The sequence below is a fragment of the Lampetra fluviatilis genome, chromosome 10, assembly GCF_964198595.1.
Source record: "Lampetra fluviatilis chromosome 10, kcLamFluv1.1, whole genome shotgun sequence".
Taxonomy (NCBI): Eukaryota; Metazoa; Chordata; class Hyperoartia; order Petromyzontiformes; family Petromyzontidae; genus Lampetra; species Lampetra fluviatilis.
The window spans coordinates 13649694-13711688 of record NC_136284.1 but is presented as its reverse complement, the minus strand read 5'-3'; the positions used below and the strand labels follow the sequence as shown (position 1 = coordinate 13711688).

Here is a 61995-nt window from a genome sequence, read left to right as displayed (position 1 = left end):
GCCGTTTCAAGTGCTACATCTTTTCAGTTCGGGTCAAACAACTTTTGCAACAGCATATGATTTTCTGGATGCAACCCAGTGCAGAATAGGGAAACTGCTGATTATATGTTTCAACAAAACAAAAGCACATTAAATATCTTCTTTTGCACAACCAACACACTGCATTATTAAAACCATCAAGATTCAAGACGCCAGAAACTACAACCTGAATCTGAAAACTTAACTTTAGGAGGATCCTGTGACGTTTTTTTCCCTTTCGTTTTTCTTCTGCTAAACGGCAGTTCTTTGGCTCAACCCTCCCTCATCCGGTCCCATCTTGAGTTTGCTCCTTTATTTCACTATACAGAACCCATTATCCTTCAAGTCATCAAGTGCATTTTTTTCTTTCTCCGCCTGTTGCTTTTTCCCCAACACATTTCCTTCCCTTCCAAAACTTCCTTCATTAAGCTTTCACATTTTGAAAATGTGCCAAATCCACATCTCTTCCCTCTTCTGGATTGTTCCAGTTTAACGTCTCTCCTCCTGTACCTGCTTTAGAACCTCCTCAATAATATCTCGATCCAACCGATTTCCTCCACAATTACGCCACACCCACATCCCAAGGCTTGCCAGTGACGTTACAAATTATTTATTGGGTGTGGGAGACAGCATTGAGAATACGACTTTGTGTCCTCATTAAATTTACGAGTTGACTCAAGGAAATGGCTATCCCTAGCTTTTAAGGACAGTGGTGTGACTTGTCGTTTGAACCCCTGCCTGCCGTGCCACGGAATTGTTCCGCAAAAATGAAACTTACTTCTATCCAGAATGCATGGATCCCGATAGATTTCTGAGGCTAAGCAGCGTTGAGCCTGGTTAGGACGTGGAAGACTGTCTGGGATTACGAGGTGTTTAAGGCTTGGGCTGTGATGGCACCACAGCCATGGGTTCTTTTCATATGTGCAGAGCTTTGAGTGTTACACCCCGATTAATGGAATTTTCTAAAAATCCTGGTACAGGTCCCCCTTTTGAAACAAATTTGGGACTCGCTGTCCATGATGCGCTTACACAGGAGGTACAAACTGTACACGTCAAGCAACTTCTGATGCCATCGAATGGATTACCAAACGCAAGTTATCATGTTAAACGTTGCTTCTAAAATGTCATACAAAAGAAACTCACCGTGGAGTTCTTGGGAGGTAGAGACGGCATACGTATTAAAACCTATGGTCTTACGGTATATACCATTCGAGTCAATTCGACCATAGAACATGCCCCTCGGTTTCAGTGCAAGCTTGATGTTCCCAGCTGACCCATCACGGCCATCTAGTGGGCGATTGAAGGATGGACATCAAAAGCCGCACGTGGCATAACATTGACCCGATCATTTATCTTGCGAGAGGCATATTGAGATTCGGAATCTGTTGTTGTTGTTATAAAATAAATTTGTTTCTGTGAAGTCAACAGCAATTACTTTAGAGCTTGGATTCTACCGAAGGAATATGAAGAATTCTCCCTCTGGCTCAGAGCCGCCACCAATGCAGACGAGGGCCACAGAACGTCTCGCTTGTGCAAGGAGATCTTTTAGGGTGTTGTTGTTATTTTATTGCAATGTAAGCTCCGACGCTAGCACGATATATTGCCATTTGAGTATGCTGCGCAGGTTCATCTCAACTTGCGTTGGACTGACTAAATACGCAAATGTTTTGGGCGGCTGTTGAAATTGAGACGTTGACCTCCCCAAACAAATTGGCTCCGTGGCGGGGACTGCATTCATGGAGACTATCCAACAGTCCCCCGTCATTGCCTTGTACCCTCTGCATTATAACCTCAGGGAATTCGTGTCAAATAATTAGGCTGCAACACCGAAAATCCAGGTCTCAATCTGGGACTCGACCACCTGTAATTAAACCAAGTACAAGTCCCGATGTGTTTGATGGTCAATGATTTGCATTTTTTTGTAACTTATATTAAGGTATGATGTCTAAAAAATAATCATCAGAGTTGCCATGCAAACAAGGGGTGCACTGCTCACCTGATGGGGCTCAGTCAAAAACGAGATTTTTTAACTGCTGGCTATGAGCGTTCCACATGACATGAACACCGCTGAATCGCAGCTGGGAATGTAATTGGAATCACAACGGAAAGATACACAAAGGTCTGGCTTGATAATCATAACATTTTTTAAAATATCGAAAATATAATATTTTGTTGTATTATATCGTGTTTATTTGTATATCTTGTCATATACAGTACCGTACATTATACCATTACAAAGTGATTGAAACGTTACTGTCATTCTAAAAACATTATTGCACAAATATACCGGCATACATTTTCATTCGGAGCAAAGCCTAAAAAATATATTCAGCTTTCTTATTTAAAAAAAAAACAACACAAGGTCATCATTAGGGCAAACAGTCGTTCCTTTGATTTTAAATTATTCAGCGCTGTCCAGTAAACTCTCCACGTGTAACGTTACCAGCTTTCCCATGATCAACAAGACTGCATAAAACACTCGTATATAAATTGCCTGCGAGGTATTTTCTATTGTGTGCACACCCCACTATCAATAGTAAATATAAATGTTGATTACAGTCGTTTAAACTTGAGTATAGAAATGTATAAATGCCACTGTATTTCTAAGTAACATACAAAACTTGCTTTAATGTGCGGGGTTACATATTTCACAGTAAATGCACAATAAGTTCAGTAAAACTGATATTATTCATCAACCAAAATCAATAACTGAAGCCTTTTCAACAGTGTTTTTTTTGTCACATAGCCAATCTCAAAGATTACTTTTGTGTTTTTAGTGAAGCCGTGTTGGCAGTGCTGGAGAAGCACACACAAAAAACATTTTCATTCATCGAAATCCAACAAGATATATTCTAATGTATGTTGAATTTATTTTGCACCGTACATATCCAAATCATGGTAATCTGGCAATGACCAGAAGGGCCTATTACATACAGAGTGGCCCAAAAATCAGGACACCTAGGGTTATTATATATATGTTAACACATTATCTAAGGTTATTTCATTTCATTTAACAAATGTTCAAACCCACTTCTATTAACATTCATGCATGCATGAATTCTCTTTTTTGAAAATAATGTACCACTTTATAAAAGATTAGAGCTGCCATTCTTCTGCATACATAAAAAATAATTGAACCCATTCATCAATTATCTGTCCATTTTTCAGATTTTTTTAATTTATAGATCAAATATTAACTTAAAGAATACACAATTCAAATGGTTTAATGCTAGTGTTAAGTTCAATATATAAAAACAAAACCTTTTTGGGCCACCCTCTATACAGTACATGTTTCTCTTTTAGGGCCATGTTACTGAGAAATGTGTTGAGATTTTGAAATTTAACGAGCTCAGTAATGTGGGTTTCCTGTTAATGTATATGGAGTGATTAAACTTAAACGTAGCCTTAAAACGTAATTATCTTTGTAAACGTGACAGTCTTGTCAAGTGGTGGAGGGGTTACTGACAAGAATTTTGGCATAAAGATACCCCGTGGTCTAACGCGAAAACAAATATGGATCACAGATTAATTTGTCATCCACACCAATGTTCGTAACCTAAGGTAGTGTATTTAGCAGTGTATAAGCACTGACTGAAAATCACTCATATACCATCATAATTAACACTTCCTTCTTATAGAAAAATCGCATGCCAAGAGTGGCCATTCTTAACAAACTATTAAACACGCATGGTGAATAGGCAGCTAAAAGACGTTTCACTGAATGACCTCAGGGCGGGTTTCCTGCCAGCAACTATAAACGATGAATGCATTATTTATACCCATCTCTACTACCGGCACATAGTAGGGATGAGTATGAAGATGGTTCACGATTAATTCTGGCATTGTTGTCATTGTCAACGATTAAGGCATGTACAGTATATGGGATGTATATGGTGCAGCGGCGCACGCTATAATCCAGCGCTTTGGATGCAAGCGCTGGTGATTCACAGATTTGTGACATTGCCAAGCTTCTGGGGCTGCGAGTTAGCCAAGAGATGGCAGTACAGCAAGTGGCATCACACATCCATCTATGTGGAGTTTTGAGTGTAATCTTCTTGCATGCTTGAATTATCTTGATAGAACTGCTTTGGTGTCCTACCACATGCAAAACACCAATCAGTGAAAATTTCCAAACACCCCAATGCAGAATGCTCCTGAAATGCCATGAGAATCCGTGAAGTTTTCCTAAACAGCGGGAGATAAATTTAAGTAAGCAAAAGTAGTGGCTCGGAAAGACTTAAATTCAGGCCAATGTTACACCCAGGCAGATCTTCTCATTGAGACACATCATCATCATTATTAAATACGGAGCTCAAGCTTTGACTGGCCTCTTCTGAATCACGACAATCTGTGCTGGCATTTTACAGGGTTCACTTTGTCCGAGTCGTTCAAGGAGAACTGCTGAACGTCCAATCCCCTCTCGCCCTCCAATCCCTCCTCTCTCTTCGGTCGTATCAGGTCCACACGTCCTGCAAGTAGCGTCCCTGCTCCTTAAGGCCGCCAATCACCCTCATGGCCTCCAGCTTGGCAACACCCGTCTCCTCCACCACCATGCCCACCAGAGTCTCCTGCACATCCCTGGCCATGTTCTTAGCGTCCCTGTCAACAAAAGTAGCATGTTAAAGGTGCAACCGCCAAAAACATTGTTAGGTGTGAGTTTACTTCTATATGAAAAACAATAACAATTCACGGCAATGTAGCAGCTGAAATGCGTTTTTTTTAAAGAGAATACTCACCTGCCTTTAAAATTGCTGCTCTGATAAATAATTGACATTCTGCTGTGGCATTCCTGTACTATTCCCCCCCCATGAATCACCCTTGAAAAATAACTTGCTCAATGTGTGATAATAGGTTAAATACTAAAATGTAATAACTGATTAAATGGGGGGGAAAGGGTAGCTTTAGGATACTGCTAATTGATCAACTTGTTCCAATTTGCTCAAACTGTCGAGGATTGGCATACAATTCCGACAATGGACCTGGCTCCGCTGACTACACAAACACAGGGGGATTTCACTTTGAAGATTCAAGGACTTGAAATAAGCACCGTGGTAGTGGGTTGGTGTTGAGGCTGCCTGGATGTTTTAATGGTGCAACTGTACTGTGAACAAGTCAAGAAAAGCATAATGCTCCCAGTGCTCACTGAAGACACTTCCCCCCATCTGTCCCGACAGTTTTAGTAAGAATGCGAGAATATAAAACACACAAAACAGTCGTAGCCCAGGGACGTCACTATAACATGCTTTGGGGATTTACATAAAAGTCTAATTACCCCACACGAAACCTCTTGATCTCCCATGGACTTCAACATTTTTTTGGTCAGCCCGGTACAGTCTAGAAATCCAATGTTGGGCGAGGGACTCCCCATCACGTACGGATCGTAGGAGGTATTTGACCATACTTCACCAAACTGGACAATGCTGGTCCGTCAGCAGCGGAAGTATGCATGACCAATAACACAACATGTATATCAAACCGTCACGTAACCTCCCTGACGAACCACCGACATAAACCCAGCGTTGGCTACGCGCGGCCGCAAACGCTTTTCTTGGCTGCCCGCAAATGCTCACCCGCACACGTAGAGGCGTGCGTCCTCCTGCAGCAGCAGACGCATCACGTCGGCGCGGTGCAGGCCAAGAATGTGCTGCACGTACCGGGGGTGTGCAGCCCCACCCGGGCTCGCGACCTCTGACCCCGCAGGCTCGTCACGAGAGAAGGCCACCCGCAGGTGGGTGAGCGTGCCGCGTGCCACAAAGCCCTCCAGCTGCTCCCTAGAGCAAGACGGAACGAGGTTGTTGTTCAATAACCATCGATGGAATGTTTTGCGGCAAGTAATTATGAATTGTGATTAGAAAGCTTGTTTATGAAACATCAACGTATTTTAATTTGACTTCCAATCAGGGATCAAACCAAGCTCATTAGCCTTCTGGAGTTGAAAACGTGAGTACCACTTTGTGGGAAGATGAGAAGCACTCAATGCTCATTTCAATATTGAAAAACGCCAACTAATCGTTATATTTATAGGAACTAAGGCAAAACTCTTGTTTTTTTTACGAATTGCTGTTGTTATGCAGCCTTTTTATTCATAACGACCAAATACACAGTCCTATATGTGATTAAACTTTTTAAACTTAAAAAAATTCCAGTGGCATAAGTATGCACATCATTCACCAACCACACTTTTTGGGTTCGTTTATTACTCATTATCAGCATGATATGCAAATGTGCTTCAGGAAAGTTAACACTTCACTAAGAATTAATCACTATGAACGTTTCCATCACAAAACGTAGTGAGAATTTGCTAAAGAATACAAATGTTGCCAATTAATCTCCAATTGTGTCACTTTAATCTGGCAATGGTGAGCAAATGTTGACGTTAGCACACGTGGTCGGAATAACATTGAGTTCTCTGGATTCACAGTGCACGGTGTGCGAGCCGCAACGTCACTTCTGCCTCCCCCCCCATACACATACCAGCAGGGTATTACGACACCGTCACCGTTGGTTTTTGGTATACAAGGATGGCAAAACTGAGTTGCAGTGGCACTCTCTTTGCAGGGCTCGGCCACCGCTGCTTCACAGGTAAGGCCCCCCCCCCCCCGGCGCTCACCTGTAGAGGAAGTCGCGGTCTCGGTGGCGGCAGCCAAAGAAGAGCCACGACTCCCCGAGCACCGCGGCGCCGCCACTGGCCTTGTGCTCTCTGGGGCACACACACAGGCATGCTCCTGCTGAGTCTTAGCGTGTGGCACAAAACACTCCGTCCACAACCAGCATTACGTGCCGCACTGCTGCATCGGTAGTCCGACTCGTCGCTAAACACCTCGCACCGATCAGACTTAAACGCACTCCGAGGCTCATAACACGGGAGTCCATTTGCGCGTTTAAGAAGGGATTTTTTTCCCAAAGCAATGCAAAAACAAATTACTTAACTGTACATATAAGCCACTACCAACTTTACAAACAAATTGTATTGTAACCTCCAATTGTAAAATGTATCAAATAGTGAATGTGCGAGTAGTTACAATGAAACCCATGACATTTGCTATTGACCTAAACAGTTGCGTATTACACGTGGCGGGAGTGTTAGTATGGTTGGGAGCTAAATTCAGTGCGTTATCCCTCAGGGGCAGTTCATAAAAATGCACTTCGTATCCATCCACACAGCGGGCATTAAGGGAATGTGGACAGAATGCTCCGACAATTGGTCAAAGACACACTGGGAGGAAGGGCGCGGCGACGGGCAGGCTCACCGGTGCTGTAGGAATCCCACGAAGGGGGCGACACCGGTGCCGGGCCCGATCATGATGATGGGTACAGACGCATCCTCTGGCAGACGGAAACCTGTACTCTTGCGGGCGTATACGGGGATCTGCCAACAGCCAGACACGACTTCATCTCAACCAACACCATTACCAGCATAAAGAGCAATACAAACAACATCATTAGCATTTACACTATCGGCAGCATTATCACAATATGGATAATTAGCGGCATAAATTGTAGCACCTTTAACATTACCACCATTATGAAGATTAATATTATCACCACCATTAACATATTCATACATTTCCAAATACACTTACCAGTATCATTACCTTACCACCAGTGACCATAATTATAACAATCACCACATTCATCAGCACCACTATTAAGAATGCCTGCAGTGTCATGATCATTAATACTGTTGATATCAATACCCATACCTCAGCATAATTACCATCATTATAAATTTTGCCATAATTGTGATTACCATTTTATTTTACAATGCACCTTCCACTTTTTAAACGTTATACAAATACGATTATTTCTTTATAAATCATTTGTTGAAATGCCTATCAATTTTGTGAGTATATTCTACAAGGCTGGAAGTGTATCGATGTATTTGTATGCCATATTCATGAAACGTATTACAAGTACCAATAACAGGTACAGTGGGGAATACAATGTTAAAATGAATTTCAGAAACATTTCACACTTGTAACATAAACTATTTATGGTTTAATAAGCCTCGACAAAAATAAACGCCGGATATTAAAAACATTACAATGCCATTACAGCAGTATTTTTACAATGTAAAATATTTATGATTTAATATGTTGTGACAAACCATAAATATTGAATGATCACACAAAAAAACAGCTAAGAAATGAGCACATGGCTGCCACGAGTGATTTTTTTTTTTTACCGATTAACAAAAGCATCAATCACGCATCACACGTGGCTAATGCGACGCAGTGGCCAGAAAGCTCATCAAATTTTTCATTTTTCAAACCGCATCACGATGAACATGTTCTTAATCATTTTTAATAAGGAAACACGGCACTCCCTTTAAGTAATAATTTAGAGCAATTCGTCAGCCCACTGTTGGATCTTGGTTTCCACACACTCGGTTGGTAATATTGGCGGGGGGGGGGGGGAGTTGGTCATAGTTAACGCTCGTCAGCGAGGCTTGGTGAATGATGAGTCTTGGATTAATTCACGCATCAATTGCCTTCGGTGTTAGCCAAAGCTGGGAATGCAACCCAGCTCAATGGGCTAACGGTGCAGTGTGTGGACCACTGTGCCACTGCTACCCACCCTGCTTTGGGTGGTGGCGAAAGCCTGTAACTAAGCGACTTGGAGGCAATGTGCAAAGATGTGTAAACATCACGCGAAAGAGACACCCAACTTGCACAGCAATACGGCGCCTGTGGGAGGCAGCAGAGCGTTTATTTTGTCGACCCATCTGTGCCGTGGAATCTGAGTGCCATCTCCTCGTGTGGGCTTTCTATAGGAAAGAAATCTGGTTTGAAAAAAAAAGATGGAACATATACAACAATACAGGACCCACCTGCAAAACCCTTGAAACTCCGGAAGAGTTTTTGATTAAGTTATTATCCGTGTCATCGTGCTGTGATCCAGCGCTTTATGAAGTGGGGTTGTATGATCTTAAGAGATATGCTGCCAAACTGCAGGAACCTCTGAACCATAGATATTCATTCCTGGATGCTTAGTGAACGGACCTTTGTGGCTTTAGAAGACGGCAGCTCTGAGTCAGCGAGGGATGCTCCAGAGAGGTTGGAAGGCTGGGGGGAGTTCTCCTTGGCCTCAGGACCGACGGCCACCTCCGCCAGCCAGCCCGTGCACACCCCGCGCTGCGCTTGCGGTCGGCCAGGACCCGCCGCAAACTCCACCACGTTGAACACCACGTGCGCTGCTCCTGGGGTCACGAGCGGAGAGCTGCAGCAGGGAGACGAGGGGTATCTAAATGCTCGGCAACGCAGAGACAATTTTTGTACATGGCAACGCACACGAACACATCCCAGCGCACACCGCTTGCAACACTCACCACATCCTGTACTACACAGAGCATGCTACACAGCACGCACTTCTCAACACGCACAAATACAACACATCAAAATGCCCCACTATACTGCCGCTTGAACTCTCCAATGCAATGATTTGCTCCCGAATGCTACCGTGTGTCACCATCGCCTCCTGGTGCGGACAGTTCACCATCCTAGTGCTGCTGCTGCTTAAGTTGAGCATTCAGAGAGAGTTTTGTTTCAGTTCTTTGACAGTGATATTCTTCTCGGAGCATTACAACATATTTGCATAGTAAAAATTACCTTAAGGTGTCAAGTGGCTCAGTGAGTAATAGGACTGAGGCAGCATTGGCCAGATAAACTCGATTCATATTTGGATTTCATCCACTCACATGTAGCTATGTTGACTGCACAACAAAAATACTCTTAATTTGATTTTCAAATCGTTTGTTTGAACAGGGATATACTTTGATGCGACTTCACTAAACTGAATCTTAAGCTCCTGCAAGGAGGCAAAAGGCATTCAGCTGGAAGGGGAAAGTTTTGGAACATTACTGAACCATACAGATCTCTGGGTACTGTCGATTGAAACAGAACACGTTTTGATCCATAAACATCACCCGATGAGCATTCTCCAGGTCACCTGCAACTCAGTGCATCAGGGTTTTTAAAACCAGCAGAGATGAACAGCAAGCGATAATACAACGCTTCCAAGGTGCAGTGCATCGTACCTGGCAATGGAATAGGCCCGGGGTTGCAAACGCGGCAAGTGTTCTGCACACACGGGGAACCGACACGAAGAGGCACTCAGAGGCAACATTGATTGTAAGTGGGTTACAATGGTTGTGGAAGGGCAACAACAATCGTGGGAAGGCATCAGTGATTGTATGGAGGTGTCAGTAGCTGTACGAGAATGAGAGCGTTTGCAGGAGAGCAGCATTGGTTGAACGAGTGCAGAAAGTTTCATTGGGATGGCAGTGATTGGAGCTGCAGAAAAGCAATGGTGATAAAAAGAGTTAACAGAAGTAATTATAACAAGGTGACAGCGGTTTTAGAAGGGTGACAGCGGTTGTGTAGAATGACAGCAGTTTTAGTTGGGGATCAAGAGTTTTGCGAGTGCAGCAAAAGTTATACACGGTGGTCAGGTGGCAGTAATGGAGGGGTCGGCAATAATTATAAGAGAGCGACATCAGGTGTCGGAGGGCATCAGCAAATGTAAGAGGATGGGCACCTCTGATGAGAGTGGCACCTCCGATTATCACGGTTGGCTACGTACGGTGCAAAACAAGTTCAAGTTACATACACACAAAAAGTTTGGCGGTGAAGAACGATAGCGGCCGTTGAAGACTAGCGCTGCCGACTCGAGGGACGGCAGCAGCTACCGGAGAGAGGCAGCGGGGCGAGCGGGGTACCAATGAGCAGGCTGGCGGGCGGCCGGCAGGACGGGAATGCGTGCAGCAGGGCGGCCACGCCGATGCTGGCGTCCCGCAGCAGGTGCGTGTAGTCGGCCGAGCCCTGGCGGCTGCACAGCTCCAGCAGGCGGCGGCGCTCGGACTCATCCTCCGTGTGCTCCGCCAGTGCGCGGACCATCGCCTGCACGAGGGGAGAGAGAGGGGGCCACGGGCCGCACATCAGGCTCAGCGATTCGTTCGTCGGTGTCTTCGTTCAAACGGAAGGGCAAAGCGTAGTTGTCAAAGCCGATTTCTGGGTGTGCAATGTTACGCATTGCTTTTGAACGTTCGTTTCTGATTACTAATTACTCAAGGTTTTCCAAGCGTAAAGTAATCCTGTAATTTGCAAGTTTTTAAGTCGCATATTCTTATTACTTGATCGTATCAATGATGACGATGCCTGTAAACAGATAACCTGGAATGTGCCCAATATCGTCAGTCTTGGAAGCTAAACAGGATGAGCCTGGATTGTGCTTCGATGGGCGACCGCCACGCAAGCCAGGATGCCAGATTGAGCAGCAGGGCTGTGCAACAAGGTGGTCATCACCTTCACCAGCCCATGCCGAGCAGCGTGTTGAGGTAATGTCAAATAACACTCACGACCCACATTGTGACGATCACCTCATCAAGCAGTGGACTGACCGTTACACAATGACGCCTCAATTCCTTTTAACAAACACTTTGCATCAGAGAATAACTGTAATTATTGATCCCCCAAAATGTTCCCGTGTGGAGGACCGACTCAAGCTGCTGAACTCTTGCGGTCGGACTTCAGTGGAAGCAGCGTGAGAACAGCCGAGTCAGTCGGTGCCGAAGTGCGGCTCTGTGCACCTTCTTTGGCAGGGCTCGGATTTCCAGGCCGTGAGTGAGGATAGACCGAAGGGAGGAGCCGGCAGGGATGAAGTCGGGCACCTTGGAGGCTGAGGGAGTGGGGGGGGGAGGATTTGGAGAGGCGGTGAAAAGTTCAACTCAAAGAGATTTATATTATCGCTCAAATTAAACAAACATCACGGACTAATCGCTACCAAATTCATAAACTGCAACGTTAAAATTACTCTCGCATAAAACTCAAAGGTCATTATCTTTGGGTGGAGCTCGTCTCCAATGGTGATTCTGAGCTTGGGATAGAAATACACATTCCTGTGGCTGGAATGTATTCTCCGTGTAAAAACTACTGACGACTTCCTACAAGTGGCCCTCATGTACATCCCAACATGAAGATGGTCCGAGTTCACCAGTGAGTATGTTTTGAACGTGTTACCTTTAGACTGTGAACAGAGGAGTCTGACCCACAGGATTACATGGACGGACACTACTGAGATAGAAAAAAACCCAATATAATGTAAAAACTAGATTTAAAATACAGTACATTACATATCCAACTGTCGCATATTTACCCTGACCAAATAACCACCTACTTCTGAAGCACACCACACATAGCCAACCGAGCTAATTGGAGGTGCTTAAAAGCAGTTTGACCTTGATTTTTATCATGTAACCTATGTTGGTGCCTGGCCTAACCTTTGTTTTCTAAACATGTTCACATATCCGCCTACACCTCAGTCCCCAGAGTTGGGCACGCGACGTTGTACCCGCACAGCGACAGATGTATGCGAGAGTGCGAGGAGCTTTGGCTCGCTGCGTGGACGGCTTTACCGCGGCCCCTTGCGTTGGGCTGGGCACGCAGCTCGAGGGCGCAGTCGGCCTGCCCGTCGAGGCCCAGCCTCCGCAGGAGAGCGTCCACCTCGGCCTCGCCGTTGGGGCACAGCACGCCCAGCGCGTCGCCGGGGCATAGTGCAAACGGAGCGTCCTACCAGCGTACGAAACATATCATTAATATATATATCTCACGGTTGCCAAAGACAGGCCAAAAGACCACAACGCCAAGTGGCAAGTAACAAACAGCACTCTTGTCGCTGTAATAGAAGAGTACTTTTCTTACTTATTGAAGGCCAAGTGAACATAAGGGAGGCTCAGGACCTGATGTTGGCCAACTACTACACTACCACTCCCCACGTACGCACACATACCCACGCATGCATACACATAAGTACGTGTGCACAAAGAGTTTCCTGAATTCTGAGCTTTAAAGCACCTCAATGATGGATCACAGTAGATAAGGGTACCAATACTGGGCCACAGAACACAGATGTTCCCAGTACTAAGAGGGTCTTCCCTGCACAAGAACGAACGTCCCTTTGCCCCCAACTCACGGAGACGTCAAGTTGCAGCTCCAATGCAGTCTTGACGGCATCAGCACGGGTCAGCTGCCTCCACCCGCTCACAGCCACCTCGCACACCTCCGAGGCCGCCTGAGGGAGGCTGGTAGCTGCCGGAACAAGCCAAGGCACCTGTAGAGCAGGCAGAAGGAAACACGCGTCAGCACATTGCTATCGACAGCAATCACGACGGTCAGCGGATGCTGGCGCAAAGGTTGGCACGGCCGGATCACATTGGAAACATTTGAGTTTAAATCCCAACAGAAATGTCAACTCGGCTCGTCAACTATCCAGGGTCGATAAAAGGAGTACCCTTTTTTATGTGCAGTGAACAGCAAGGAGAAGCTGGCCCCTGCCAAAGCGATGTAAAATTTCCACAACAGGTTCAGGGCCAGAGGGATAAAGTGATGCTCAATTCGTTAAACAAATACCTGTGTGACATTAACTTCATGTAACTAAGATAGCTACTTTGTCAAATGTTACACGTTGAGATATACATGGTTTGGGGTTCACAGCATCATGGCAAAGCCCCACAATACCCTGCAAGCCCTGCAGATTGCACACATGTGCACTGCATCCGAATATTGGAACCCCATTTTAATGATGTAACATCCAAGCCAAATGTCAGCTGTAAAATAATGTCACTTTTATGAGACATCATTAGTGCAGCAGATCCCATATAGTTTATCGTGTCCTGATAGATTGTTTAAGGGCGCTTTATAAATTACATTTATTATTATTTACATAACACTGTTATACAACCTCCATCAAGTGATAAGGGTGGTAATCATTCAAGTGATCAGCTGTAGATATTATATATTAACACTGGTGAATTTCCCCCCCAAAAAACACCTTTGTGGGTCTAATACCAGTTAAAATGCAACAATACATTGCAACGTAGCAGCTGCTGCACTCGCTTTCTCAAAAGTAAAAATACAACTGATGTCCAAATGCCAGTGCTATTAGCATTGCCACAATGATACAAGTCCCAACACACATGAGCAAGAGAGCGGAAAAATGTGCTTTCTTACACCGGGTCTGCTGGGATCAAACTGCAGCTCCAGGTACGGCTCTGGCAATGAGGGCACCTGGAGGGTGGCTTCAGAGAGTGGAGGCACAGACACAGTCAGCGAAGGCACGAGGGGCTTCTCGGGCAGTGCGGTGGAGCCCGGCGTTGGAGAGGAATTTGTGGATTGCTTCACCAGAGGCGTGCTAGTGGCTGGGTCTTGACAGTCAGGTGTGGGAACAAATGCAGATGGGGAGAGGCTAGAGACAGGAGGTACAGGTGGAGGCAGTGCAGCTTGGATCGCCAAATCCTGGACTATGTAGTCACTCCTCTGAACCTCAACTTCAGGACCTTCCGTACTTCTAGCCTCGTGGTTACTACCGACGTGCACCGCCAAAAGTCCATTGGCCAAAGAAGAGATATTCTCTGCAAAATTGCTCTGTTGCCTCTCTGTAGAAATACTGTTTTGTCCAAGATTTACATTCACACGGCTGGACAACGATCCATTACTTAGCATGGCGTTTGCATTACTGCCGTTAGCTTGATATTCCACACCTCGTTTTGCATTTTGTGCTTCACTGCCATCAGACTTTGGTCCTTGATCAGATAATTTATCTTCCCGTGTCTGATCCAAAGTCTTCTCTGTCGACTCTGAGATCTTCTTCCCTGTGTCTCCGTGCTCTTGATCGCGCTCCCGAGGTGGCGAGACCTCTGCGACACGCTCGCCCACCCGAATCGTGCCGCCCCCTTCTTGCTTACACTCCGACACAAGGGCCTCCCAGAGCCCCTCCACCCACGGCTCTGCCACCAATTCGGTGCTGCAAGACAGTAATGCGCGTTATCATACATACCGCATACACAATGCACCGTATCAAGATTCAAGTGCCTGCACTCTCAGGCGAACATGGGGTGGTGCCCATCTCCAATGCTGGCCCTTAGCCAGAGGGAGGAAATCCCTATTCTCATGGTGAAGCCAGTACATTCATAGAATGCCCACTGGTGACTTTCTACAGTGGTACTCATCCTATCCTGATGGTGGGTGAAGTCGTCCCTTGAACAAGACTTAAAACTCACAACTTGTTAATTGCGAGTCAAGCCATCTCAAAACATGACCCACCTGGGTGAATATGAACTAAAATACAAAGTGTCTCCCTGATTAAGTGAGCATTAAGTGATCTCATTTGTGTTAGTAGCCTTGAGTCAGTGGGAATTAATTAGAGATAAAAATAAATAAATACTTGACTGTTTGAGCATGCACAAATTATCCTCAATGAAGTATCGATATGGATATCAATTCTGGTATAGTTCAATATGATCTTATCGCAGCCAAGAGGCACGGTGTCTTACGACATCAAGTGTCTGAACAAAATGTTTAAGAATCTTGCACAATCACAAGATCTTAGGCAATCATCCTCTACAGAGAGCAATAGAAACACATGTTGTTTGGCCTAAACAAACTTTAAAAGGACAAAACCGAGAGGCACTGGGAAAGAAAGTTGTCCATGGGCAGTTAAAATTAAATAACTTCTAATTCTATGCCATGGCTAACTTTCTCATTTTGGAGTTGGGTTACGACGCTATGTACATACATAATATCCTCCTTTCTAGAATTATGAATTAGCAGTTTACAATGTTCAATTTTCAGCAGATACCATGATTTCCTAATTCCCAGCTGAAACTTCCAGAATGTCACCTTCTATGCAAATTAGCTCAGTGCCAAGTTCAAAGATATATGGCATATCCTGCAGAGAAAATATACAGCCGTTATAAAACGGTTATATTGTACGATGATTTAAGCCTGAAATTTAGATGTCTGGATAAACCAACAACCAAACTGTTTAAGCTCTGCTGATAGATATATTGTATCCGAAATAGGTTATGGCCAATGTAATTAATTAGTTAAGATGCTAAATTACAGTCGTATAATCAAAACCAATGTTTTTTCTGAAGATAATAAAAAAGTTGGCCGTATTTTCCAAGCATTAAAATAACCCCAAATAATTTTCTTATAAAGGACTAGTTTTATTCAGGACCATGATAACATATCGAAAACAATGACTCATTATAAGAATTAAGTGAATGCCCGAAAATGATATCAGCAAATTAAAAAGTTTAGTTGCATTTAACGTCCAATGTCCGGACCACAAATGTACAAATTTGTCAAGCAGCACACTTGCTGAGCTTCTGGAAATGTCTGTGCCAAAATTGACAGATAGTGTATGAATGATAATGGTTGGAGATTGGTGGTGATGAAGATTGTGTTTGTAACAATAGCACGATTGTATGTATGTTGAACTTCTTTCGTATCGTACGTTGACAACCGTGTTAATCGGAGGTAGCAGGACAACAAACTAAACGAAAAAAGCCGTTCTAAAGAAATGCGTGTTCAATATAGATTGAAAAGTGCATAGCTCCAGTGGCTTCCTAATATCAGAAGAGCATTCCAGATGGCCACAGAAGTGCATCTGAAAGTACTCAATACTGAAGATGATGGCATTGGTGGTAGAGATGTTGGTGGTGATTTACATTTAAAGTCCATATCGGTGTGCTTGTAAAAAGGCATACCCCACTGCATCATCAGCGTGCCCCGTTCGGTAGAAGCGCTGCGCTCCCAGCTCTGCCAGCCTGCGATCCATCGTCCGCCCACAGTTACAGAAGTTTGTGTAGTTCGTGTCGCCCAGTCCTGAAGAAAAAAAAAAACACAGCTGACAGTCAAACTCTCTATAAACCACGATGATTGACTTTAAGCAATAATTTCAACTATGCTTCTCTCTGTAGTGTGGTGGCTGCTACATTTGAATAAATTGACAAATAACATCTGTTGTTTCAAGGTAAAAAAGAAAAAAGTGGGATCACACATGCGCACGGTGAGATGTGAAATTTTACCGAGCAGTGCATAGCGCAGGTGCTGGAAATGGTTTTCGAGGAGGGATTTCTGATTGATGTAGCGGACAAACTTTATCGCCTTTTCCGGGGGATCCCCATCACCGGTCGTTGACACAATGATCACCACGGGGTCTCGCTCGGTATCCAGGTCAAACTGCCAGACACAGACAAGCACATACACGCGCATGTATGCACATACGCACTAATGGTTCCATCGTTTTGCCTTTTAGGCTGCCGAGGCAAGTGCCGTTAGCAAGGAGGGAACAGCGGATGACCAAAACGGGATTTCAACTTGCAAACTTTTGATTGTGAGCCGAGTAATGCAGCCACAATTCCACTAGCAGAAAGCAGGCAAACATAACAAATATATAACAGAAGACTTTTTTGGGGAAATGGCTCTTCTTCCTGGAGTTCGCCGGTTCGACGGTACCTTCCAACGTCGGCTGCCCTATGGGAGACCTTTGCTCTTTAAAAAAAAAGTCTTCCACTCTCAACACTCCTCCGGCCCCAGGTCCTCACCTCGTCGTGCGTCTTGCTGAGGCAGTGCAGGTCCGCCTCGAGACCGAACCGCTCCGCCTGGGCACACAAGTCCTGCGCGATGGCCTTAGCCGTGCCGATCTCCGTGCCGTAGAGCAGCAGAAAGCGGCGAGCCGAAGTCAAGCTCGGCATGGTTCGGTCCTCCTGGAAAAACACACGCGACTCCCGTCGTCCTCTCGTTGGCCTCGGTGGTGGTCCATTGGCAAAATGTCAAAGGGTCAAACTCCGTTCAAATAATCACTGGCACCCGAGTCAGTGGAGAAAATTAGATACATCTGTGATAGGGCCCAGCCTCGCAATAGGGCAACCACTGCTGACATCCCACAAACATGTGACCCTGCCATATTTCGTCAAACTGTCTGACCAGAGGATTAAATAAGTGGCTCCCACGCCTCTTTTAAATTACCGTTCTTCAAATATAGTACGTACTGTGCACCCTTTTGAGCAGCGCATTCTGCAAGGAATGAAACACGTAGTCGGGGTGATATACTGGGACATGCCGTACAAGGCTATCTTGTGTTATCTGTCATCAGCATGATCAATCATTCCACAGAGGCCTTCATCCAGAAGTGTATTTACATACACTCACTATACACACACACACGTACGATCATGCGCACTGCTGTACCTAAAACAATAATATACAGTCCTCTGCCAATCCACTGCTGGATGAAGACTTCATTACGTTACGTCAGTTTCGGACGTTGTTTTGACTATACTTCACCACGCTGGTCAGTGCCGCTTCAGACACCACTCGCCACTGACCACCACGCAGAATGGTGTAATTCAACAGAAGCCAAAGTGTATCTGCTCAAATTCGTGGCGCGCATTCCATATTCCCACGGCGGGGCCCAGTCTATCCACATCGCACTGCTGATTTTCCAACAAAGACTAATTTTATTGACCACTGAGGAACGATCGGCTGACAAAACATCCGAACACGACTCCTAAGATATAAGAAGGCGGTACTGAGCCCCTGGTACTGTAATAAGACCACCAGTAACCACTGTATAACCACATTATACGGTGCGTTGGAGTAACTTACTACGAGAACACGACGTTACACAGGCAGCAACACCAACGCTATAACACAACAAGAGAGTACAATCGATACATCACAGAACAGGCGGTAGGTAAACGTGTACTTGTGTGTACTTACAGAGCCACACGCCCCACGACACTCGATCAGAGGGCACTGAGCGAAGAGCGGCTGATGCCACACCGCGCTGTATATATAGCATGGAGCAGTTAGATTCCGTAGACCGTACTAACGAACCCGGCCAATGACAAGCGAGCTATGCCAGCACGTGCTTTCGAAATTTATACGCTTGATAGGAGTAGCACAAGGAAACACGTGTTGGTCAGAAGAGAGCGGTGGCGCATCGGTTAGCGCGCTGCGATAGGAACCCGGCGACCCGAGCTCGATTCTTGCTCATGGCCAACAATACCAGTGACGATAATCTGAACCGGTCCTGGGTCCTCCCCTATGTCGACTCAGCCTCAAATGAGTACCTGGCGCGGTGTATAAAAATCGCCACTGGGGAGACAAAGGCGGCCGGACGTGGTGTTGGACACCCACCTCCCTCGTGTGCCGTGCCGGCCTTCATAGGTGCTCGCAATAGCAATAGTGAGCACCTACGTGACTTTACCGAAAGAACCAAGAAGATCTACACGAGGGGTCTTTCGGGGTGGGTATTACGTCATAGGCACTCGGCACTTTGGCAAAGTGACAGACGATAAGTGTCATAGTCGTCATTAGCGTCCCAGTATAGAGGATATAAATAACAAAATATATAAGCAACACAACGTATCTTATTCGTATATCTTACTCGCCATGTGACATTTTTAAAGAGTATTTTTTACGTAACTCATCGGCCCCAGCGCCTTCTGGAAGTGAATAATTTCAACAGCGTTGGTTCAGCACAAGCTCACAGTTTAATAATTCGCATAACAATAATTTGCCGATTAAAGTGACGGCCCCCTTCTGGGATCGCTCTGTCACCATCCCAGAATCTCATCCAGATGCTGAAGAACCCTCGCGGCCTGTGGAGCAAGGTGGGCGCTCAGAATAAACATCTCACTCGAGAGAGACACCGGTGTAACCATCGACCGTATAACAATTTCAACAGGCCGATACGCACATCCCCTTCATAAATGGAAAAGTCTTTAAAGACAAGCCACAGAGCGAATGTGGCGATGGAACCCAAACTATGGACCATGTGTGGTAAACCACTTTATCTGCGCTCCTTCTTAAGGTCCACTCAGCTCCTCTCTCTCCCGTCGCTCCAATCAGAATATTTATTTATGTTGGAGGGATCCGATGAACTATACAACTATTTTTCGCGGATGTCCAGTAAAGCCCCTCTTTATTACGACTAAAAAATAAATTTGCTAAGACTTTGTTTGATAAAAAAAAACGTATTTGTGCATTGCTGCGTCCCCTGCCAAACATCCGATGAAGACCGACATACATGGCTTGCTTGAAACACCCCGAGTGGAAAAGCAAGCACGGCTAAGATCACAGGCCGTGGTTGTACCCAGAGCAGACCACCCATGGAACTGTGGCACGATTTAATTCGTCTGTGGAATAAGGAAGCGTTATGCGTACACGAGCCAAATCCTGTCAATAGGAAGCAATGCCAGACAATTACCAACCAATGAAGAGTTGGGAATCGAACCCAGGATTTTCTTTCTCTGAGGCACACGCATCACCACTGTGCCACCTTGCTGCCCAACATGGAACCAAACGCGTAAACTACCACTTGAGTCATGTATATTTTCTTAGAAATAACAAAAACAAATGTGCCAACGTTCTCGTAACTTTGTGTTCACAGATGATGTGCAAAGTTTCCTGTTTAAGTTCCATGTGTTTGTGCAATGAAACTTGGCTGGGGAAAAAAAAATCGGAGGCATTACTGAGTGGCCCTCATCCAGAGAGATAGAATGCCGGGACACGGGGACAAGGAGACATGGAAAAGCATGAGGCAGTGAGACGTGGAGACAGGAACACAACAAGATAGAGACAGAAGAACCAATAACTGCACTTAAATTAACATAAAAGCGTCAGCGCGATTTAATTTTACCAAGTTGCATGAGTGCACTGCCACCAGAGAAGAGCCGGTCAAGTACGGCACCCGCAGTAAAGTGGCTATACACCCACTTTCTTTGGGTCTTTCGGTAAAGCCACGTAGATAGGAAAATAATAATAATTAAAATATCACGACGTTTTCGATCGCAACACAAGCAATCGTCATCAGGTGAAAAAGTATAGGGGGAAAGCTGCTGAGGCAGGAAACGCCGTGATATATTTTTCTATCTACATGGCTTTACCAAAAGACCCAAAGAATATGAATTCCTGAAGTCACGAAAGCTTGAAGTCAAGATTTATATACCCATTGTTACAGACAGCATTGGCAATACACGTACAGGATTGTGACTGATTGGATACATACATTGTTAAGTATTAACACAATACTGTAATACAAGTAAACCCGTAAAAACAAAGTTTTTCACTCTAAATCCTTTATATGCGTGGCGGCTAGAGTCCTCTCGTCCTCTGGCTTGAGATGGCTGCAATCTATGGGTCAGATGATTGTCTGCCAGTATTAAGCAATTGGTAATTAAATATTTAATTTGTTTTCCCTAAACAGTGTAAAATTTTGGAAAAAAAATTTCACGAAAATTAATTGTCACACACAACGAGTCTGTGTGGAAAACGTCAGCTCGGATCACGGGAAGTGGGTTAAAAAACGAGCGAAAGATTTGCACGGTCCTAAGCAAGCAAGCGAACTTAATATAAAGGATTTAAAATATATTCGCCTGTGGAGGACGCGGGGATCGATCCCACGACCTTTGGCATGGGAAGCGAGGGCGCTACCAACTGCGCTACTCCGCCACGGCCTGTGGAGGGGTTACGCTCTGGGCTCCTATACTGTGACGTTCAGCCAAAGCCATGAATGAGTTCTATTTGAATAAATGTAAAATATTTTTTTTTTGCCTAAAAAGTGTAACATTTTTGAATTTTTTTTTCACGAACATTAATTGTCTGTCACAACGAGTCTGTGTGGAAAATGTCAGCTCGATTGGATCACGGGAAGTGGGGTAAAAAACGACCGAAAGATTTGCACGGTCGTAAGCAAGCAAGCAAGCACGCAAGCAAGCACGCAAGCAAGCAAGCGAACTTAATATAAAGGATTAAAAAAAACCACCTGTGCATACGCATGAAGACAAACATCCCGTAATTTTAATAAAATCGTAGCACCCAAAATATCAAACAATATGAGGTCTGAAATAAAAAAAAGGTTTATCTTTTCAACTTTAAACATAAACGCAATTACATTTTTTAAAAAGTAAATAACTTTGTGGCTTTTTCATATACTACATAAAAAGTAAACCTCGAAGAAACAGCAAAATCAACAGGTGTAAAAGTGAAGTTTATCTAACGATGGCCACATTTTTATTTGATCGTGTTTTGCATTGTCACACGCTGCAATGTCACATTCAGCAATTATTCACGACGAGGGTTTTTGCGCTGTTCACGTCTTCTTTTTCTTGCCACCCTTCTTGGCTTTCTTCGCGGTCTTTGCCGACTTCCCAGAGGTGCGCGCTCCCTTGCTGCTGGATCGAGATTTCTTATTTCCACCTGAACGCGCCGATCTGCTGGCAGAGCGAGTGGCCTTGCCGCTGGACGCTTTGCTCCCGGAGTCTCGCCCCGTGCCACCACGACCCTTCGCCCCGTCCGCCTTTTCCTTCGGAGGAGGAGGCGCGTACTCCACCCGGCGGCCCTGGCAGCTCTTCTGCATCACGCGCAAAACGACCCCATCTCAGTAGCTCAACGTAAAACCTTTACACAGAGATAATAATGATACGACGGGGGGGGGGAGTGCTGTCATCCAGCCATTTGGAGGCAGGGTTTTAGTGGACCGTGCGTGCAGAGATGGAACTTGCCAGAGGCCCCCAACTACAGTAATGTAATGTGCTTTGAGAAGACGGGAGAGGTTGGTTGTCGACCTGTATGTGTTTTCGTGTTGTCTCTTTGTTTTTATGGTGTTTGTCTGGGGCGTCTAGTTTTCCCTGACAGGCAAAAATATTCGTTTTATGTAAAACATTAATTGGTGATTTTTTTTTTGGCTTAAAATATGTACCCTTCTAATTGTATACTACCGACTTGATTTGAAGCTTTCGTGACTGCAGGAATCCATACTCTTTGGTTCTTTCGGTAAAGTCACATAGGGTATGTATACTACAGTATAACAGTATAAAATATCTTGAGAATTGTTTTTTAAAATAACCCAGTGAGAGTCCATTGCGATATAATATGACGTCTTTGTAATATGAAAGCTAGGACTTGTTATGTTGGGACAGTTAAACAATTTCAGCTGAATTGGACACGTGGCGTAGTATGTGAACTATCGCATCAAGCAAATAAAGTATTCTGCGTGTGTTGTGGATGTCGAGTAATGTGTAAGTGCTGTGTTCTCACTGTCAATGCCATGGTGGTGAAATGTTAACTGCCTCGCCAAGTATACAGGACGTTGTGGGTTCAATCCCAACCCTGACGCCTGCTGTATATTTTGAGTTCGCGTGTTCTCCCCGTGGTCGCGTGCATTTTTCTCCGGGTCCTCCGGTCTTTCCATCCACATTTACGAACATGCATTTAGAGTATTTGGATGCTCTACATTTCCACGTGATAAGCCACTTCGTTGAGCTATCATTTGTGATAGCCAGGTCACTTCTGACAAAGAGCTATATAGCTCAGTGGGCCTTACCTGGTAAAAAAAAAAGTTTAGTTTTACGTCCATGTATTCCACACCTGAAAGCATTTCCTACAGCGACCAGGCTCGCTCATGCACCCCGTGAAGTCTCCACGGCCGCATGCACCGCAGTAGCGCGTTCCACACCATTTGCACATGAACGTCTGGGATCGGGCATCAGGGGAGGACAAAGCAACACAGTTGAAAAAAGTCAAGTTCGTGTCCTCCCTGCTCAAGCGAGCGTGGGGCAAGTGCCACTTTCGCCTAGGTTCAAATATACAATGCGCACGGTATCGTGAGTTAATGTGTGAACTACTGTAAAATTACAACTCGGAGAATGATCCATAACCGTTTAATATGAACACATACTAGTAATTGTTCCAACTCAAGTATGATTCAATGTACTGTAGTCTCAGTTGGAAGATATATATGGGTATTAGTAGACCCAATTTAGGCGCCAAAGTGTCTCCATGCTCAAAACGAGTGCTGGGCCATGGTCAACTCAATTGGTGGCTATGAGGCAGTGATGAAAACTCTTCGTTTCTGGTGTTAGGGCCGGTCACTGCACATGCCAACTACCGTACTTCAGTATTTCATTGGCTCGGGTACTACCAAGTGATATAACTGCACTCATTTTATCGACAGCAAGAGGCTGATCGACTGTCTGAGTCCACTCGAATTTTAACTTGCAACCTCTTGGGAGTGTAAGTCGAGATCTTTACCCACAACAACGCCGAGTTTATGACTTTGTTTCTAATAACGCTCATTTCTTTTTCGTACGGGGCACTGCCTGAAGGTGTGCAATTAGTACAGCCGTGAAACATTGCAAATGTCTAATTTAAATGTGGACCGCTTGGGTAAAAGACATACGTGACACTGTATTGCAGTTGTTTACATTTCGCCAAACAATCTTCCCTCTCTTGATCCGTTGATCGCGTGGAGGAGTGCCCCAAATGCCACTCAAAGAGTCCACAGGGACCCTCAGAGTTAACGGATGTAGATCATTTGTACTGCTTAATGTTGAACGCATGGTGGTCAATCCACCAGCCCCATTAAATGATAGATTCGAGAAAAGTGTAACTGTACCTACGCTTACAACATGGCATGTGTTATGAGTAGATAAGCATGTTGGTACGTAGGTTTGTTCTGTGATGTTAAACCGGAGTTCGTATATTATAGTGCTCGAATGTGATTGTGCTGCACATGCTATACTCCCATGGATCAGTCACATCAGTTATAACCTTGTTTTTACACTCAGTCACACCAAAGCTATATAAATATAAATAGTTTTGACAGTCCTTAGTTTTTTACATGTACACAGTGTAATGCGTTAGACAAATATAATACTATTTACACAGTACGGTATGGTATTTCAGTACTGACGTATAGTAATGTAATGCTAAATAGTTGTATACTTTATTTAATACAAGCACAGTATAAGCAACAACTTTCAACAATAAAATATTAATCAGGCATTGTGGTTGTCATTAAAGGACCCTTTACGCGAATGTTTCACCACCTGCTCTAACACGTACATCACGGAATTTAAAGTGTACATCGTAGATACATAACACTGTGCAAATTCAAGCAGGGCACCGTGCAGTGTGCATACACACAACACAGCCACAGAACTGCAGCATATGTGCACAAAGTTCCTTTACAACACACGCGCCAATGTCCAATACACGCGGTGTAAAGTTTATACATGTCGTCCATACAACTGCGATGAAAACAAAACCATATACCACCATATAACAGACTGGTGAAATACTGGATCATGTGTCGTCAACTGAATTTAACGTATTCATTAGTACAATGTATTCGCAATATTCTTGGGTCTTTCGGTAAAGTCACGGAGATAGGTTCAAAGAAAATGACAAAAAATAACAAAAAAACTCTTTTCAAAGTTATGTACATACCAATACACATACCGGTACACGTATAACACAACTATGTGTACATACCGACACTCATACAGAACCCTACACGACAACAAACGTAATGGACCCACAAACATTTCCCAATCCTTTGCGCATACCAATACACATATGCAGGACTATCCTCTGCGCATACTAGTGCACACACAAGTCTACACTTATACACAACACACTACTGTGCACACATAAACACGCATTGTATAATAATACAAGACATACCAATGTCTAAGCACCAATACACAGTGTTGTTGGGTGTGTATTGGTATTTACACATACCAATGTGTAAACACCAATACGCATAAATAACAGTACTGTGTAACACAATTACACACACGTGACACAATTCCACGTGCAATCAAGCAAGGTGAATCCCCGTGATGTGTTCCGAATTTCTCGAACGCGCACATTCTCACCGTGTCCACAGTTGTACATCCCCAGCGGCACATCTGACAGAGCCAGGAAACTGCAGGAAGGGCCCTCACTGTGGACACTGAGCCACAGTTGTGAGTTGGACAATTCTGAATTTAATTGCCCTGACACGCTTGCACTGGGGTCTGTCTGATGAGAGGTTTGTCCCAAAGACTTCCAGTGTCTCGCAGCGCCTGTGTCACGGGGATGTGTCTGCAGCCACCTCAATGCCACTTATTTATTTCCCCGATGTTTATGGGTCACCATGGGAACGACTAAGCTGGCCCACAGTTGGTTTAACAAACAACAAAAAAACCCCAAACACTTTAATTGAATTATAAAGCCATCAAATAGTGCACTGCATTTGTTGGTACATGGTAGGCGTATTTTGAGATGTTCTTGATGTAATTTGTTACTGTAGTAGTGCGTCTTTGTTTAGCTTATAAAAGGCAATGTTACAGGGCATAGAACGCAACAATGTGCGTATGATAGGTTGTGATTTATAAAACTCTTAAAGGCACACTCGAGAAATTGTAAGTCCCGATCAGGGATCGACTCGGCCTATCACCCATCCCTCCGGGGTCGATAAACTACCACATTGTGGGCCGTCAACAGTTGGTCGATTTATCTATAAAACTGGGCCCACCGTGGGAATGTGTAAATGCCATCACTGGCTTCAGGTTGTTAACAGGAACACTTTCTGCACAACTGTTCGTTTGAGTTGAGCACCCGGCAGTACGCATGCCTCTGCCAGTCTGTTGATCGGTAGGTTGCATGTGGTGCGGTAGTTCGTGTTCTGCCATCTGTCTTCCAAGACGTCTGGCCCGCATGGAAGAGTAGGCCAAATACCCCTTTAGAGGGAGCTCCCTAGAGTCTCGAGGGTATTTGGCCTCCCTCTAGTGGAGACCCTTCTGCCAGCAGTGACGTAAGCAAGCCGTTGCAGGGCTGCAACTTTACCTTCATATCCGCAATTAGGACCTTTTGAGAAACGCACGTGCATGCATACACACATACCACCCGCGGAGTTCATTCATCCCTTCCTTCCTCGGTCAACACGTGGGGATGGTCGTGAATGGGAGGGCTCTTTAAATGAGGCCGCTGAAAGCATTTGTTTGCATTGCGTAAGGTACTTGTTCACACAATGAAAACGGAATGGTTCAATCAACACCAGCAATTTGTTTCGGAAATTAAATATGAATGTCAATTAAAGTGGCGAGACGTACTTTTGACCGCAACTAAAGTAGTTTGTTGTATTATAGCACGTATCGTGGTGTACTCGACAGTTGAAATGACGGGCGTTGCATTGTGTGAAGTGCTGATACTACCGCAGTGCCTATAGGTGGCCAATGAGCATGCATTGAGCACCAGTGAATGTCGAGAATTGAAAGGAATGCACTTCGAGGTGCACTGACCCCAACACACTTGTGCTGTACACTTCAATAAACCACAGAGCCATGACTGTAATGGTTGTTCAATGCGAAGCGTGGCCTTACACTGCACGATCTGTGCTCTGCATGCCGCTGGTTCGTTGTCAAACACGTGTGGTTCAATACTCGACAGTTGTTTGACCGCCTGCATACCGGCCCATGCTATAACCAAGTCATGTAATAGGGTTTTTACCCTTTTATCTGGCAACAAAACTGACACCTTTATAGAAGGGATCATGTTTGCAAGAACCACAACACTTGCGGTCAAAATGCATTTACATTATAATGTAAATGCTTACCCCGAGCTCACAATACTGTGTTGTCTTTGAGTTGTGCCCCTTTTGGCGTCATCTGGTCCAACACCATGTGAGGTTGGGCTCTAAGAAAAGCTGTCTCGGGTCCATTTTAAGGACAGTGCATACATTATCAGTTGTCTTTCTGTTTGCATTTTTACCGCAAGTGTTGTGGTTAATGCAAACACGATCCCTTGTATAAAGGTGTCAGTTTTGTTGCCAGATAAAAGGGTAAAAACCTATTACTATATCTTGCTACTGGCAAAGGTCTCATGTCATGCAATTCAAGTATTTTCTTAAACTGTACTTCCTCTTGATATTTATGTCCACGCTCAACTGACGTTGGCTGTAATTGGCCAAGGTCCCTTACGTTATGGCAAGCTTCGGGGCCACTTCCTGGAGTCGTGGAGTTCTGCCATTACTCGTACGGTAAAGCGTGTTTTTAAAAAGTATTTTTAAATATTACTTATTTACACTTTGGTTCAGTCACAAATGTCTAGCACACTCCATCACCATTACATCTTGTGTACGTTTATTGACCAATGCATTACACCTTCATAACTGATGCTTCTTACACTTTACCTAGAATCCTTTCCCCTCTCGGGACTGGAAACTGATTATAAATACACACAAACAAGTTTTATTTCAAAATTTTAGCACACTATTTACACAATGTAATTCGCTTCTAATGTAGCTGCATTCTACGTGTATAATTAACATCACTAAATGTTTGCAAGATAAATATCGCATCTTCAATATGCTTAAAACAAAAGTATAATATAAATTGCATGATATCATCACATCTCATCTGAAACATCTGAAAGATCACCCCCCCATGGTGACAGCACCAGGCCTGCAATCGGGCAAATCTGCCAGTCGGGAGCGCCGACTATTATCCAAATCGAGTACAGGTGAACCCACTCTCCATGTTAGATTTACGGAAATTCGTAATTCATTTTGACATAAATTAACATTGAATTCGGTTTACGTCTCACATGTTACGTTATTACCGTTCTTCTTCCAGTTACATTTTGTTGGGGAATTTTACTTTTAAATACCAATAATAAATGCGCGTTACGTCGCTTCTCCGTGCTTGCACGTTGTACAGTTCCAGGGCGTTTGCCTGGCCACCGCGTTTCGTAGCGTCACCACTGGGTTAGAAGCCAGTTCAAACTCCCGTACGTTACACCACAATCAGCCCAATTTTTTTTATTTGAAATACAAAATACTTTTTTGTTAATACTACGTGGACACTTTCCATATCGAAATATATGTACATGTGCAACTTTAGCTTACAGAGCACTGTTTCGTAGCTCTTTGCGGGCTTTGAGACCAAGAAACAATGACCTTAACTTACCATAAACATAACTCCATGTTTTCGGATACATTAAATAACTTTCCATTTGCTAACACAAAGCAACACTTCAATTGTGCCTATACATAAAATAAGAGTTTTAGATATGCAGGTACGTTACTAGTCATATCGCTAATATAATACGTCATTCGGCATATTTGATATAAATAAAGTTCTCAGCTGTGAACCATACACTAAATTGCGGATGTATTCTTTTCTAATAATGTGTTATACGATTGGTTCATGGAAAATCCAGCTACTATGGATTCTACGTGGATAGTGACAAAAATAATTATTTAATCAAGTTGTGACCCTGAATGGTGCCAATTAATGTAATCGTAGAGTAAATTGTTCCATGAAGAGTATTAACATATAATGCATGAACATAATTACAGTAATATAGTAATGTCAAGTTAATATTCAGTCAGGTGGTAGTGCTCGATTTAAATCAAAAGACCAATGAAAAATCCTGGTTGTGGGTGAAATCAGTTTATCATCCTTCTAGGGTTTATAAATAATCCAGTATCACTGTACAGAGAGTCAACAGTGGCTGTTTTTAACGATACAGACCCTCGCCATAGGAATGTGGAATTCTCACAACCACTGGGCTCAGGGTTATTAGTGTAATTAGTAAAACTAAGAAACTTTGGGCCTTATTTTGCAATGGTTGCAAACATAGCTGCCTTTACAGTGTCAAGAAGTTGATGATAATACAAAAGCAAGAAACACCATGAATGCATATGAATTGGCAAAGTCTCCATTAAATGTACGGAGTGCTCAAAAGATAAATTGAGAAAATAAGGGTAGAGGAATACATCCTCGTTTATCAACACATAAGACAGATGAATGCATTTATAGTGCTGATTGCACTTCTTGGTATGAGGGCCTATCCCTTCTAAGTAAGTCAACAATGTAAAATACAACTTTCAAGCTAATCTTTCCTACCAGAGACCTGCTTTGTTAGGGATTTTACATGCAATTTCACGTGAAACTATTAGCCAATAACATGAACCAATCATTATCAGTTTGGTATTTCGAGTAGTTTATGAAGCAGGTATCTGTGGCAAACCAAATTCATCCACCAGCACTCCATCCTGCAGAAACACACATCACAATGTTGTCAGTGGTATTCGTTTTACATTTCGGCTGAAAGCAAATAACTTGCCAACAATCGATCCTTGAATTGAAATCTCAATTCCACGTAACATTATAGTAAACACATAAATAGTAATAATTATACAATTTTGTTCACCAGAGCCTTTGTAAAAAAATAACTATGATGTTAACTAAAATGTCTTCTGATCGAAGTGATATAATTGTAGAATAATACAGACTAAACTATGCGAGTGTACGATTGAAAACACAAGAAAAAAAATCTCGAAAGGAGGCATACAAACTGCTTCAAACCCAATTTCCTGGGACGTAAAAAAGGATGCCCTTGGCACACTCCCAAAGTAATAATTCAGTAAACAAGTAGCCTTGAGAATTTTCCTTTCCCGAGCACCTTATGAACACACGTGTGATCTATTACTTTGAGAGTAGGGTTGAGCAGGCCGCACACATTTTATCAAGCCCTATAAGATTTCCACATCCCCAGGGCTGCAATGTGACCGGGAGATGTCAGTCCAGCAATTGGGTTTGAGACCTATCTGTGCAACATTTTGAGTGTTTTTTCCAAGCTACTGCAGTTTCCTCTCACATTCAAACTACTTGCAATGCAATTGAGACACCCAGGAAATATAAAGGACACTTCTTTTGTATACCTTTGTGGTGGTCTTGTCATTGGGGACTGAGTCTGGAGCAGCCGGGGCAGTAGATGCTTCATCCAGGTAAGATGCATCTTCATCCGCCAAGAGCTCATCCCCCAGGGCCTCCAGCTCTGTCAACACAATGCATCAACGACAGATGTTTCAAAGCTATTATGGAGGTGATTGGGTGGCTCAAGGGAGCTAGTACGTGTATTCAAACAGGGGAAGGTCAAGTCCGTTTATGGACATCACAGATGACGTAATGTGACATTCACTCCAAATTGAATGTGTGCTGTACACTCCTTGAGTGTGACGACATGCAAACACACTTCAGGGAGATGCAATAGCTTGTTTGTGCCAACTGACATCAACGTTTATGGTCCACGTGAATCACTTTGGACCAGAAAGGTCCCACTAACTGTAGCTATGTTTACACCACCTGCTTGTGTCCAGACAGACCAAACCAGGTTTCTAAACACAGTGAGCCAGCCAGAGATGGAAACTCAAAATCCTCACAGCAAGAACCATTAATTCCATGGCACACCCACTGTTAGCATCTAAAGAAGTGTTCATCATATTGGCCCCCAATGTGTGTTGGTCTAAACTGACTCATGATCAGGATTTAAAGTTGCAACCCTTCTGAGTTAAATCCTCCTAACTCAGGTTTCCGATATTCTGAAATTGCACAGGATTGTGTATTTCTGTTGCATGATTGGTACATAATGGCTGACTTCTGCAATGTCCTTGAAGCACATCAATATGCTAAGAAGCAGTATTTGGATTGAAATACACAACTGGTATCTTCTCTTTTATCACTTGAGGTCAATATAACTGACACCCCTACATCTGGCCAAACCATCACTTAACAATTCATACCTGCTTCAAGTTCATCATCGTCCACCTCTGGCATTCCATAGCTCCTGCCCAGCGCCTCCTGAATTTCATCAGCTTCACCCATCATGTCTTCCATCTGATCTTGTAAATCCTATAAAGACAAGTCAAAGTGCCTCCCTATTCAAAGAAGCAACGAGCCAACACATATCTCTACTGGTCGACATGGGTTAGTAGCGGACATTCCACATTTCATGGGGGAGGCCAGTCTCTCCATACAACCATTTACCTCCAACAAAATGGAACTCATCCATCCATCCCAGTGGGGTGCCACCAGAGGGAATCCCAGACGATTCTGCCTCTAGCTGGATTGTAAGCAAATGCACAGGTTTAAAGAGACAAATGGCTTCCCTTTCCAAATTGGTATAAACCAAAACTTGATGCGTATCTTATGAATACATATGGCACTTACCATTCGTTTCTTCTTAACATCTGTACGTGCATTGCGGATTGTGCAATACAATGACCCATGGATTGGTACCCTACACGGTTATATAATGTAAATGATTACCTCAATGTCTTCTAGATCAACATGTTTGTATGCTTTCTTCATTTCCTTTGCACCGATCTTCATTGCATCGACCTGCACACAATGATCGGTAAAGGAGAGTAGCATTTGCATGCTGTCAACAATTGAGACATTAGCAATGTGCAGTTCAGGTTTAAAAAATATACAATCATGTGGCTCTGATCTCATTCTAAATAAACCCATCTGATACACTATTCCAATAAATTCCTCAGAATTGTTCAATTGTGCAGATCCAGCATGGATCAGCTCAATTGATCCATAGTTTAGGGTTGGGTCCATTCATTGAAATAATTAATCGTATATGCACGTAATCGAGTGTGTGAGAATCAATGACAGTATTTATGATGTGGAAATTAAGTGCAAGTGTTAAAGTAAGGATAATGAAAATATTAAAAAAAGATGGCACCAATGAAACAGTAAAAAATTAACACAAAAAATAAGTATTCCTTCATACTTATTGTCACGGTTTGTGACAAGCAATTGAATCATTAGTTGGGAGTGTTGCAAGCGATTAAATATTTAGTTTGTACTTGTCTACAACTCAATTTTTATTTTGCTACGCAATCATGGTTTCAAAAACTAGTTTAATTAAATACCATTATATGCATGATACATAGCCTCCGGATGTATTATGTAAGGTTTAAACTGTTTTCCTGCACGTAAAATCAACTTGTCAATAAAAATGTAACATACCGTGGTTTTTGTGTCTTTGAGTGTCTGGATAGTGTAGTTTGCTTGCTCCATGTTGAAGGATTGCTGGTTCAGGTTGTCCCTCTGCTGTTCGTACCTGAGATTGTATGAACCACAGAGTAACAATGGTGAGAGGTGTTCTAAAAATGTGTTGTTGTTTATGTTGGCACAGGTAAACACCCACTGGGCAATAAATGAAAATGTTTAAAAGTCTGGTTACAGCAAAAACAATAAGTAACATGGAATCACTGGATTAAACTAAGCTCAAACTCAATCAAAACAATTTACTTGACTAAAGTCCGCCCAAATATAGCTGGTCAGGTGGGTTACATTTCCAGTTGGGGGTTAAGTCAGCCTCTCATCCCTTGCATGAGCACCGATATATAGAAGTCAGCAGTGGTAATACGATGCAGAGACTGACTCCAGCTTTTTAAATGTGGAATGCGTACAACTGTTCCGTAGCCACCAGCAGAGGAAAGCATCTCTCCAATTATAATTTGAGCAACAACATACTTTCACTTGAGAAAAATGGACACAATTTAATCTTTGCATTTTGCTAGTCATGATGCTGTTTAGGGAAATCAATGTGTAATATAAATAAGCTGCAAAACAATTACATCTTTCTTCTTGGATCTTTTGGTAAAGTCATGTAGAATGGAAATAATAAAATAATAATAAAATACAATTGTATTTTTTGTATTTTATTATGTTTTATTTTTATTATTTTAATACAATTGTATTTTATTATGTTTAAGTTTTATTATTTCCCTTCTATGTGACTTTACCGAAAGAACCAAGATGAATCCCTGCAATCACGAAAGCTTTAAATCGAAATTACATCTTTGGTGAATCAATTTATTATGATCCATTCTCAATGAGAATCCATTTTACGAATAAAGATGCCACTTACGTTCGTTTTTGCTTGAGGACTCTCAAAGCCTTTTGCTTCACAAGGTTCTGAATGGAAACACGAAATTACTTTATACCTGTAAACAATCACTGCTCATACAGTTGCTTGTCATAATTGAACGTTGAAACGGCAGCCACGTCATCGACAATCTCTGAGCATACAACTGAAGCTGAACCAAAGTGTGTGTGTGTGTGCACCTTGGCAGGTCCATCCCTCATTTTGTTCATCTGGTCTTTGTACTTTTTCAGCTCCACTTCCAGCCTGGTGATTTTCTTGTCGATAGATTCCCCTCGACTCTCCACCTGCCAGTCCAGAATTGTTCATGGTATTATCAGCGTTATCTTAATTATTGGTTGTCTTGTGAGTTATGTTTATTATTATGATTCTTTTTGGGTGGTGACATGGCGGAGACGTGTGGCGTGTTGGCCGCTTGTTGCTAAGGTTCGTATTTCCAGCCCAGTGACTGCTCTGGTTACTACCGCGGGCATATTAACCAAAAACAGTGGCGGCTCCTGCAAAATCTCTCAGGGGGGGCAAATGTCTGGATGATTGATAAGGTCCACCCATGCAATGGATAAATTAACAGCTTAAGCATGTAAAGGCAACTTCACTTCTTTAATATTAATGAAAAATAAAGTGACTCTTACAATACATCTTGTTTGTTTCTATACTCACTATTAAAACAAACCACTCAAGTTTATTTTATTAAAGATTCCACTAGGTGGCGACAAATTATATTGGATGAAACGTGCTTACGTATGATGACGTAAGCACGTATGATGACGTAAGCACGTTAGGGCGAGCCCTCCCGGAAGCCAGAGAATGCATTGCAGCGCCCCCGTTCGAAAAAAAACATCTTTGAATGTAAGTCTATGGGACCACTCGGGGCGATTCTCAGCTGGAGGGAAATCGCCCAAAAAGAGGCGGTACTCCACAGAACATAGCATGATGCTGATTGGACTATATCCAGAGGCACAGTGACGGCTAGCGTGACTCTGTGGTTGAATGACATTGGTGGTGTGTCGCCCAATCGCCCTAATGAAGAAACCGCCCCTGACCAAAAACATACACACCATCTGCTTTCCCAGGGGACGTCAAAGTTCCCGTGACTTTATTCGAAAAAGAGTGGGGAAAGTGATGGTCCCAATCTTCCACTTTTTAATGACTAGAAAAATTACCGAGTTGGATTAAGCCGTTTCACAACATCGTCCGCTACTGTGAAACGGCTATAATCGTCTGTGAACCACATCAAATTTGTGATGGCTTCGCGTAATAAAGAAATATGAATATCTCTGTGATAAATGTAAGGTTAACGACAGTACTTAAAGGCTGAGTTTTATAGTCATTGGGAGCACCCACATTCATTGGGTCACCCTGCGAATGTTTGCGAAGCGGCCAGTCGGACCTCCAGCCGGGCCTCCACATCGGCCAGGTCACTGCAGCGGAGGCCGCCAGAGGCCGGGACTGAGGTGGATGCACAGTCTGCAACCCGGGCCTGCCAATCTAATCTCACCTGCCACTGATACGCGGCTCGGGAAGAGGTGAGGGGTGGTCTGTCCCCAAATGGGGAAGACCACATGCCAGTCCACCGGGGACAAGGACCTACTACTGCAAGGGGACAGCTTATTCATCGCTTGAAGAGAGAGAGATGAAGAAAAGAGGTTGAGTTGGAGAACACCAACCTCTGCATGGCCACTGCAGAGACATAGGGGGTAGATTCCTGCTCTCTCTTGTACACGATACAGTACGTGGAGGTAGGGCGGACACTCAGAAGCGTCTCTCTAAACGGTCCAGTGGTCACCCAGACAGTGACCTGTCAGCAATGACTGTGAGCGATGCCTCGCTCTACAAAATGTTTTTTACGATTGCTATTGTTACAGTACTGTATTCTCGGACTAATTGAGACCACTGAGTCAAAGGAAGGCGTGGATTAGCATGAAGTCCTTATTGCTGTCAAACTTACCATTCCATAGCTTTTGGTATTGGAAATACCACCATTGGTCTTATTATATAATCATTATGGCATACATTGTATTATTTTATTTATCTAGATTTGAAGCTTTCGTGACTGCAGGAATCCATACTCTTTAGTTCTGTCGGTAAAGTCACGTAGGTAGAAATAATTCAATATTTACCTTAATGCCTAATTACTTATATAAGTATTTTATTTCTACCTACGTGACTTTACCGAAAGAACCAAAGAGTATTTTATTAATATTGAGCCATATACAAATTTTTATAAAAAATTATATCGACGTGTAAATGAGTTTGATCAGCATTACGAACTCGGGGGTTGTCTTGCCCATTGTTCATGTATTGCTTTGTCATTGGGCTTACATAGTATTTATCCATATTTTTTGGAAATTAGTAACTTAATTAACATTGAGCATTTTTCATCATAGCGGCTTGCAATGCACCTCGTTATTACTACCTGTTAACAACACATTCCTGCGGAGGGAACTGGTAGGAACGTTGGGTTGCTCGGTCAATGGCCAGGGTCAACGGCGGCGTGGTGTATTCCGCAAATATGCCCGACTGTGAGGGCGGGCACAAGCCGGCGTGAGTAGGTTAAACGTTGAGTTTTATAAGGGCACCACGGGGTGACCAGATCCTCCCCACCCAGCCCCTCCCCACCCAGCCCCTCCCCACCTAGCCCCTCCCCACCCAGCCGCTCCCCACCCAGCCCCTCCCTGCACGACGGACGGACACAACAATCCCCTGTGGGCTGGTGTAACCAGGAGGTTCCTACCAGTATCACTTGTTTTATGTGAAGCTCTAGGTGAGAATTGGGCGTATCCATTTAACGAGCAGCAGCATGCCTGTGGTAAGCTCGACAAGAAGACACATTGGGCCGTAGGGGTTAAACGCACACAGAGCTCATCCTGCAATTGTAACACAATCTCATAGACCAACAACTGGCACCAGAGCCACCTTCGGCTTTATAGCCCGTGACTAACCCAGTGCATCCTGAATAATTGACATTTTTAATTGAGAAACATGAAAGTGGGTTCACATCAAGGAGTTAGCCAGAGTTCGCGTAGCCCTCGACGCTAGCGCAATCCAGTCTGGAATACAACACGGGCAACACTGACTGAATAAGGGGCCGAATTATGAAGATCCAAATGTAATGGCATTCATCACTTCCCACTGACAGAGGCCTTTCCTGTCTCGCGGAATCTCCCTTCCACTTACATTGGCAATGCAGTCCGTGAGGCTGGCTGGCGGCACCTTCGCCTTGCCCCGCCCGAAGATCCTGTTCATGTCTGCTGAGAGGCTGCCTGTCTAATTGTTGTTATAGATGAGTCTTGTTTGTTTATTATTGTTGTTGTTGTGTGGCTCGGCTTGGGGCTTGCCGGCCTGTCAGTGGTGACGACGCCTCCTACGGAAGCCGGGAAGGGGCACCGCGCTCAGCTGATCCAAAACGCGTTTTTAAAAAGAAACCACGGGCGCGGTGTGCTTATTGTGTATGCGATAGCCACAATTCTCCATGGCAATGCACAAATCGCTCTACCGGAGACCCGTGCTAGAGCGAGACGATGTGATGAGCGAGACAAGGGGGGCGTTCTTCTGAGCGATAATTGAACTCTGGGGACGTCTACGCACCCAGTGCACTGACTGCCGTACAGCACACCGGTGTGTCGGAGAGTAAACCCGCAGCATTTACAACGCACCGCTTATGTTGGAGTCGTAACTAATCTGCACGTTTTGTGTTACATGACAAACCTTATGTTTAACGACGCAACATTATCACAATAACAATAATTGTATTTCTATTATGTTTTACCTACGTGACTTTACCGAAAAACCTAAGAGTATGAATCCTTGCAGTCACGAAAGCTTCAAATCTAGAATTATCACAATGTTTATTGCAATATTTACGCATGTCACAGCAACCATTCGGAGCGGTTGAATCCTAAGAAACCCCCGCGGCCCCCCCCTTACCCCCTTGAACCACGTGACCAAAACCGTTAAAAACAACCCGCAGCCATCCAATCCGCTTGCGAGTTGGAGCGCCGTCGCGGACCAATGGGAGGCGGCGCTGCCACGGGTCACGTGGGAAGCCGGTTAGATTTGAACGGCGGCAGACACGGCGCTGCCGCTGCTGCGGCCCGTTCACTCGGTCACTAGATCGATAACTAGATCGATAACTAGATCGATAACTAGCTCAGTCACTAGCACGCGAGTTTGCTTGCTTGCTCGGTCGCTCCGTCCGTCCGTGATCCGCCATGGACGACTCTCTGCACAAGAATCTTCAAGGCAACGAGAGGCGCTTCAGGCGGAGGCTTGAGCTCATATTCGAGAAGGTGACGACGACGACGGGGCAGCGTGTGCGCTGCAGGGGCCGGTGGTGCAGTGGCCTTGTGATGTCTTTGATGGCTTGCCGATGGAGATGATTGCACGGCAAACAACTGCTGAGTTTTGTTTAAAGTTTACATTTGTGCATCATCGTTGTCGTCATCGGGGTGTCCGCATCTGCTGTTGACACGGTTTGTGCAGTGGATGCGATTTCGTGTGGGCCGTGGACTTGGTGGAAGATTAAAACCCAGGGGGATCTTCTGCGTTGGGTCTTTCACTAAGTGTTTGTGAGTTCTTTTGAACTCCGCTCCGCTCTCGAGGCTTAATCGGGGGTTGAACTCGCAACGTTGAAGGTTTAAGCGCATGGGGCCAAAAAGGGGCTTTGCGTGACTTCAAGCGATGCCGGAGGGGCCTTGTTGAGGGTCCTGGTGAATGAATGGCTCCGTGGTGATCGCAATGCAACTGTGAGCCCGGCCACCCAGAGGTCATCTTCCTGCTCGCCCGCCCAGCCCTTTTCACCAAGCCGCACTAAATCGGCGTGGTGAAGTATGGTCAGATACCCCCCCCATCATCACCAGCACGACGTGGTGAAGTATGGTCAGATACCCCCCCCATCATCACCGGCATGGCGTGGTGAAGTATGGTCAGATACCCCCCCCCATCATCACCGGCATGGCGTGGTGAAGTATGGTCAGATACCCCCCCCCCATCATCACCGGCACGACGTGGTGAAGTATGGTCAGATACCCCCCCCCATCATCACCAGCACGACGTGGTGAAGTATGGTCAGATACCCCCCCATCATCACCAGCACGGCGTGGTGAAGTACGCTCAGATACCCCCCCCCATCATCACCAGCACGACGTGGTGAAGTATGGTCAGATACCCCCCCCCATCATCACCAGCACGACGTGGTGAAGTATGGTCAGATACCCCCCCATCATCACCAGCACGACGTGGTGAAGTATGGTCAGATACCCCCCCCATCATCACCAGCACGACGTGGTGAAGTATGGTCAGATACCCCCCCCCATCATCACCAGCACGACGTGGTGAAGTATGGTCAGATACCCTCCCCATCATCACCAGCACGACGTGGTGAAGTATGGTCAGATACCCCCCCATCATCACCGGCACGACGTGGTGAAGTATGGTCAGATACCCCCCCCCATCATCACCAGCACGACTTGGTGAAGTATGGTCAGATACCCCCCCCCATCATCACCAGCACGACGTGGTGAAGTATGGTCAGATACCCCCCCCATCATCACCAGCACGACGTGGTGAAGTATGGTCAGATACCCCCCCATCATCACCAGCACGACGTGGTGAAGTATGGTCAGATACCCCCCCCCCCCATCATCACCAGCACGACGTGGTGAAGTATGGTCAGATACCCCCCCCCATCATCACCAGCACGACGTGGTGAAGTATGGTCAGATACCCCCCCCATCATCACCAGCACGACGTGGTGAAGTATGGTCAGATACCCCCCCAAATCATCACCAGCGCGGAGAGGGTGGAGGCCGCCATCCGGCAGTTGAATGACAAATGGATGGGGGGGGGGGGGGACAACTTCCAGTGACGGGTCTGAGTTTGGGTTATAATTGGTTTCTGTTCAATTGTTACGATCAATGCCATCGAAATTGTTCTATAGCAGCTGTGGTAGGGTGGTTTAGTACAGTATTAAATGTCAAGCTGTTGCAGCAATACGTGTGGTTGGCCTTTTACAGCTTACGGAGCACAATGATGCACGATTTGCACTGCGCGGGGAGGCCCTCATCCAGCAGTGGATTTTGAGGGTCTGTAAATGTACACCGATGCGCATTGAACAGGGTTAAGGGGCATTGACCATAGAGTTGGCTTCGTATTTGGTAACCATTATTACTCACGATTCATCAAATAATCACGTTTAAATATTCCTGATCCAATATAAAACCCCCAAAAATAATGCAATGCTTTTTTGTTGTTGTCTTTGCAGTATTCACATCCATTTGAAGATGCTCCCATCGTTGACCTCGACAGGATGATCTACGTTACCAAGTTCGGTATGGCCTCGGTGTCTTTGTGGACACGTCTTTAAATGTCACGCGGTCTTTTTACCATGTTGTACCGTATCTTGAAGTGGTAATATTTGTTTTAGCTTGCTGACACCCGTGAAATATCTTATCGGATTCCTCCAGTCTGCATGCACGTGTAGTGGGTTCAACCGAGTCGCACTCTTAGACTTGGAGGTAGTGCATTTATTTAGTTCCAACACAACGGGGTGACTTCCCCTTTAACAAGACAACAGCCTAGGGTGGTGACCACCTGGCTAACTACACTGGCTACTGAGTAACTATTAACTCCGGGTTCAACAACATACGGCCCGGGTCCACGTGCTGGAAGACTCGTAGAACGGAGATGGTAGATGAAGGGTTTATTTCCCGGGACGGACAACCCCGATCCGTCTCCGGACTCGGCTTATATTCTCTGTAGCGTGGCCGGCTCCGCCCTTGGCCACGCCCCCCTTCCAGAACCATCGGGAAGAACCTGGGTTCCAATCACGTGACCCTCCTAGCCCCCTCTTGGGGCCTCCCTGTCATTCAACCTGGTCACGTGTCCTCCCGGGTCAACCAGAGTGCCATGGCCTTACCCGACCTCTCTTAGGTTGGCACACACACACACCGTGCCCTCTAGTGCCGGCACTGCACTTACATCATGGTGACATCCAGCGATGTTGCTACACACGGACTATATTAAGGCCATCATTTGGTACAGTAGTACCGTACATTTTTTAAGTTTGTTAATATCTAACGCGTAAATAATTAAAGTGCTCTAATGTCAATATTTACCGTTTTAGTTCGAATGGCATGTCACATGAAGTACAGTATTTAAAGTAATACAATATATTGTATGTATGTGATGCAGGTGAAAAAAAATGGAATCCAGATGGCGACTTGGAATATATGAGGCATATGGCAGAGCAGGTGAGTGCACGGAAGATAGATGTTAAGCAAAAGACCATGAAGAGTTAGTGGTTGCATTGCTGAGTTAATGCAACATATTCCTGAATAAAACACAAAAAATAAGTACTGTAGTTCGTTATTCTTTGGGTATTTCGGTAAAGTCACGTGACTTTACCAAAAGACCCAAATAATATGAATTCCTGCAGTCTCGAAAGCTTTAAGTCAATATTTACTGTAATTAGTTGTTTAAACTAACGATTATTGCATTTAAATGATGACAAAGATGTAAATTTTGTTTCCCAAAATATGAAAGTTAACTGAAAATATCCAGCAATGTTGCAGGCAATTATGTCTGTTACAGAATCGTGTCGTCAGATGCTCAATCCAGCATGCGTTTGACAGCTAGGAGATGTTTGAGAAGAAAGCTGAACTAATGTCTTTTATCAAGCTAAATTATGCTTTATGACTTACTATTTTCTCATTTAAAATGCCTACTTAGTAGTTTTATTCACAAGCTCCCAGGGCCCAACCATCTATCCCAGGCTCGATCATAGAGACATGAGTTCTGATTAAGTTTTAATAGTGTAGCACTGTGCAACTGTGTTACAAACTGAAGCCACAAAGATGCATCTTTGCAAGAGGAGTGTGTGTAACGTTAAGAATGCAACAGTTACCTCCGTGAAAATTGCATCATTTAACTTCAGCTTAATGTTTGCTTATAGTTGCATTGTAAAATTATTTCTGATGTTTTTAATTGCTCAAGTATTTGCTTAGTTAGATGATAAACATCACCTTATTTTGTCACTTCAGAGTTGTGTTTTTGTTAATCAAATTCTAAACATTGGAAATGCTCATACCAACATTTGTTTTCAGAGTCGTCGTGAAACAAGAAATAAAGTTTTACATAATGAAGCAACATCAATCAACAGTAAGCACTTCGATAAACATGTGCATTCAACATCCAGTTACTCAGTACCATCGCAATGTTAAGAAGTCTTACACCTTCCACAGATGCTGCTGTACAAACAACCCCAAAAAGTGAATGGATCTCCGTACATTACTGTTTTATTGTACTGTACAGGGAATCAAGTCTATCAGATGCAAGTGCAGAATCGAAAATCAATGCAAGGTGAACATAAACGTCACGGAGAGGTGAAGGTAGGTTCCCTGTGTTAATTATTCTTGTCAACAGGGAGGTGTGGCTGGGTTGCACAGAAGGTTGTGAGCTCACTTCTCGGTAGGGGGGTTGACTTACATTACCCACATGGCAGGTTTATACAATAAAACATGTTTTAGTTATAGAAAATAATACCTGAAATATGAATTGTTCAACTTCTAATTGAGACGGTGTGATTGCATACCCTCTGGTTCAGAATGTGAAACAATATCAACATGCAAAGGAGGAAGAGGAGACCTTGTGCCATTCTGAGAACCTGGGGGCATTGGATGAAAGTGATAACAGCTTTGATGAAAAGCAGTACCTCACTGAGAATGGTAAAAACACTTTCGTCTACTCTAAAGCATATATAACTCTTAAACTGCACTTTGACAACTTAGCAAATATGCTCAACTTTAATATTTTTCTCACTTCTCAGTCATCTTTGGGGCTATGCTTCCCTGCTTTGGCACCTGCTGGAAAACTCACATTCTCATAGCAGGAGCCAGTCTCCATAGAGTGATATTTGTGGTTTTCATTTAATTGATTGTGGAAATTCCATCGCCAACTCGGGATCATTGACCGATGATAACTGCTCAATATGCAATTCCAGCCTTGAGACACTTTAGAACATATTTTAATATTTAGCTCTACAAAATGTGAAACACACTTTAAACGTATTCCCTCTTGACAGGCATGTTGGAAGGCAGCCTTCAAGAGCAAGACACGTCAGCCATGTCGGTTGAGATGGTTAACCTTCCCTCTACTCCATCAATGCAACACACAGCCACCAACCACCATGGAGGCCAGTTGCTCAAGTGTGTCATCATGGAGATTTCACCTGAAGGCTCCCATGCCCCCATCAACCGGACTGCCACTGAAACCAGTCCAGCATCCTCGGATGAGGCAGTACCAGCGGACGTGAGCAACTCCACCATTGGGGAGGTGTATCCATACATGCTCGCCAAGCTGTCAAAGCTCATCGCCAAGGACAGCAGTCGGCACACAAAACATCGTGCATCGCACCACATATGGAGAAAGAATGGGCACTTTCAATTGGCGGCAGGCAGGGCAAGGGTGGTTCGGGAGCGGAAGCGATTGGATGCCGCCGCGAGGAGTTATGGCAAGAGCTTGGTAAAGATGTGGAACCCTGCTGAAATTGATGAGAGCGACGACGCAACGGATTGTATAATCGGTGGCGTAGTGGGTCACGTTAAACGATATATTCCAAGTGATCTTTTTGGTCCTTCTTGCTTTGAAAAGGAACATTTTACTTTTGGAAGTATGGATAAGGGATGCCATCAGCGTGATAGTGGGGTTACTGCTGCTTCTCAGCCACTCATGCAGGTATTGGGCAGTGACCAGAACAGCCCAGTGGAGGCAAATACATTGCAGCTCTGCTCATTGACGTTCCCCGAGTCCATGACTGCATCCATCCCAAGGAAGAGCATCCCAAGGGAGTGCACGCATCAAGCATGCAGCCATAGTGAGCGGCTCTGCAGACCAATATCCGAAAGCGCATTGCCCTCCGCATCACAGAGTTCTAGTAAGAAAAGCAGTTCTGTTTCTTTTGACAACCTTTACCAACTGATGCTTTCTGAGAATAATGCTACCACCGTGGCTACTCATTCAACTTTTAAGGGTAATGACTCGGTGGAGAGTCACAAGGAGGTGAGTTCGTTAGTACCAGCCTCGGCTCTGTCGATGCCCAACGCCCCAGAGTCTGCTCAGGGCCACAGGGCCCTCTGGCAATTGGAACAGGAGAGCACACACAGGTTTGCTTCAGATGGGAGGTCGTATGCAACCACGTTGCCAAAGAATAGATGGCTTTACCCTAACATCTCTGTCTGTCAGGCGAATGCTTTTCTATCATCGGATGTGGCTACAGAAACCTCCGTGCCAAGGTCTGTTTTGCCACAGGGTAGAAACATGGCCGCAGTGACAAATGCACTCAATGGGGTGAACAGTACTGAGTATGCCATTGCAGACCACAGTGTTTTTGTACAACCTCGAAGGCTGGAGCCCTCGGTTTGTAACTTGGATTGCCTGTGGTGTGGTGATGAGGAAGAAGGCAGAATGCACTCACGCTTACACACAGGGGAGAAGGCCTTGATGCCTCTTAGTGAGAATGTCGTAAATAGGTCTTTGGAAGAGGAGCAAGACGTACATTTCCATCCACGTTTGGAAATAGTTGGAAAGCCACAGGACAAGACTTCCAGACAGGTCCCCTTTGTCAACAGGAATCATTTCCTTTACACAAACGGTCCTTCCATGGCAGCCACGCTGGATAAACGAGACTGCGGTGACACCGGTGGCAGCCAAAGTTCTGCTTCGGACCGGAAACGCGAATTGTTGAAGCACTTTCTGAATTCTGGCGAGCAGGCACGCGACCACAGGCGTAGTGCCAGCCCGTCGCTGCTTCGGCATAGGTCTGTGCCCTTGTCATTTCCTTCGCCGCGCTCGGAGCACAGGCACAGTGACTGGGCTCACTCCCTCAGAGCGGAGGCTCTCGCCCACTCCATGAGCTATGTCCAGACCAACGCAGGTGATTACAACGCTGCGCGGGAACACAGTCCGAGAGGCCGCGAATGGGAATTGGCGAGGGCCACGAGGTCTGGGCTGGACATTCTGGCCAACATCGAGTGCTCCCCTGTTAGCAGAAGGCTGTCGTTGATGTCTTTGAGGTCACCGGTCCTCGCGTGCAGATCGCCTTTGCCGAGAAGACTGAGTCGGGTAAGATTTGCATTCGCAGACACCTGCGGAAGCACTCCCATCCACAACAGCAGCAGCAGCAAAATATATGCACTGGGTTAGACTGCTCTACATACATTTTGTAATAAAGCAGTGTTACTGAAGAAGGATATGACTTTTTTTAGAACGGCAGCCACTTTTTGCCATCGAGTTGCTTTTTGCTTGGCTAAATGATTTGTTTTACGTCACATAGGGTGGTAAAAGTGCACTGGATGGATGTTGCAATACTGGCTCAGGTGTCCACCAATGCACCACCAGTGTTCCTCACTGACATGCCCCCACTCGGAGGCAAAGATCATCTGTTTAGCCACATAGCTCATTGATTAATGCTTTGTGGTAATATATTCATACCAGAACAACACGTGGTGTTGATGATGCACTCAAATACACTGTTTGCCTGTTCTTTCCAACAGATTTCAGACTTTCCTTTGGACAGCTTGCAAGAGATAGATAGTGATCAGCAAATGCATCCCTGTAGCCCCATACGACGTTCCTCGTGCCCTGCATCAGGTCAGAGATTAACAGCTGTGTTTTGTGACTGCTGTGCATGTGCTCTTGCCTGTGGATGTGCCTTCGTGATTGTAGGACGGCAACCGTACCCCCTGATAATGTGCCTGTTATTAGATGAACTATTCAAGTTGAGTAGCTGAGTGGGGATGTGAATGTTATAAATGCCTGGTAAGATTTGACTACGAAGTCCCAGTGATATTGATGGCCTCAACTCTCGCCATCGCTTCATCCTGTCAGATCCAGCAGCTATTAGACAATTGGCACCTGGCCTCCAAGGTATGTTTTTAAGAGTATGATCCCATTATCTGGCTTTAGGTCTACCTCTTTGTCACTGATCTAGGTGCTACGCTCCAATGCCTGTCTCAGTAATGTGCCCTCTGTCTTGCACGTGCCCCACCAAACAAAACCATTTCTTCCTGATTATATCTACAATACTTTCTTGCCACTTTTATATTGTGAACTTCCAAATTGATTCCTCTACCCTGCCGTCAAATTATTAAAAAAAATCCAAAACCTTACTTTCAAGTAAGTATTGCCATTATTTGTTATCAATTGTAAGTATTGTATTAAGTGATCAGATTGTATTAAGTGATCAGATTGTCACTTCCCGTGTGTTTTCCCTCGTCGCTTAACTGGATTTCCTATAATCCAACATTACAAATGGTCAATCCAGTACTTGCTGTAAGAATGACGATTGAACCCGATGAATATGATGATCCCTTGCAATGGTGCTTGTGTCGAATTCGGACACACACAAGAGACTTGATAGCCAACTGTTTATGCCTGTTCTAATGACGGAGTTGGTTCTTGTCTCGGCAGGTCTGAGGAGTCCAGCCTCCATTAAGCACAGGGAGAATATCCACAGGTATGGAACTGCACACTGGAGCTCTCGTGTTTGGATAGACCATTGCCGACAGTACAATTTTCCTATTCAAATCGTCGTCTTAGGTGGGCCAGTTTTTTTATGGAAATCTGGTTAGCCTGTGATCAAAGTGTGCTCGCTACTTGAGCCACACATTGATCACAGTTGAAAGTAAATATCCTACAATTGGCCGTTAAATTCTACAATTGGTTCAAAAGACCCTGTGATGTTATTGGAGACCCCCTTTTTGGCAAAATGACAAGTTACAAATCTGAGAATTGGTTGCAACAATATTTAGCAAATTCAGAAAGTGGCATGAATCTGCTACCAGTAAAACTGTACTTACTTATCTACCAGTTATGTGTTACTTATTTATTGGATATTTACTTTTGTTACGTATTTACTGTTTTAAGTTCACTCGTTTCCGGTTAGTTTGTTTTCTTTGTGCACGTTATGATTTTAATGTTAACAATTGATAGTGGAAAGTGTTACAAATGTAAACTTCGTATTAATGTGATGGAACTAAACTGCGGTAACGACGTTAAATATTAGAATGCATGCGGGGTATATGGAGATGCGGGCTATCTGAAATTTGTTTTACACATAACGCTATTTTTGCGGGGTATATGCGTCTGCGGGTTATATGTGGGGAAATACGGTAATTTGTTCACGCTTGTTGGTTACCCTTGGAAACCACATTGCTTACGATCATTGAGTTAATAAAGGTCTTTTACGTCGTTATAAGTTCCCATTTGGATTTAAATTTTATATTGGCAGATTCATACATGATTACTCACCAATGACATGTATAATATAATGTCACACCTTTATAAATCACCTCGCGTGTACCTGCTAGGGCATTGCCACGTACCCCCAGTTGAAGAACCACTGCCCTATCTCGAGCTGGTTGTTTACCTTGCAGAAATCTGATGCCGAGGAAGCTGAGCTACTCGAATCAAAGCGACAGCGGGAAGGACAGCAGAAGCCATCACCTATTCAAGAGCCACAGCAAGCTTTTGTGATTGTGACCTAGCTGGCGCCTCGCTGCCAACAAGCCGGCGGCGTACTTGCATCAAACTAAAACGAGTCACGCGAAGACGGTGCGATCTTTTGGCAAACAAATATTGGCCATTTTTATTAACGATAAGTTAGTAATTTTGTACCTATTTTAATTACCCAAATCCCATATTTTTAAGTCGATTTTTTAATGAAAAATGTAATAAACTGGTCTTAAATATACCTCTGCCAAGGTCTCTTGTACAAAAATAAGTTAATGTTGACTGTGGAATAAAGAATTTTGAAATTATTTACGGTATTACAATGTGACTTGTGTGTAAATGTGCTCGCTGGTGTTACGTCGATGTGTTTTAGACGGCGGTTGCCTGTGGTGGTCAAATGGCTCTTGTCGCAGTTCGAAGCTGGCACTGCCGCTACCCTGGGTTCAATACCGGGTCGTCGCCTGTGGTTAAACTGCGTTCTCAAGTGTAGCAAGTTGATCGTCTTGTCCCATTCATACACGACTGCATAAAATACATAATCACATTTTAATGACACTTAATGGGCTGAATTTCAACTCGATTAAAAAAACATACATAATCTAGCAGTCTCGGCACAGTGTGGGAGGGACAGTGTTACCCCTGCCATGTGGAGTATAAAAAGGGTACTGACAGGTTTGTTTAGTTCTGTTAAAAATATTTTCACTAGCGGTGTGCCAACAAGGATTGCACTGATTTGTACGATTAATGAATGGATGAATAGTCTCATGACATGCATATGGATTGTTTTTAAAATGTGGACAAATCTATAAATATTAATGATTTTTTCTTTATATTGGAAATATCCCTTCCCTTCATGCAAGCCTCAGCTACGGTGTTAATCATTGGTGACCCAAAATCATCGTAATGTGAAATTTCACATTCCTATGGTACGAATTAGTTGAAAATACATCTGACATTGGTGGTACTCAACCCCCCCATGATGGACTGCGTCGACTATCCATTCTACCATACTGACGCAGGCTGTTTTGTGCTACATCTGTACTGGGGTATTCTAAATAAATTATTGTATTATTTCGAAATATCTTTGTAATACACCTGTACTGGCTTTGTCGGTTACATGTAACATTCCTGCGGAGGGAGCTGGTAGGAACGTTGGGTTGCTCGGTCAATGGCCAGGGTCAACGGCGGCGTGGTGTATTCCGCAAATATGGCCGACTGTGAGGGCGGGCACAAGCCGGCGTGAGTAGGTTAAACGTTGAGTTTTATAAGGGCACCACGGGGTGACCAGCCCCTCCCCACCCAGCCCAACCCCTCCCACCCCCCGCCCTCCACACCCAGCCCCTCCCTTTCCACCCAGCCCCTCCCTGCACGACGGACACAATAATCCCCTGTGGGCTGGTGTAACCAGGAGGTTCCTACCAGTAAAACTAAGTTGTCGCCAAGACCCCAGGGCTTGCCCAGGACACGCTGGCGGGACTCGCTCGGCTGGCCTGCGAACGGCCTCGGAATACTCCAGGAAGATCTCGAGTCTGTCGCCAGGGAACGGGAGGTCTGGACCGCCACGACTCTCACCAGGACTTGCGGATTTAGAAGCGATTATATCATTCATGCGTGTATGTGTATTCGTTTGAATAAAATGTTCAAAGCATGATCATCGCACTACTTCACAATTTACTGAAATGTCTCGCGTGTTTCCCATCGTGTGTGTTGTGATATACAAGTTAGTGTGTCATCTTCTTGGTTCTTTCGGTAAAGTCACGTAGCAATATGCTAAATTCTTCTTGATATGCAAATTATTTTGTCAAGGCGCTCTTCCCCCTCTAACCCATCTTAAATATACGCTCCAAGCCTGGTGGTGTTTCATTCAGACGCTGTCTTCCCGACAGACCTGTTCTTCACCTGAAGACGGCTGCTTGCGTTGTGGCCGAAACGTCGTGAGAATTATTTTATTATGTTATATTTTTATTATTTTATTATTTCCCTTCAACGTGACTTTACCGAAAGAGCCTAGCAGATGAATCCCTGCAGTCACGAAAGCTTTAAATCGAAATTTAAGTTAGTGTGTGTTTTCGCTCTCAAGCTATATTGTTTTGTCATGGTTATATTCATGAGTCATCCTCGGTTTCGACCTGACTCAAATCTGCTCTCTTTTCTACGTATTGTGATTTGGGATTGAGATAACGTCACAGGCCACCTGTCCAACTGGCCCAACCAGGTTTTTGCAGAATTCTTAAACCGAGCGTGGCAAATTTTGCCGATGCACGATAATGCATGTTTCGAGTAAATGTCTTCCCTTACAAACACTTAATTTAGCCCTATGTCGACTTGCACGTGGAGTTGGTGAGCGTGTGACTTATTATAACCGCTGCTTGTGTTAATAATCCATATAAACAGACAATATACAACATGCCACGTTTGCAATGCCCCATCCGCAAATGTGAAGGAGACGTCGCAGAGATTACACTCCGCTGAATGTGAAATTGTAGCTTGTTTCTCTGCATCTACATCAGCAGCCGTACGACAACAAGAAGAAGATCGCTGCTTGTGATTACACCGATGGAAGAGAGTAATACAAACAAACACAAATCTTCACGGAAGCTTTCTTTAAAAAATATGACCCAGATGACCGAGTGGCGTTGGGGAGGGCGCTGAAAGCGCATCACGTGGGATGCCTGGCTTGGGTCTGGGCAGCCACAGATGATTCAGCCGATTCTCATTTAACTTTTAATATGAATGAGTTTATTTATGATAACTTCAAGGACAGTGCATACATTATCAGAGTTATGTTTTTGGTTTGCGTTCCGACTGCAGGTATTGTGGTCTATGCAAACATGGCTCCTTGTAAAAAAAGGTGTCAGTTTTGTTGCCAGATAGAAGGGTAAAAAAACAATTATCATATTTTTTCTTCTGGCAAATGAGGTTCCAATGGTGAGTGTATTTTGTCGAAACGTTTTCATTATAATTGAAGGGTTTTCTTGGTACTCAATCGCTACTATTGTGTATGCACGTTGAATTTCTTTCTCACCGTACGTAGCCAACAGTGCTGATTAAAAAAAAAAGAAACTGGTCGTCTTTCCCTCCAGACTCTCTTTATGTGCTCTGAAGAAGGGCTATGGCCCGAAATGTCGTCGACGATTTATACTGTATTGTTTATCTTAAGGCCATGGTGTTATTGACGAATGTTGTATTTTTTGTAAGTCTTTAACGATCTGTTTCGTCGAAGGAAACGTCTCGCGCTGGACAATTAAAATCACAACCAGGTGCTATTAATGATGCATTGTCCCCTTATTTAATCTAAGGTGAGAAATCACTCGTGTTGGAGAAGTCCCTTCACAACCACTCGTGTTGAATTGGACAGGACTGCATGTTTATCAGTAGGGGGTGCTATCTTAAAAGGTTTACCGTTTAAAACACATTCCACTTCACGGAATACCTTTCGCAAAGGCTGAATCAACAACGAGGTGGTTCAGTCGCCCCTTTTAGTCACCGTGCGTGTTTATTGTACGCATTCAATTCTAGATTTGCGGTCTCAATGTTGTTCAAATGCTGCATAGTGTCTTCATTGTGTGGCAACACTTGATTTGACCAGTGGCACACGACGAAACATGGACATAATCTTTTAATCACAGCTTAGAATCATACGTTGCATACCATGTACGCTCCCCTGAGCTACCCATCTTCACAGTTTAATAGTATGTCGCTTAGTTAAACGTTCGCTATCATCAGCCATGATCGACCCACTGCTGGAGGAAGTCCTGAAGCTGCCTGAAATTGGTGAGGATATTGCAAAGTAGTGCTTATAGAACTATTGTTGTTTGATTTTGTTTCCTATGTCTATCATTATTTCCATCAAACTCAAATGGAATGACTGCTATATTTTACAGTTTCGCCACTGTGCCCAGTTTTCTCGTAATTGCCTAGTTTTGGGTAAGCCACTCCCAGTGGTTTTAAACGATGCATTTGTAAAACTCAAAACTGATTTGCCTGCAAAGTATTATGAATATTGGACGTTAATGGCAGTGTTATAGTGGGTGTATTGTACAGAGAACGCAATAAATACAGCTGATTTGTGCGACACTTCATATGTTTTCGTAAGACCCAAAGTACATTCTGATAATATAAAATTACATAAAAAGGAAAAAAACAAGCGGTATTTTTTCATCATATTTTTCCTCCTGTAAATAGATGGGAAGAGTCTCTTCGTAGGAAGCTTGCATCACACGAAAATGTCCTCTATCTGCAAAAAGATGCAAACGCACGTGCCGATGTGCTTTCTTCTTGGCACGCGTGCGAATCGCGGCTGGCTAACAAGCGAGCCGGCCACTTTGAGAAACGGGGTGGCGGCACTGGGAAAAAAAAGGCCTTGCGAACACCCCTTTGGAGTTTCAAAAATGATAATAAAAGAGTCAAAGCAGCTGCATCGGGGCCGTTGTTTTTGAAAACAAGCACTTGTGTCTGAAATATGGGGGGGTCACATTCCAGTGTGAATCAAGCACGGCCTTTTGGAGCCCCATTACCATGTACTCTGCACCCATCATCGTCAACATATATCCCCCCCCGCCCCACATTCATCGCTGGCTTTTTCGTCAACAATGGTTGTCCTACGAAGAGACTGGCCCCTTTCTGGCCGTTGGGACATGTCCGTTTCCTTCAGCGATCTTGCCGCATCTCTCCACATACTGCGTCTCTTGCTTATCACTGTGTCTGCCAGCTGAGAAAGTTTCCATCCACGTTCAATCTTTTTGCTATTGATGCCCCGTCTGATTTTGACCCTCCATTTCCCCCGAGCACAACCCAGTTAACCCTCCATCACCAAATGCTTTGCAGCCAGTCACCATTCATCCTGGTCACATGGCCAAAATATTGCAGTTTTCTGTATTTAACCTGACCCGTAACCCTTGATTGTTCATCTTTCCAGGGTTTCCGTGTTCAATGCATGCTCTTTCTGAGAGGTTTTACGAATTGTTCGGAATGCATTTATTGTGAAGGCGGCGTTCATCCTGCCTCGCCATAGGAGTGTGCCATTTCGACCGCTACATCAGGGATGCCAAAATAGACGAGCAATAAGCTACACTTGTTTGGCAAGGGATACGCTGAAGTGATGTCAGTCTTCTATGTCTCTATTCCGAATATGAACGGTGTGGATGATGGCAGCCTTCATGTGGCCCACTCATCGTGAGAAATCACGAATAATGCCAGCGTTGACCCGGCGACTGAACACCAATCGACGTTCCCCCGACCTCCCAAGCAACATCTCAAGTCATGAGCCATGCATGGCTTTGATTCTGCTGTGTGGAGAGTTGGTTTGCTCCACAAGAATCTGGGTTCACGTAAAAGACGCTCAAACAGAAACAAATGACATTATTGCTATTCATCAATAGTACCTTGTGGTTGGGTAAAGTGGGTATCATCGCATTGCGCCCAGCAGATGGCAGTATAGCAAGTCTGTTTCTTACATTTGTTAACATTTATTTCACAGAGATTTTTCCCAGCACTGTTTGTTTTTTGGCGTGTACAAAAATGAGGTAATAGGAGTAGACCTTGGCCAGTTGACAGTCGTGCATCAATTGGGTCTTTTGACATTCCTGCAGATTTTCAAGCATCAAATAATTGGTGAAACATCTCAATCAGGATCCTGAGATGCAGTTTGGATTGTAATAGAGAAACAAGAGGAACTGATATTTAAGTGCACGCTGTCAATGAAACGCAGGCATCACAAATGTTCTATTGTGCCCACATTAGATGTGTCAATGTGTGTCGAATATATTGTGGCGCAGTGGTCAGCCCAAGCAATTACCCAAGCAATCTAAGTTCGATTCCTGAAGATGACTGACATCAGTGGTGAGTCATATCTGAACTGGTCCTGGACCACCCCTACACCAATCGGCACTGACCAGCATGGTGAAGTATGGTCAAACAGCTCCATGTGTGAGGAGGCCTTCATACAGCAGCGGATTAATAAAGGGCTGCAAGTGACTATTATTACCATCATCATACTACGAGTGCAATCGAAACCTACAATCCCAAAACGCCTATATGTCAACTGACATTTGCGGATAGAATGAGTTCCACGAATGACACAAAGCGATGCTACTTTAAGGATGCTTTTGTTCCGCGTAAGTTCATTCACTGTCTGTGGTACATGTTTATGGACGATAGAATCCACTCTGCTTTCAAGCAAGTGTTGTGCTGTACGTAACCATTTTAAAGGATTGAGCAGCATGATTGTGAGCGGACTGACTCACCAACGGCGTTGCATTCATCGTGCCAATTACAGGAGGCAACCGCAAACCGGGGCAGGAAAGACGTTTTCCAGTAAAAGTTTACAACAGCATGACATGCTCATATTTGGCTTCTGCTTTTCTGCAATATATATTTTGAGAAGCGAGGAATGCACAATTACGAGCTACCAGAGAGAGAGAGAGCGAGAGCCCGCCCGCGCGTTGCAGACACGCACTGAGAGGTCTCTTTATTTTGAAAGCTTGTTTACGCACGCTACCATGCCCACGTATACAGACATGCGTGCGAGTCAATAAACAGTTGTCCACCTCGTGTCACGGCGTTGAGCCACCCACTAACAATGGAGCCGCCCCCGTGTGCAGCGGTGCGGTTGCTGGCCCATTGGAGGCCACAAGCAAAATTGCTTTTCTGTGGGGGAGCCCACTTGTGAATTCAGAAGACCCTCGTGAGATGACAGAAGATGTATGGTCAAGTGATGTCGATGGAGTAATAGAAGATGAAAGTAGCCAAAATAGAGGTGGAGTGAGCAGAGAGAAATGAGATAATGATGGGATGAGTTCATTAGCTTTTTACGTGAATTAGCAATGTATGTTTATTAACATTTGAATTTTGAGCGAATATCTGATGCACATCAAGAATCCCTAGGTCCTTAAGCTGCTTCGGGCTCTCAGCGTTTGTTTGGTTTGCTTCTGCCTTGTGCTGTCACTATGGTCAGAAGGCTTGGCTCATTATTGCAAAGTTACACATGGAAATCCCCGTGGCGATCATCTTAGTCTATCATTATTATGTTATCATTAAAACAAGCACTGTTGGAAGTTGATAATTCTCATACGATGGATGGACAGGTCCCTGCCACGGGAATGTGGAATTTTCACCATTGTCTCAAGACTGCCAGTGCAGGGGGATGTTAACTACCTCGCCAGGTATACAGGAGGTCGTGGGTTCGATCCCGACCCTGATGCCTGCTGCTGTATATTTGGAGTGTTTACGTTCTCCCGGTGGTCGCGTGGATTTTTCTCTGGGAACTCCGGTTTTCCCCTCCACATTTAGAAACATGCGTTTAGAGAATTCGGCTGCTATTCATTTTCACGTGATAAGCCACTTCGTTGAGCTATTATTTGTGGCCAAGTCGCCAATGAAAAAGAGCTGTATAGTTCAGTCGGCGTTACCTGGTAAAATAAACATAGCAGTTAGTTTAGTAGGTACCGTCGTTATGGTTGCGTGAGCATGAAATGCCTGAGTTTTTGATTTGACAAACTAAATCAGGCTGGAGTCTGTTCTCATCAGCCTCAAGTCCTTCCCACCATCATTTGATCGAAACTTTGAACTCCATTCCCCTCTCCCGCTGTTATTTATTAAGTTGCGGTACAGGACAAAGCAGGCGAATGAACGGTCCTTTTGTCATTGTCAAGGTTAACGGAGATGAGCTGAAGTGTGCTTTGAAACGTGCACGCCAAAACACACTCAGACTGGCCCTTCAACTTCAGGCACAAGTCTGTACGCTGAAACGTCGGCAGACGCGCACTGCCCATCATGCAAGGTTGCAAAACCACTTCATATACACCCACACGTGCATAGTCCAGATATACATCTTTCGAGGTAATCAAGTAGCGACGAGTGAAAATCGATAAAATCCCAATTTGCTCTGCTGTATGAATGCACACGCGACCGCATATTTACGTGAGCGCCACGCTTCCTCCTGGCATTTTTCCCCCTCGTGGGGTTCTGCCTTTCTGGCTATCTCTCTCTCTCTCTTCACTCATTCCTGTGATCCCCACAGCCACTCCACGGTCCTTCATATCCTAGTTCACCACTTCGCAAAACTACACCCTCGGCAGCCCAATAGATTCTCGGGACGATTATTGTTTACAGACACGAACTCGTGCCAAGGGTAGTGAACACAGGACAGACCTCTCGCCACCCCATTCGTCTTCCCAGCGCTGAACATTGCACAATACACCAAATATTTTTTTTGAAAACGGAATCATTCTTGGCGAGACGGGAAAATTCCAGACACCACTCGCGACTGACTTGATTCGGTCAGTTCCCAATGCCTCGGTTGATGTTAGTCGCCGAGGTCGTGACGGGTTCCTTTCTTCATTCCTGTTAATCCCTGCCTCCTCTACCCGCTCCCCTTCTGCTGTAATGTGCACTGACGCCGACTTCATTGCGGGCCACATTGGCACTTAAAATGAAGATTCATAATAAAGGCTGTTTTGTTGGGTTAGATCGCGTAAGTATAAATGTGTCGTAACCCTCCACCGCCCGAAACAGCCAGTAAGGTTTGTCACGTAAACAACGCGCCAATTATATTATTGGTTCTTTCGGTAAAGTCACGTAGAAGGGAAATAATAAAATAACGAAAATATAAAACAATAAAAATTCTCACGACGTTTCGACTGCAACACAAGCAATCATCATCAGGTGTGAATTTCAGGTGCGAATTTCACACCTGATGATGATTGCTTGTGTTGCAGGAGTGACATTCACACCTGATGATAATTGCTTGTGTTGCAGTCGAAACGTCGTGAGAATTTTTATTGTTTTATATTTATATTATTTATTATTTCCCTTCTACGTGACTTTACCGAAAGAACCAATAATATGAATCCCTGCAGTCACGAAAGCTTTAAATCAAAATTTAACGCGCCAATTAGTTTACTACTTCAGCCCACCGGTGTGTTGGAGAGTAAATCCACAACATTTACAATTTATACTTACGCGATCTAACCCAAAAACCTTTATTATGATGAATATTGGTCGCGAAAGCCTACGTGTAAAAATGAAGGTTGCTTGATTGATGCGTGGCTCGGGAATCGAACCCAGGTTGCATCATTGTGCAAGGCACTTCCCACTGTCTTTAACAGACTGTTGGGGCAAGCGCTGTTAGCGAGCACCTGTGAAGGCCGGCACGGCACACGAGGGGGTGGGTGGCCAGCACCACGCCTGGTCGCCTTTGTCTCCCCAGTAGTGATGTTTACACACCACCGCACCACGTACTCATTTAAGGCTGAGTTGACCTAGGGGAGGCCCAGGAGCGGTTCAAATGTTCATGACTGATGCTGGCTTTGAGCGGGTAATCGAACTCAGGTCGCACCACCATATTGCACACACACACACAAATAGTTTCCCCTTAAAATAAATGCCTGCGCGCCTCTAATTCCGGGATTACAGGCACATTTGCAATTGCTACCCCATCGGCCTCGTTTTCTGGCAGCAGACTCTACACCGGGTGCATTTCACCCCATTAGCCCGGATAATAAAGCACTATGTGAGCATGCAGCAGCAGCAGCACATCGCGAGTGCCAGATTCAACAGTGAACTAATGTGTCAGGGCCTTACTTGCCATTAGACACAGTCACACGCCCAGCGTTTCCGAATGGCAGGTGCCTGCAGCGAGGTGTGCTTTACAGTGGCACCACGCTCGTAACAGGTCCTTACACCCCCATCGGAGTACATCTTCGATGTCTTGAAGGGACCGAATAAACAACGCATGGGGAATTCAGGGCAGCTTTGAAATAGGTTGACTTTTGAAAATGAATCAGTCTCTGGCCACTGATAGCTTAATATATTCGAGCTAAGAACATAGTGATATAATTCACTGGGTATGTTCAACCAACACACGATAATCTAATTACGTGCATGCGTTTTTTTTTTATACAAATTAACGTGTACTGTCCAGAAATAACAACTCTACATATTTGGACTTTGCAGCATGATCTAAACTGGCTGCTGCTGCTGTCATCGCATTAACCCAAGCTGCTGACATAACTAAATTCCCCATTTTTATTATTTCGGAAATATTTTGAATTAAAATAATCGTGAAAATATGTTAATCAAATTGCAGAAATGCATCGTAATATGTGTATATGTATATACCTACCCATTTTAATCGAGAGTTTCACATAGTATAGTATTTTTAGCAAATGTCTCTCTGATGCCATCATATTAAGCAAAGATACATACGCATATCTGTTATCAACAGAGCATTGGCCAACACTCAATTCTAATGAGTATAAGTTACATATTTCATTGGCGGGAGCCCACATCTCCATCACACCACCACGGTTGACTTCACACAAAATGGAACTAATTTTATCAACCCGAGATGATGGACTGAATCAGGCTCCGACTGGGATTTGAAATCGCATCGTTATTTGGGCCGAATCTGAAGAAAAACTACAGAGAGTGATTCTATTATACATATATTTAAAATTTCACGTTGTGTATCATGACCCATCGGTCGAGTGCTTTATACCACATGCTGACAATAAAGCGGCCCTTTTTAAAACCAATATTTTCACCAATCCGCGAAAGTTTCACAGATTTACTACCACTATTAAAAAAAAACATAATCCAGCTGCCAAGAGGGCAGTTGCATTGTTTTTGTTGTTGTTGTTGTTGCTGCTGCCGAGTCTAACTAGAAAGTGCACTGTTTGTTTTGATATTCAAACTCTGGAAGTGCCCCCTGCGCCGGAGGAGATCACCCGTTGTACGTTAACACAAGTGTGGCTTCAAAGCGAAAGCGTCCAAGGGATTCATCTTCTTGGTAAAGTCACGTAGAAGGGAAATAATAAAATAATAAAATAACAAAAATAAAATTACTATTTTATTATGTTTTAATTTTATTTTTATTATTTTCCTTCTACGTGACTTTACCGAAAGAACCAAGAAGATGAATCCCTGCAGTCACGAAAGCTTTAAATCGAAATTCGTCCAAGGGATTACAACGGGAATAGTTACAAAGCGAAAATGTGTTTCGCCCACAAACAAAAATAGAGGCGGGCTATGCTAGTGTGGGAGGCCCTCGGGAGGCAGGGTCCAGGTGCTGGCGAGCGCCAGGCCAGATTCTCCACACAAGACGTGCGCGCGTTTGTGGCCCAGTGTCCCCTGGCAACGTGTAAACACCGAGATGACAAACCCAAGATCCAAGCCATTACCACAAACATACTCATTCACATCCATTTTCTTCCGCTGGCTCAAATTCGAAAGATCTTCATACTGGCACCAAGGCGGATATTATTGTTTAATTTTATGGATTATTTATACAGTTCATGTATTTATTATGGAGTAATTAATGACCATTATTTTACTAACAATAATGATGTACTCATTATTTTCGTGAAATGTGATCAGGTGGTTCTGTTCGTAGAGTGTTAACTCGCAGTAAGGGTGTGACTTCATAACTTGTTTGGTAAAGGTGCAGCCCTGTGATTACTGGCTCCTGCCACTGCTGGCAGAAGGGCCTCCGCTAAAGGGATCTTCGTAGAGCCCCTCAAGAGGGTATTTGGAGTAATCTTTCACGACGAGCTAGGCATCTTGGAAGAGGTGAAAGTACGCACACTTTGCAAAGCCAATGAACAAACTGTGGACTAACTATATTATTCGGTGAATAGAGGGTTTAACAAACGTGCCCGCTCTTTCAACTGCTGCTCTGGAGAACTAAATCTGGACCGAAAGCCCAGCAGTGTGATGACCATTGCACCGCAGCAGCGTCCCTGACTCGTCCCAGCCATGCAAATTGTGGAATGTTCACCATTGGCTCAGGACCATCAACAGAGATGAGACCCATCTCATGCTCAGGAAATCCTCACTGAGTCTCATTCCTCATTTTTATACGTGTGCTGCTTTGGGATGTTTTGCAAACTGGAAGGAAAACATCCCGACATTCAAATAAGCAATACTTACAGAATAACTCCTGTTATCCGGAACCCCAATTATTCGTGATTATCCTCAATGTTTTGCCATGGGTAAGTGGAGTAAATTCGTGGATAAGCATATAGATAACAGGTTCTATTGTATTCTCCCTCCACATCACTGGGGATACAAGGTATCCTGTATATCAAAGCTTTCAGACAAGCTTGATTGGTTATGGAATATGAATGTCGTTAAGGGAATTCTACATTTGCAGATTTACATTTAAAGTTTAACATCAATGTGTCTTTATGATTATCTTCTGCCAAGCTACTGGTTGATAAGATGATGCAAATTATATTTATTAAATAGAACTACTATAGGAAAATAAAACAGCTTAATAACAGAAATATACTATGTATGCAATCCCACAAAAGATATAGAATGGCCAACCTGGGTGAATGTCACAGGTTAAAAAAACATTTCCATTTCGCCAGCAGACATGCTTCGGTAATTATTGACAAAATTACTACAGTGGGAATCTATTGCGAAAATGTATTGACTCTGCAGTGGCCTTGTGAAAAGCATTATGGCCATGAGAATCCTCACCTTCTTAAAGACTGAGTTTGCTATTGCAAACAAGGAACTGACAACACATTTCATATCCTAACTTCAGTCCCGAGAAACACGTGCAGAATTGCCATTTAATTCAGTAACAGATGAGTGCTTTCAAAAGTTTATATATTTGTTTACATGTTCTTGTGGTTACAGTGCTGTGAATGTCAGGCACAAGTGTTGGGCTGATCTGCACCTGCAAGGATTTGACTTTCACGGATGTTGTCTCATCTTGTGATGAGGCCCGTTGGCACCCTCAATCGAACAGCAGCCTCTCTTGTTATTAAATTAAAAGAGTTGGGGCGATTGGCCAATTTCGTTGATTAATCAACAACAAAACATTGTAATCGACTACTCTTTTTTCCTGATTGATGCCTTGGGCCCTCTCTTAATCAACATAGCCGCACCCCAATCCTGCCTCTCGAATGCAGGAACCCCCCCTACACAAGCAGTGCCCAGCGTGATGCGACCAACGATGTTAATGGGACCACCACGCCTGACCCATCACCTCCCGTCCAGTGGCACATTTTGGAGTTAGAGGTGAGATTTCCCCCCCCACAACTACTGTATATCCCTGTCACGTGATTAGTCGACTGATTTGAACGGATAGTCGTTCGAGTAATCAAAGTTCTCGTGTGCACCTAAATTGAACCCACTACACTTGTGATAGTATCAATATATTATGAGTTTCGGATGCCACTCATCTTCAATGATGAATTTCGACGTATATGCATATATATAAAGGGAGCAGTGCAATATTCACATTCATATAGTGGAGACCAGTCTATCCATAGCACAGGAACGAATAACTTCCTAGCAAGCGATGTTCTCATTGGAACTGAAATAAGAGAAAGGAGTTGTGACATCTACTGATGTTAAACATTTCACACATTTGACACTTTTAGCAACACTTGCACGCTCTGTGACGTACATGGGGATTATTATTCATGAGTACACTTTAAGGCATTTAGTGGAATTGTGTATAAATATTGACACGCTGCTATGGGTTATGAAAAATAAAAACACATAGTGGCCACTTACCTTGTGGTGCTAACTAAAGTGTTGCTAAAGAAAACAGCTTTTAAGCAACGTGAAACTCTGAAAACTCAGCATGTTCTCTTATTTTCCCCAACCAAATACACTCTCCTTTAATGCACATCAATCAAATAAGGCAACGGGCGTCGTTAAGTTTTTCTTCATCCAAGCTTTTGCAATTCCAATCCACTTTTTTCTCCCCTTAATCAAATTACAATTGGGCAAAAATAACAAGAAACAGGAGGCCAGAGAGAAAATGAGCGTTAGGCCACGAGGGAGGAGATTTTTGCCCAGCAGAGGGATGATAATGGCTGGTAGAGAAAAAAATGGTAATTAATAATCCGATTGCAAATCAGGTCAAAGTGTCAAATGCATGTGTCTTCACTGGTGGCCTTGAACGAGACGTTGATGTGACACATTTCCATGGTGGAGTCTGCCTGTCGGTGGTGGAGTCTACCTGTCGGTGGTGGAGTCTACCTGTCGGTGGTCGAGTCTACCTGTCGGTGGTCGAGTCTACCTGTCGGTGGTTGAGTCTACCTGTCGGTGGTTGAGTCTACCTGTCGGTGGTGGAGTCTACCTGTCGCTGGTGGAGTCGACCTGTCGGTGGTGGAGTCTACCTGTCGGTGGTGGAGTCTACCTGTCGGTGGTGGAGTCTACCTGTGCGTGGTGGAGTCTACCTGTCGGTGGTAGAGTCTACCTGTCGCTGGTGGAGTCGACCTGTCGGTGGTGGAGTCTACCTGTCGGTGGTGGAGTCTACCTGTCGGTGGTGGAGTCTATCTGTCGGTGGTGGAGTCTATCTGTCGCTGGTGGAGTCTACCTGTCGGTGGTGGAGTCTACCTGTCGGTGGTGGAGTCTACCTGTCGGTGGTGGAGTCTGCGCTGTTCATAGGATGGCCACGGTGGACTCCCCACAAGGAGCCTTCATTTTCATCTATCCACAGGGCCACCTCAGCTAGAGTTTGTTTCATTGACGTAGGCCAAGGCCGTTATTAACCCCTCAACAATATTTGCACCACCTCCCTAGAGCCTCGTCCACCGAGGAGACGGAGCGATGAAATCAGCCCTTGCGGAGGCGCGAGGTGAAATTTCCCATCGCAGGATCACGAGTGATGGCGATTCCTTGGGAAGGCTTTCATCCAGCAGTGGATTGATCACGGCTGATGGATGTACGTATGTTGAACTTTCTTTGCAGCGTACGTAGCCAACCGTGCTTGTCGGAGGTGCGGGGCCAGGACACGCACAACTTAAACACACAAAATAGCGGTTCTGAAGAAGCGAAAAGACGATTTAGGACGTTTGCTTTGCAGGGCCCCCCTAGAAGTTCAAAGTTCATTTATTAGGTATAGCCCTGTAAGCCATTCGGCTCTTGAATCGGGTGCAACCGCAACAAACATAAAAACATGAATAAGAAAACATCTTAAAGTGACAATGTGCAAACACAAAATCCAAGAAAAGACAGCAAAATATTGCAGAAAAAAATCACCGTACACCAACACTGTGCAAATACCCTAGAAACGTTCACAATGGCCACTGGACCCGAGCCCTAGCACCAACCACTTCCCCACCACCCCACACACCTTGCCGTGTTG

General features: G+C 44.4%; 3 protein-coding genes and 1 long non-coding RNA gene across 5 annotated transcripts; 1 reads left to right on the top strand and 3 right to left on the bottom strand.

The window, feature by feature from the left end:
- Positions 1–2200: 2200 nt before the first annotated feature.
- MTRR (5-methyltetrahydrofolate-homocysteine methyltransferase reductase) lies at positions 2201–18621 on the bottom strand. 2 transcript variants are annotated; one of them, XM_078860585.1, is made up of 15 exons: positions 18582–18621; positions 17405–17566; positions 16886–17039; positions 16565–16682; positions 14025–14817; positions 12988–13125; positions 12431–12584; positions 11606–11694; positions 10736–10916; positions 10055–10097; positions 9021–9237; positions 7269–7387; positions 6629–6718; positions 5589–5789; positions 2201–4617 (listed from the first exon to the last, which is right to left on the bottom strand). In XM_078860585.1, exons 2-15 carry the CDS (start codon positions 17552–17554, stop codon positions 4473–4475), a joined length of 2592 nt encoding a protein of 863 aa, XP_078716711.1. In that variant the 5' UTR covers positions 17555–17566; positions 18582–18621; the 3' UTR covers positions 2201–4472. The 2 variants fall into 2 exon arrangements, with proteins under 2 accessions (XP_078716711.1, XP_078716712.1); XM_078860586.1 differs by having other exon boundaries at positions 5673–5789.
- Positions 18622–21846: 3225 nt separating this feature from the next.
- Positions 21847–23282, bottom strand: LOC144934348 (uncharacterized). The gene is made up of 2 exons (XR_013637151.1): positions 23235–23282; positions 21847–22218 (listed from the first exon to the last, which is right to left on the bottom strand). It is a non-coding gene; the product is annotated as an uncharacterized LOC144934348 (long non-coding RNA).
- A 4476-nt stretch (positions 23283–27758) lies between these two features.
- LOC144934598 (charged multivesicular body protein 5-like) lies at positions 27759–37245 on the bottom strand. The gene is made up of 8 exons (XM_078860583.1): positions 36555–37245; positions 33560–33664; positions 33363–33409; positions 32456–32549; positions 31745–31816; positions 31219–31327; positions 30358–30473; positions 27759–29688 (listed from the first exon to the last, which is right to left on the bottom strand). The coding sequence occupies exons 1-8, from the start codon at positions 36621–36623 to the stop codon at positions 29638–29640; spliced, it is 663 nt and encodes a 220-aa protein (XP_078716709.1). The 5' UTR covers positions 36624–37245; the 3' UTR covers positions 27759–29637.
- A 182-nt stretch (positions 37246–37427) lies between these two features.
- On the top strand, positions 37428–47179 carry HJURP (Holliday junction recognition protein). The gene is made up of 10 exons (XM_078860031.1): positions 37428–37666; positions 39640–39706; positions 40569–40627; positions 41480–41534; positions 41688–41764; positions 41980–42100; positions 42457–44495; positions 44927–45023; positions 45843–45888; positions 46808–47179. Exons 1-10 carry the CDS (start codon positions 37589–37591, stop codon positions 46905–46907), a joined length of 2739 nt encoding a protein of 912 aa, XP_078716157.1. The 5' UTR covers positions 37428–37588; the 3' UTR covers positions 46908–47179.
- Positions 47180–61995: the final 14816 nt, after the last annotated feature.

Bases quoted from the DNA above. Each gene is read 5' to 3' on its own strand.
- MTRR (XM_078860585.1), bottom strand. From the start codon at position 17,554: ATGCCGAGCTTGACTTCGGCTCGCCGCTTTCTGCTGCTCTACGGCACG. The intron at 17,040-17,404 runs GTGAGGACCTGG...TGTGTCTGGCAG, and splicing joins TCAGCAAGACGCACGACGAG to TTTGACCTGGATACCGAGCG. The intron at 14,818-16,564 runs GTATGCCTTTTT...ACTGTCTTGCAG, and splicing joins CACGCTGATGATGCAGTGGG to CACCGAATTGGTGGCAGAGC.
- LOC144934598 (XM_078860583.1), bottom strand. From the start codon at position 36,623: ATGAACAGGATCTTCGGGCGGGGCAAGGCGAAGGTGCCGCCAGCCAGC. The intron at 33,665-36,554 runs GTAAGTGGAAGG...CTGGACTGGCAG, and splicing joins TCACGGACTGCATTGCCAAT to GTGGAGAGTCGAGGGGAATC. The intron at 29,689-30,357 runs GTATACAAAAGA...GTGTTTCTGCAG, and splicing joins ATGACAAGACCACCACAAAG to GATGGAGTGCTGGTGGATGA.
- HJURP (XM_078860031.1), top strand. From the start codon at position 37,589: ATGGACGACTCTCTGCACAAGAATCTTCAAGGCAACGAGAGGCGCTTC. The intron at 40,628-41,479 runs GTGAGTGCACGG...ATTTGTTTTCAG, and splicing joins TGAGGCATATGGCAGAGCAG to AGTCGTCGTGAAACAAGAAA. The intron at 42,101-42,456 runs GTAAAAACACTT...CCCTCTTGACAG, and splicing joins GCAGTACCTCACTGAGAATG to GCATGTTGGAAGGCAGCCTT.